The sequence below is a fragment of the Pyrus communis genome, chromosome 6 (assembly GCF_041283825.1).
Source record: "Pyrus communis isolate YQ-2024b chromosome 6, ASM4128382v1, whole genome shotgun sequence".
NCBI classification, from domain to species: Eukaryota; Viridiplantae; Streptophyta; class Magnoliopsida; order Rosales; family Rosaceae; genus Pyrus; species Pyrus communis.
This window is the reverse complement of record NC_142570.1, coordinates 5431533-5501237: the sequence shown is the minus strand read 5'-3', so window position 1 is coordinate 5501237 and position 69705 is coordinate 5431533. Positions and strand designations below refer to the sequence as shown.

Sequence of the window (69705 nt, the reverse complement as noted above, 5' to 3'; positions counted from 1 at the left end):
AGCAACAATCTGACTCCAACTCTCTTGGATAATTCATAATTGGAGTTATGCTACCTCCTCTGGAGCCGATTATCTGCAGTAGTTGGAAAGATAAGAAAACATTTTGGACCCAATTAACGAAGTTCATTCAGTCCCGATTTCTCAAATTAACGAAGTTTATTCTTGGATTAAGCATCCAAAACTCCTCAATATTTTAGTGTATCCATGTCAAGTTTCATAGAATAAATTTAATAATGTTATTAAGCCTAATATCTTCGTTTTTTTTTTTTAGTGCTTTTGAAAAATGTACCTATATTTTGGTACAATAATTTTTTGGTTAGTTTTGATGGACATACCCATGGTGTGTGTGTGTACAATATATTGGAGAGTATAATTCATCCTTAATATTTTTAATCCCATAATTATGGACTTTATTTAAAATCTCATTAATATAAATAACTACAAATTTCATTTTTAATTTAAAAATATAATAACCTACATAGAAATACATTATTATATTAATGTCAAGAACTTTGATCAAAAACTAAAAACCACAAAGTTTCAATCAAAGAACATTGGTAGTTATGGACCGCATCCAAAGTGTCTCTATAAAAAAAATAAGCCAACTCCTCATGGGAATTATTATTATTATTTTTTTTTTTGAAGGAGGATCATATATTATAAATTGGGCGATAAGAACGCCAAACATAATCATACTATAGTACGCCCAGGCAAGCTTAATGGAGGACCTCTGAAAAAGCCTGACCTGGATAGAACCACGTATTAAAAACTCAAGGGAAGGAAAAAAGGGCCGAGCATGCCAACATAGACCAAAACACAAACATTAGATTACTACAGTCTCCGAATTAATAACCTCTCCATAAGCCATGGGGGCCCTACGCCGGTCCAAAATCCAAAACCTTGTCCATGAATCCGTATCTCGCAGCACAATGCACACCATTCGCATTGCTGGAGCTTTCGTGCATGGACCTGAGGATGAATTTCACGAGCGAACTTTTAGTGTCTACGTTCTGCAAGGGAACCTTTTCATGTGCATGCTTTCTAATTACGAATTGTTTGTGAATCTGAAGGTGCGAAAAGCCGCCTGTCATGCGTTGAGGACGCCGGCCATACTCTGTGCCATGTTTGTTGGAGAAGCCTTAAACTTATTAATAGATGCACTGAATGATGACTCAATACTTGTTCGGTTACAAGCTTTTGAAACTATGCATCAAATGGCTACCCTTGACCATCTGAAGGTGCAAGAAACACACATGCATACATATGGTAATCTTTGAGTCCATTATTATTCATCTAACTATAAATAATAAGTGACAAAACATATGATTCACCTACTGCTTATGGATGCAAAAGCATCTTATACTTTGAGGTGGCAGTGACATGGGCCATTTAAACACTTCTATGTATCAGATTAGTGTCTTCATGAAATCGACTTAAAAGAAACATGAGTTGACATTCATAAATCCTGAAAAATGACTTCTAGTTTAAAGTTTGGGTTATTTATAGAACTACAGCAAAAAAACGTACATTGTTTTAGGAAGAGAACAAAATAAACATTCTTTTTGAAACGACAACAAAATACCCACATTATTTCTGAAACTAAACCAAAATAACCTACACTATTTATAGAACTACAGCAAAATAATACATACTATTTCTGAAACTAAACAAAAATAACCCACTACTTCTGGATACAGCAAAATTACACATTATTTCTGAAGAACCAAAATAACGCACAATATTTATGGAAAGGAACAAAATAAACACTATTTTGGAACTATTGCAAATAACTCACTCTTTCTGAAACTTAACCAAAATAACTCATACTATTTCTGAAACAACAGCAAAATAACAACAAAATAACTCACATTATTCTTGAAACTAAACCATATATAATAACTCACATTATTTCTAGAAGAGAACAAAATAAACATTATTTCTGAAACTAAACAAAATAACTAACACTATTTCTCAAACTGACCGAATTGGTTTGAGCATGATTTAAGTCTCAGTATAGTTGGATATTTGTTTGTTCACACAGATTTTTTGTGCATACCTTGATGCGGTTTTATATAGAAATTACTGGATTTATTCATCCTGAATTCACTTTTGTATAATTCCACCTACATGCCATGTTTTAATGATTAGAAAAATGGATTTTGTTAAAAGTGTTACATATGTAAAGATTGAATACATTGAGGAGTCACTCTTCTGTATCTGGTGAAGAGGAATTACAATAACTCATGAAAGTGGCAATGACGTTTGAGGAAAATTTTTACTTCTGCCACAAGTCATGTACTTTTCTAAAACATATTTAATTAACTTGATTGTCTATGTTGCCACTCTGTTTGCGTTATGAATATCAATGAATTCTAAGTTTAGCATGTTTTTTTTTTTTACTCCCACAGCTACAATTCTCTAAGCATGCTTACAATGGAAACCATGATTCAGAACAATGTGTATATGCCTTTGCAAGCTGATCCTACCGGTAATAGAACTACGTCCTTTATCTCTGCTTGCATGCTTTTTAACATGGAGAAAAATTGAATTTGTATGTTAGAATTAGTGTTTTGGAATTAGTGTTTTTGATTAAGAGCAAAAGGTCAATAATTCCCTTCCTAAATTCCACATGTACGCAACTAGTGTTGCTTATTGTACATAATTTTACAAATTTTACATGTTTTATATTGTTTTAAAAAGAATTACCCTATAACCTCCCCCACCCCTTTCCTCTCTCTGATCCTAGGCCTATGCTTACGTGGTTATTTATGAAAACTTTCTGATAGGCACTAAGTTCAGACATGCAAGATTGTGTGATCAGACCTCAAGAAGAGAGCTAGAGCAGAGATTTAGACCAAGGCATAGTCTTGGGAGCTCCAAAGGAGCAACTTGAGGAATGTGTCAATAAAAACTTTTGTACTTTTGTATATAACAATCTACCAAATGTTTTCAATGTAAATAGTATTAATGTTGGGAAGTATTATTGGCACTCTAAAATTTTCATTCTACACTCCTCACAAGTGTATTTTTCTTTCCTAATATAGAAAGTTTGGAGTGTGGAATGAGATTTTTGAAGTGCTAATAACAATTCCCTTAATGTTTTGCAACACAATCTTTTATATCTTTCACACGTAATCTTTCATACAGTTTTCAATCTTGCAACAACGCGTGAGTACAAATTTCTAGTCTTACTCTAAACCCTAAGCACGTATGGACGACAATCATAATTTCCACAGTAAAAGGATTCAAATTTTCACATTCACTAGTTCAATAACACCTATTGGATGGCGGCCCATCATAATCATATCTTACTCATGACGTGTTGGTGTGGCTTTGGTTGAGCCAAAATTGGAGTCCCACATCGGTGGGTGAGGAGAGCATCAAGTGCTTTATAAGGAATGGTTCCACACGCATACATTGCTGAGGCTTTTTGGCAAAAACCCATATCCGTTGCTTTCGGGTGGTTAAGTGACCGAAATATCGGCAATTCAACTTGTGTGTGTGGGGGACCCATTGGCAACCTGTTGATGTGCGTGCTTCCACACAACAATTGGCATCAGAGTCTAAACGGGAAGACTCACGATATTTGAAGTTGAAGAGTTCGTTTGAAATTTAGTATCGTGTAGCTCTTATTTAAATTTGGATTGTAGACGTCAATTTGGAGACGGCTCGAATCCCTCCAGGTGGGATTGTGGACGTCAATTTGGAGATGGCAGATTGGCTCGAATCCCTCCAGGTGGAGTTTGTTGGTGTGGCTTTGATTGAGGCAAACCTGTTGATGTGCGTGCTTCCACACAACAATTGGCATCAGAGTCTAAACGGGAAGACACTCACGATATTTGAAGTTGGAGAGTTCATTTGAAATTTAGTATCGTGTATAGCTCTATTTAAATTTGGATTGTGGACGTCAATTTGGAGATGGCTCGAATCCCTCCAGGTGGAGTTTGTTGGTGTGGCTTTGATTGAGGCAAAATTGGAGTCCCACATCGGACAGGTTTTATAGACTTGTAGTTGAGATTGAGACGTCAATATTGATGTTTAGTTTTATATAGGCTGTTTGTCGGCCCCTTTCATATTCCACATAAACAATTCCTAATCATCGGTCGGTTACGTTTGCATTTTCTTGTTGGATTCTTTATAACAAAACCAAAAGAAAAAACAAAAACTTGTCACAGATTATCCAAAAGTGCTGCCAAAGTAAGCAGAATAATATCTTGGAAAAGATGAAATGATAATTGACTAATACATAAAATCTGTGAAATTTAGTATCGTGTAGCTCTTATTTAAATTTGGATTGTGGACGTCAATTTGGAGATGGCTCGAATCCCTCCAGGTGGGATTGTGGACGTCAATTTGGAGATGGCAGATTGGCTCGAATCCCTCCAGGCGGAGTTTGTTGGTGTGGCTTTGATTGAGGCAACCTGTTGATGTGCGTGCTTTCACACAACAATTGGCATCAGAGTCTAAACGGGAAGACACTCACGATATTTGAAGTTGGAGAGTTCATTTGAAATTTAGTATCGTGTATAGCTCTATTTAAATTTGGATTGTGGACGTCAATTTGGAGATGGCTCGAATCCCTCCAGGTGGAGTTTGTTGGTGTGGCTTTGATTGAGGCAAAATTGGAGTCCCACATCGGACAGGTTTTATAGACTTGTAGTTGAGATTGAGACGTCAATATTGATGTTTAGTTTTATATAGGCTGTTTGTCGGCCCCTTTCATATTCCACATAAACAATTCCTAATCATCGGTCGGTTACGTTTGCATTTTCTTGTTGGATTCTTTATAACAAAACCAAAAGAAAAAACAAAAACTTGTCACAGATTATCCAAAAGTGCTGCCAAAGTAAGCAGAATAATATCTTGAAAAAGATGAAATGATAATTGACTAATACATAAAATCAGTAGTTGATTAGATGATACTTTGCAAGATTCATGCACCACATTCGCCTTTGCAGTTCAAAGTGGGTGAAGCATTACCTGAACTCCGTGTTGTGGTTAAATTAGATTTAGATTTAGTGATATCAATTCGATTTAGCCTTTTTTTTTTTTTTTTTTTGTGTTATCAATTAGATTTAGTGATTAAATTTAGCCATTCATTTTTTTTTGGGAATAAGGCTTGGCCGTTGAAAGAAGAGCAACAAATCTTGCTAAAACGAATAAGTTTTCAATCACAAATGAACACGTGACCAAACAATTATTGAATTGAAAACTTGAACAAACATCACTCCAAATAAAAGAGCACATTCATTTTTAATTGATTTTTCAACACGTCTTACTATTCTTCTTCCAACAGCCAATCATTGTTCTTTTCTGGGTCGTCAATACTCTGCATTTAAAAATTGAAAGAATGGCTATTATGCCTCCCAAAGAACTCATTTTTTGTTAACTCATCAAAATTTCAACGGTCCGGAGTCCAAAGATTCCTCAGCTTTATGCTCAAGACTGATGACCCATCTAGAACACCTAAACGTGTTAGCTTACTTTTGTGATGACTTACTACAATCCAAAGACATTGCCATAGGTAAGTGTTATTGGCACTCCAAAAATCTCATTATACACTCCTTATAAGTGTATTTTTCTTTCCAAATATAGAAAGTTTAGAGTGTAGAATGAGATTTTTGAAGTACCAATAACAATTCTCTTGCCATATTATTAGATTGATAAAATGGCTATAATGTCCCATGCTATTGAATACCCAGGATTTGTAGCCGCATAATTTTTTATTTTTTGTTGTTGTAGCAGTTAGATTTATTGATTAAATTTAGCCATTCAATTTTTTTTTTTTGAGAATAAGGCTTGGCCGCTGAAAGAAGAGTAGCAAGTCTTGCTAAAATAATAAGTTCTCAATCACAAATAAACACGTGACCAAACAATTATTGAATTGAAAACTTGAACTAACATCACACCAAATAAAAGAACACATTCATTTTTAATTGATTTTTCAACATGTCTTACTATTCTTCTTCCAACAGCCAGTCATTGTTCTTTTCCGGACCGTCAATACTCTGCATTTAAAAATTGAAAGAATGGCTATTATGCCTCCCAAAGAACTCATTTTTTGTTAAGTGATCAAATTTTCAACCGTCTGGAGTCCAAAGTTTCCTCAGCTTTATGCTCAAGACAAATGACCCATCTAGAACACCTAAACGTGTTAGCTTACTTTTTTGACTACTTACTACAATCCAAAGACATTGTCATAGGAAAGTGTTATTGGCACTCTAAAAATCTCATTATACACTTCTTACAAATGTATTTTTCTTTCCAAATATAGAAAGTTTAGAGTGTAGAATGAGATTTTTGAAGTATCAATAATAATTCTCTTGCCATATTATTAGATTGATAAAATGGCTATAATGTCCCTTGCTATTGAATACCCGGGATTTGTAGCCGCATAATTTTTTATTTTTTGTTGTTGTAGCAGTTAGATTTATTGATTAAATCTAGCCATTCATTTTTTTTGGAATAATGATTGGTTATTGAAAAAAGAGTAGTAAGTCCTAGTAAAATGAATAGTCCCCAATCACAAATGAACACGTGACCAAACAATTGAAAACTTAAACCAACATCACTCCAAACAAATGAACACATATTTACTTTGTGTTGTAAAATCGACGATGTGTGTACAGTGGAATAAATAAAACAAGACACAAAATTTACGAGGTTCCTCTACAGTCAGTGTGACTGTAGTACGTCCTCGGGCAGTAGTGGTGCTTTCATTATAATTGGAATAATAGGAGTACAAAGATAACTCTATGTATTCTCTCCTCTCCTCTTCCTCTCTTTCTTTTTCTGCTCTCTTTTTCTACGCTCTATTCAAAGCATACGGAGTGCTCTATTTATATAACAACTCCAAGCACACATCTTTGACAATATAATCTCCACATATCAATATTCTACCAAGGTTTTCAACACTTTGGCAATGTTTTCAATGTTGTGGCAGGTATTCAATACTGTGGGCATTCCTTACCCACTAGTATTTTCAACACTCCCCCTTGGATGCCCACATATCAACATGAGTTGCCTTGTTAAGATCTTGATCTATTTTTGGATGCTCCCCCTTGATGAGTATCTCCCCCTGATTTCAAATTATTTAGGCTGATCATTGATCCTGCTACTTTAGTCTTTTAGCGGTGATAGTTGCCGAATGAGGTGTTTCACTTGTTGTTAACTTTCCACAGACTTGTTCTTGAACTGGGTTGGAGGGTCTTCGGCTAGACTTCCTCCAAAGGTCTGAATTTACCTATTTCACCTGGAGCTAAATTTGATTTAAGGGTGGTGGACAATTGATCTTGAATCGGACTTGTGATTTCTTCAAAGACCGTCTAGGCTTGATCTTGAATGAAATTGGACCATGAGGAGCATCATGTAACAAGTGATCTTAGACTTTGTCGGGGATGAACTGACATGTGTTTGTTGTGGTTGTCTCCACATGCTTCAATGTATCATTTTCACTTGTCTTACTTGCTCCTTTTGCAGAAGTGGTATTTTCCTTATGCAGGTTTGGCATCTTCTCTTGTAGTATTTGTCCTCTGATACAGGAGTGGGATGCAAACCTTGCATTTGAATGGACCATCACTTCTTGGTGGCAGCGAAAGTTTGAGTGGAGGTTCCGACATATTGCTTTCTCTGTCCTTGTCTTGGCAGGTAAGAACAAGGACAAAGGAAAGGACAGGGAGATTGCATGATATGAGATACTCTTGCTCTCGTCCCTGATGATATGAGATACTCTTACTCTGGTGTGACTTGTTTGTAGAGGTATTCTCAGAGAGGAAGAAAACTGAGTATTTCGAGATACTTTGTGAAAGATGCATTCTCAGAGATATTAATATATAAACTTTATTTCATTCAGTGTATTGTGTTAAATACAATAAAGCATATATTTCACTAAGATGTGGTACTTCTGGACCAAATATCAATTTATCTTTACCCCTCGCGAAGATAAATGATCATTCTTAGTGTCTAAATCATTTGAGTATTCAACTCATGATCTTCAATCCATATGATTCTTTAATATCATAAACATCATGGATAAGATTCGTGTTGGCATATTGTTCGATTCTGCAGTTCGAGACAATATTTCTCTCAACACTTTATAATCTTTCTTGACTCTTCAGGAGTCCCAATTTAATATCAACTCTTGCAAGAGATTTTAGTATGTTGCAACAATACCATAATAAAAGTACTCACTAAGGTAATTTATACCATCCATTGGTATTGAGTACATATTTCATGTTTTACCCTGCCGGGGCTTTCTTCAAGCAATTTGAATCCTTCAGGGATTTTCTACATTTCATAACACATTTTCCTTTAGAATTTATACAGAGCAATTCGCTTCCATGTATATTTGAGGGATTTACTTATGGAGATATGATGTGGGCGACTCATAACCCTTCGTATTAATTCTCCATTCATATGAACTCCTTTACAACCTTGTGTCATATCATGTGAGTGCATTTCACGGTATTACAAATGCCCATATGTAACCTTCTAGGTTCAACATCTTTTGGCTATTTGTATTGTATCCAAGTATATAGGTCTATTTTTCCACGTTCTTACAAAATTTGTAATGGATTTGCCTTTATCCATTTTGGCCCATAATTTTGTTGATGGAAAAAGAACGGGACTCAATATCACCACAGCTCATTGATGAATTTAGTAGCTACTTGTAAAAACCAAAATTACCATTGGTTATCATCAATCTTTGATCCCATATTCTCATGTGCATGCGCATGCATAAAAGCTTTTCATTTCTTTTGGGATATCCATTGCCTTTTCAAAGGCATTACACTATCTCTTCCAGGATAGTCGTAATTTAGAGAATGTGGATCATAACCTCCTTTTGAGCGTTATAGAGCTTGAATTTTAATCTCCACTTCGGGAGTTGAGTCATTAGAATCTATACGTCTATCATGCTTCATGCATGAGACATCAATATTCTCATGTCCACGGATTGATCTTTTCAGGACAAGTATCCTTACGGCAACTGTCATGCGTCTAGCATGCGACAGTTATGCAATAGTTCAGTAGTGCCATATTCTTCTTCTTTCGAATGACTGAACCTTTTGAGTTTGAGGGTCTGCCACGCTTCAGGCGTGCAACAGATAAATCATTTGCTGCCATATTATTTTGTCCAACAGGGACATTAATTCTTGTAGGCACATTTGCAGCAAGTATATGTGATTTTACCACTTTCGTTTCATCATTAAATGCATCTAGCATTTGATTTGCATATCGTTGCATCATTCAATTATTCTCACTTCGTTTATATATTGATTGCTTCATGAATCAAAATAAGACAAATTCTCTTCGTTCTTCTGGAACGGTTTTTTTTTTTTTTTTTTTTTTTCATTATTCTTCTGGAATGATATTTCCTCATCGTTCTTCTGAAACGAAGTTATTGTCTTCCCCTAACGGCAGGAAAATTGTCTTATCAAAATGACAGTCCGCAAACCACGTGGTAAATATATCCCCAGTCAAGGGTTTTAAATATTGAATGATAGATGATGTTCAACATCAATGCCTAATTCGCAATGATGCTTCATTTCAGTATGTTGTGGCAGTGCAATAGGCACATAGATAACACAACCAAAAACTCGTAAATGTATAATGTTTGGCTGGTTCCCAAACATGAGTTGTACTGAGAAGTATTGATGGTTGTCAACATGACTCAACCAAATCAATAATGCATCATGAAGAATAGCATGTACCCATGTAAAAACTGGCAATTTTGTTTTCATGAGCAGATCGCGGGTAATCAATTTCATCCGCTTAATAAATGTTTCTGCTAAACCATTTTTTTTTAGTATGGACATAAGAAACTTCTGGTCCTTATTTAATAGTCTGTAGACTGAGACTCTTATGGCTTTTATTGCAATTAAGTTGAGGCACTGCGGCACTTCAAACTTAAGGTACTTATCAAGGAACTTCATGTCCTGATCTTTTTGTTTGATGGAACTTCAGGTCCAATCATTTTTATTTGATGAGGATCAAGAAACTGCAGGTTCTGATCTGATCAAGGAACTTCGGGTCCAGTATGTACTCATCGTAACAAAAAGAAGTACAATAAATAAATTAAAGCAATAGGCGGTAATTCCAGCCATAATGAATAAATTGCATTTAAGTAAATAAAGCTTGTGACAAGGGCTTTAATTCAGCACCATTCACATAAATCAAAACTTAAAGCAGTAGGCGGTAAAACCGTCCATGATAAATAAATTGCTTTAAAGTAAATAGAACTTGTGAAGGGGTTTTAAACTAACACCAATTCACATAAATAACAAGAAGTATCATACCTCCTTTTATTTATTATTTTTCTTTCTTTTGTCAGCACTTATTCAAACCTGCAACATGGTGCTATGTACCAACAGAAACCTATTTATGTTATGTTGACCTAATGGTGCCATGCACCATTCAAATCATTTTTATATATTTTTTTTTTTCTTAGGTTGCAGTCAACATCTCCTTTTTTTCTTCTTCACATGTGCCTTGCCATTCCATCAATCCCTCTTTTCTATTATTTTTCTTCTTCTCTGTCTCTGCCAGTCTCGAAACACAAGGCCAGCTGGGTAGTTATGGAGGTTGCCCAAATTCAATTCAGAGACTGGCGTTGTTCTTGCATGACCCAGGGAACATGGCATCGTTAAGCAAGAACCTCCCTACAGAGACATAGATGACAGTAGGGTTGACGAAGGCACAAGAGAGGGAGGCCTGTGTGGATTCATTCTTGCCATCACCATCTCAAACAACCAAGTATTCATGGGAGTTCTCAAGATCCGTCGAAAACAACGTGATCTTGGTTTCCAAGTCTGATGAGATTCTTCTGGATCTCTGGAAACCAGTTGTCAAGTACGAGTTTTCTGATCTTGTGACGACTTCAGGTCGTAAATTTCAATTCTCACCGGAATTCGGTGGGGCGCTTCTGGCGCAGTGGGAGAGACGAAAAATGGACATACCTTTTATTATGTGAGATTTTAGATGACGGAGGTGAGAGGTGGATAGTGCTTCACCGAATTTATGGCGTTGTGTTTTCCACTGACATGAGAGCTTTTCGTGCTGATAACGTGTTGTAAAATCGACGATGTGTGTACAGTGGAATAAATAAAACAAGACACAAAATTTACGAGGTTCCTCTACAGTCAGTGTGACTGGAGTACGTCCTCGGGCAGTAGTGATGCTTTCATTATAATTGGAATAATAGGAGTACAAAGATAACTCTATGTATTCTCTCCTCTCCTCTTCCTCTCTTTCTTTTTCTGCTCTCTTTTTCTACCCTCTATTCAAAGCATACGGAGTGCTCTATTTATAGAGCAACTCCAAGCACACATCTTTGACAATATAATCTCCACATATCAAATATTCTGCCAAGGTTTTCAACACTTTGACAATGTTTTCAATGTTGTGGCAGGTATTCAATACTGTGGGCATTCATTACCCACTAGTATTTTCAACACTTTGAACTATTTTTCAACATAATTTGATACTCGTGTTTCAACAACCAGGTATTGTTTTTTATTTTTATTTTTTAATGGTAATCAATGCTACACATTGTTAAAAATTGAACTTCCTTTACAAAAACAGAGAGCAATGAACTTCCCATATCTTTCTATCCGCAGACGTCACTACAAACTGTATCCACCCTTAAATATTATTAGACATCTCGAATGGATAAGATTGTTATTATGACCGTTTGTCAATTTTAAAGGGACAAAGATTGTCTGCATTCTCACTTTTCGTGCCTTTTTGTTTGTGTAGTCACAGTTAAGTTACATTAACATTTTATATTACTATTCATTTTTATCTTATTAAACTATATCCACCCTTAAATATTATTAAACATCTCGAATGATGTTTGTCGGCCCCTTTCATATTCCACATAAACAATTCCTAATCATCGGTCGGTTACGTTTGCATTTTCTTGTTGGATTCTTTATAACAAACCAAAAGAAAAAACAAAAACTTGGGACAGATTATCCAAAAGTGCTGCCAAAGTAAGCAGAATCATATCTTGAAAAAGATGAAATGATAATTGACTAATACATAAAATCAGGAGCTGATTAGATGATACTTTGCAAGATTCATGCACCACATTCGCCTTTTCAGTTCAAAGTGGGTGAAGCATTACCTGAACTCCGTGTTGTGGACGAACTGTCACATACTGAATGGGCGAGTGAACATAACCTGGGGATAGAGTGAAGGAGTAGCGTTGTAGAATCATTGACAGAGCAATCTTTGCTTCATTGATTGCAAAGTTTAAGCCCACACAACTTCGAGGTCCTATTCCAAACGGCACAAATGCACCTATGTTATTGTTAGTTGCTTTAGCAACCCCTTCAGCAAATCTCTCTGGTTTGAAAAGTTGTGCGTCCTGTCCCCAGATTCGAGGATCGTGGTGAAATGACAGATTTGAGATAACTAATGCAACATTAGCAGGAACAATGACATTTCCCAGTCTAACTTCCCTTCCAACTTTCCTTGCAAAACCAGCAACAGGGGGATATAACCTTAGAGACTCATTGAAGATCATACTCATCTGCATGAACACGAAAAATGGATACCAAATCAAGATTACTTCCAATCTTAATTTTGCCACTTAAGATAAGTAGTTGATTAATTAGTGGTACACTTTCTTACTGTTTTCAGTTTTGTAATGCCATCGAGATTTGGAGTTTGTTTCCCAAATAATTCTATGACCTCCTTTCTTGCTTCCTCTTGCCAATTCGTATGGAGTGCTAGAAGAAAGACGGTCCAAGCAAGCAAAGTATTGGTGGTTTCTTGTCCAGCAATGTAAAAAGTCTTGCACTCGTCAACCAAATCATCCACCGAAATCCTCTGGCCGTCATTGGCATCATGACGAGCCTTCAAAAGTAATCCAAAAAAATCACTCCCAAAGCCGTCCTCATCTCCACTCATTGCCTTCTTTTCTCTTTTCTTAGCGATATCCATTATGGAGGCATATACACCTTTCTCAAGTTTTTCTGCTTCGATCTCGTCACTAGTTTTGAAAATTTTACTGCAACATTAAGCAAAAGACTAACAACCATGAGAACACAAGTAACACTCCAAGAATATTTGTGGCATGAACCGAGATTACCTGATGCCAGGAATCCTGACTGTGAGGGCGTTTTTAGAAAGTAGGAAGGCTAACTTCATTATCATCTCAAAAATGTTCTGTCCTTCTAAATAGCTGCTGCCAAATGCTGTTCTCGAAATCACTTCTGAAGTGAACAACCTGAACTCTTCAAACACCTCAATTTCTTTTTCTTCATAATTTCTCCACCTTTCAAGCATCGTCTCAGCACTAGCTACCATATCTGGAAACATACTCTAGACAAATAATACTGTCATGCTATCAACAAATTTAGCTTCAGCAATCTTTACCACAGTAACTGTAAAAAACTTACTTTTAAACATTCTCCATTGAAGGCATGGGTAGCAAGCTTTCTCATTTTTCCCCATTTTTCATCTTCAGTTGTTGTGATAAGGCCATCTCCTAATAGCTTCTTCGCAAAGGTATCGGGCTCTCTTTTCGGATAAGCTTTATCCTTGTTACTCATTATCTCTTTGCATAACTCAGGTTCCTCCGTAATGACCAACTGTGCAAGAGAACCATGCCACTGAAGATATTTCTTCCCTACAATTTCGTACAAAAAAATGACCAAAATTTACGTCGGAACAATTTGAAAAACAACAATTAACTAAAATTGAGACATAGCTTGTTAGTTGTTACCATATATCTGTGACCAAGAGTGTATGTGAGGTACAACTCCAGAAACGATGTCGTGAGATAAATTCTTGGGCCTGCGCATGACTTCCTTTTTCATGTCGGATATTTCTTTTGTGTTTCCATGGATAAGTCTGTAAGGAGGACCTTTGATCCCCTGCGCTTTCATCATCTTTTGTATCCGAGTCGGAGTCCACCATAGTTTTTGCAGGATCTTGATGAGGACAAAGACAAGAAACACACACAGAAGGCTTGAAAGAATGGCCACCATGCCTCCCAAAGAACTCATTTTTTATTAACCGATCAAATTTTCCAGTCCGGAGTCCAAAGTTTCCTCATCTTTATCCTCAAGACAAATGACCCCACACCTAAACGTGTTAGCTTCTGATTGTTAGCTTACTTTTCTGACTACTTACTACAATCCAAAGACATTGCCGCAGTATTAGATTTAACAAAATGGCTACAATGTCGCGTGCTATGACTGGAAAATGATGCGGAGAATCTCACGATCATCATCATTTACCATATATCGTGCGGTCAGAAATTATTTGAAATTTAAAATTAAATATAAATAATACCTAAGAACAATTAACCGTACGATGTACGATAAACAGTCATGATCACGGAATACCCCGAATTCCCAGGAAAAGGATCTGGTCCTATTGAATACTCGGGATTTGTAGCCTTGTAATTTTTTTTAGTGTTAGAAAGACTAAATTTGCAAACTAAATGATGTATTACCAATAAAAATAAGCACGTATATCAACGTGTAAGTAATAAACCAATCATCAACTTCTATGTTTTTTAGTTTTCAAATTTTTATTTACAAATTTAGTCTCTCTAGCATTACTCTTCTTTTTTTTTTTTTTTTTTTTTTTGTGTGTTATCAATTAGATTTAGTGATTAAATTTAGCCATTCATTTTTTTTGGGAATAAGGCTTAGCCGTTGAAAGAAGAGCAACAAATCTTGCTAAAACGAATAAGTTCTCAATCACAAATGAACACGTGTCCAAACAATTATTGAATTGAAAACTTGAACAAACATCACTCCAAATAAAAGAGCACATTCATTTTTAATTGATTTTTCAACACGTCTTACTATTCTTCTTCCAACAGCCAATCATTGTTCTTTTCTGGGTCATCAATACTCTGCATTTAAAAATTGAAAGAATGGCTATTATGCCTCCCAAAGAACTCATTTTTTGTTAACTCATCAAAATTTCAGCCATCCGGAGTCCAAAGATTCCTCAGCTTTATGCTCAAGACAGATGACCCATCTAGAACACCTAAACGTGTTAGCTTACTTTTGTGATGACTTGCTACAATCCAAAGACATTGCCATAGTTAAGTGTTATTGGCACTCCAAAAATATCATTATACACTCCTTATAAGTGTATTTTTCTTTCCAAATATAGAAAGTTTAGTGTGTAGAATGAGATTTTTGGAGTACCAATAACAATTCTATTGCCATATTATTAGATTGATAAAATGGCTATAATGTCCCGTGCTATTGAATACCCAGGATTTGTAGCCGCATAATTTTTTATTTTTTTGTTGTTGTAGCAGTTAGATTTATTGATTAAATTTAGCCATTCATTTTTTTTTAGAATAAGGCTTGGCCGCTGAAAGAAGAGTAGCAAGTCTTGCTAAAATGAATAAGTTCTCAATCACAAATGAACACGTGACCAAACAATTATTGAATTGAAAACTTGAACTAACATCACACCAAATAAAAGAACACATTCATTTTTTATTGATTTTTCAACATGTCTTACTATTCTTCTTCCAACAGCCAGTCATTGTTCTTTTCCGGGCCGTCAATACTTTGCATTTAAAAATTGAAAGAATGGCTATTATGCCTCCCAAAGAACTCATTTTTTGTTAACTGATCAAATTTTCAACCGTCCAGAGTCCAAAGTTTCCTCAGCTTTATGCTCAAGACAAATGACCCATCTAGAACACCTAAACATGTTAGCTTACTTTTTTGACTACTTACTACAATCCAAATACATTGTCATAGGAAAGTGTTATTGGCACTCTAAAATTCTCATTCTACACTTCTTACAAATGTATTTTTCTTTCTAAATATAGAAAGTTTAGAGTGTAGAATGAGATTTTTAGAGTGCCAATAGAAATTCCCTTGCTATATTATTAGATTGATAAAATGGCTATAATGTCCCTTGCTATTGAATACCCGGGATTTGTAGCCGCATAATTTTATATTTTTTGTTGTTGTAGCAGTTAGATTTATTGATTAAATCTAGCCATTCATTTTTTTAGGAATAATGATTGGCTATTGAAAGAAGAGTAGTAAGTCTTACTAAAATGAATAGTCCCCAATCACAAATGAACACGTGACCAAACAATTGAAAACTTAAACCAACATCACTCCAAACAAATGAACACATATTTACTTTGAACTATTTTTCAACATAATTTGATACTCGTGTTTCAACAACCAGGTATTGTTTTTTATTTTTATTTTTTAACGGTAATCAATGCTACACATTGTTAAAAATTGAACTTCCTTTACAAAAACAGAGAGCAATGAACTTCCCATATCTTTCTATCCGCAGACGGCACTACAAACTGTATCTACCCTTAAATATTATTAGATATCTCGAATGGATAAGATTGTTATTATGACCGTTTGTGAATTTTAAGAGCAACTCCACCCCTAAAGACTTTGTGACAGCATCCCGCTCATTTATCCACTCAAGTAAACAGTAATAAACTCAAGTGTACAGTAATAGACTAAAACATCTCCGCCCCTAAAACCAAATAGCCTAGTCAATTTTATTAAAATATTATTAATTTTTATTATAAAATAATAATTTAACAAAATGAAGGGATATGAAACTCCCCCACCGCTCCCCTCCCCTGTCTCTGCCCAGAAGCTCCCCCACCACTCCCCTCCAATGTGCAGAAGAAAGAAACCCATTAGCAAGATGAAGGGATATGGGAAGAACACAGTGGAAGGGATCTCTCTCTCTCTCTCTCTAAACCTCAGCCTCAAGAAGGGCATCGAAGGCCCCCAAACCCCCATCCCCATCGCCCTTTGCTCCGCCTGCAAATTGGCCTTCTTCAACCTCAGCCTCGAGGAGCTCTGCACCAAGATCTCTCTGCGACGTGTTGATCGTACGGGAGGTTGATGGCCCGGCTGACTTCAGATGGCCCGGCATGTGGGTCTGTCAATTTTAGGCCGGTCTCTTGCCTGGCTTGGGTTGGGTGCCGGTCAAAATGCTAGGCTGGAGTGGATAGCCTGGGTGCCGGGCTGGTTTTTTGGCTGGGTGCTGGCTTATCAGTTCCCCGGTGGAACTGCTCTAAAGGGACAAAGATGGTCTGCATTCTCACTTTCCGTGCCTTTTTGTTTGTGTAGTCACAGTTAAACTACGTCAATATTTTATATTACTATTCATTTTTATCTTATTATCTCTATAAAAAATAATATAAAATATTGACCTGACTTAACCGTGACCACACAAAACAGAAGGGCACGAAAAATGAAAGGACGGACAATCCTTGTCCATTTTAAATGGCGTTGAGCTGACATGGCATTGACATAGCTTCCTTGGCTAGAGAGTAGGTGCTCTTTCTACGCATGCAATTCTTTTTATACAATAATATAATTGCATTAAGAGAGTGAGAATAAATTGATTTTGAACTCGTTATTTTTTTTGTCAAATGATAAATTTTATTAGATTCTAATAGATAAGTTTACATCTTTCGCAAAAATATTGAAAAAAAATTTCGGATCCTATACAATTCCATTTATGGGCACCACCAACCATTGAGACGGAAGTTGCTACTTCATGTGCCGCACGGTTGTTCACCCTATGGGTAAAATCAAACAACAGACTCAACAGAATTAGCAAGGGACCATGTATCATAAATAAGCCCTCCCATTGCCGCGTCAACTTCAATTTCTCGATTAACCATTTGCATATAATTAAGATCTCTCACTTACAAAAAAAGAATAATATCACTAAATTGTAGTACTAAACGGTTCTAAGATATAATAATAATAATAATAATGGTTTTTATCCCAAACATTTATGATTTCAACAAAGGCAAATGCTAAGAATTATGACCACATTTTGTAGACTGTAAGGGTGCGTTTGTTGCACCGAACTATTTCGAACTGAACTAACTGTCTTGGCTTAGACTAAGCTGAATAAGAATAGTGAAGTGTTTGATATACTATCGGACTAAATCACGGACTAAAATATTTTACAATTATTAATACACTGTTTTTATCTTTAAAAAAAAAAAAACAAATTACACCTATTTTTATTGGACTCTCTCCCTTGTCTCTCTATTTTCTTCGTTCATTTACTTTGGTTCTTCACGCCTAGATTTGCTAAACTCAAACCAAAAAAAAATAAAATCCATATCTTCTCTTCTTTTCAGTTGCTTTCTCTTGAATTCAAACTCATATTTATCTTCTTTTAATTTACTTTTCTCTTCAAATCAAACCCAGAAAAATCCCCAATTTTTTTTTTCCAGTTTGCAAAGGCTTCGTCGATCATCGGATCTACAAATCGACGAACTTGAGCTCCATTTGGTCCAAAGGGTCGAGCTTTGGCTCCTCCCTGGAACTGAAAACAACCCATTTCTTGAGCCTTAGAGGGAAATTTTGGGTTGTGCAAGAAAGTGAAGGAAGAAAACGAGTGCGAGTGAGAAAGAAAGGGGTAGTGTTGGTGGTGAGGGAGAGATAAAAACCGTCCATTTCTAGAGAGAGAAGGGAATAGCCAAGCTCATCAGATGAAGATCTGGGTTCTGGGTTTTGGGTTCTCCGCGATTCGAAACGAGTAGAGGAAGATCTGGCGATTCCGGGTTCTCCATGATTCGAAACGAGATGACTTGATTCTGGGTTCTAGGTTCTCTGCAGTTCTGGGTTGGTGGGTGTAGGTGATGTTGGCGAAGCGAGCAAGTGAGGTCTTAGCAATTCCATGGTATTTGGGGGTCTCGCTAAGACCTCCTAGTGATGGAGATAGTCCACGCGAGTCCGGTTTTATTCCATTATCCCATTAAAGTTAGTCCGTGTAAGTAACAAACACAGGACTACACTAATGTGTAGTCCAGTCTAGTCCAATGAAGGCTAATGAGCCCAAACAAACGCACCCTAAAAGAACAATACTAAACACTATTTGGTTTTTAAACATTACCACAATATTAGCTACAAATATTGGACCAGTCGTGAAATATTTATTAATCAAAGTATGAATATATATGGAGTTTGAGTTTTCCGCCCTTATTGCAATAAAATCTTCTAGAGTACTTTTCGTTGAAAAGAATTTTCCCGGCCGGTATTCCTTCTTTCTGTTTTTGGGTTACTTCCGTATTTTTGGCAGGCTGAAACCGAGCATCTAAAAACAAATTCAAACGGTTGAAGCTACTTTATGTTTAGCCTTCAAACTATCCTCTGTCCAAACCAAAACTTTCTTCTGGTTAGTTTCTGAGCATCCTATTGCTTGCCAATATAAAAGGTGGCTATGGACATCTCAAATATCATCATCTTCTTCGTTGACAAAGATGGCTCGTGGTCTCATTGCCATTTGTCTCATCACTTTGCTAGCCTGTTCATCTGTGGAAGGTCGAGGCCTAGGTAAACATTCATCCCTAACCCTTTTCATTTTCTTCATCTTGTTCTACATTTTTGCAGGTTTTCGATTTATGGTCATTTTAAGTGGTTCATCGTGCAATGATATGTTGTTGCAGAACTAGCACATTTAAATGGAGCTGAACATCAGTCCGTGGGGGATCATGTTCACGGAGTTGTAGCAAATGTGACAGTGGGTGGGTTCAACCTTCAGTTAAATTTAAGCAACCCTAAACTTGTTGAAGAACTGAAAATTAAACGATCAGACTTTCCATCCGATTTTATGTTTGGAGCCGCCACTTCTGCTGCACAGGTACATGTAAAATGAGTTATGCATATATAGCCTCAAAATTTCTTTGTTAAAATAGATTTTGTTATATTAATCGATGTATGTTGAGCGCAGAGCGAAGGGTCAGCTAAAGAAGGAGGGAGAGGACCAAGTGGTTGGGATCATCGCATGGAAACACTCCCAGGTTTACATAACCTTAATAAGTTATCTTATCTTCATAATTTTTCCATTCGGAATAATGATCAGCTAACAAATTTCAATTTCAGAAAAACTTCGAAACAGTACAAAATTCCCTATGGCAGTCGATGGATATAAACGATACAAGGCGAGTAGCAAAAGGTCAAAACATCCTTAAAAATCCAGTTTGTTCTTAAAAAAAATTAAGCTAATATACTCTAATCTGAATTTTAGGAGGATATTAAGCTTATCAAGGACGCTGGACTAAATTCTTACAGATTTTCCATCTCCTGGAGTAGGATTTTACCAAGTAAAAATCATTTCTTCTTTATTCTGTTCTTTTTAAAATTTGTTTAATCATTTATAAGAAACTGATGGGGTGTTGATGGATCCTACGCAGAGGGAAGCTTAAGTGGCGTAATTAACCAAGAGGGTATTGATTACTACAATAGCTTGATCGATGAGCTAATAAAAAATGGTGAGAAAGCTACCAGTTTTTATGTACTTGGATGGTTGAATTAAGTATGCGTTTGGCTTAATGTATTTTCTGCGTTCTAACGCAGGCATCACACCTTTCGTGACGATTTATCACTTTGACATGCCACTAGCCCTGGAAGAGAAGTATGGAGGCTTACTGAATCGCTCATTCGTGTAAGCCTTTTTCGAAAACCATTTTGCATGCATATGTCATTTTGTAAACATGAATTGAAAAATATGAACTTGATAAGATAAATAAAGAACATAAGATCAATCTCATAATGTATAATAATGATATGGTCGATTTTCCAGGAATGACTTTAGAGACTATAGCGAGCTTTTATTCAAAAACTTTGGAGACAGAGTTAAACATTGGTTCACAATTAATGAGCCAAACATTCTTGCTCAATTTGGTTATGAACTTGGGATTTCCCCACCGGGGAGGTGTTCACTTCCATCAACCCTTTGTGCATTAGGGTCTCCTGTGAAATGTTTCGAGACTGTCGGTCCATGCAAGTTTGGTGGTAACTCGTCAACAGAGCCTTACACTGCAGCCCATAACATTATCCTTGCCCATGCCACTGTGGTTAAGCTCTACAAAGAAAAATATCAAGTGAGACTTGAAGACTCGAGGAAATTCATATAAATTCAATTGTTTCAACTTTTTAATCTTATCACTAAAGATTAGTTTGAATGTCATCTTCTAGGAACAACAAAAGGGTGAATTGGGAATCGTCCTCGCTTCACAATATTTTTTGCCCTATACACAATCAAAGGAAGATAAAGCTGCAGCAGGACGACTTTTTGACTTCTACCTCGGATGGTAAGTAGAAGCATTCCATTTCATGATCACATGATCATTGATGATCATGAGAACTTGCATGTTTTAATCATTTTATGATAAGCTTTTTCGTTAGTAATGCTACTATTTGTGCATTAGGTTTATGGGACCATTAGTATTCGGAGATTATCCTCAAAGTATGAAGGAGAGGGTGAAGGATAGGCTTCCCACTTTTTCCGCAGAAGACAAAGTTCTGCTCAATGGGAGTTTAGGGTTGGTTGGTATCAATTATTATACATCAACATATGCCAAACATAAGGCTCCTCCTCGAGGTGAGGCGTTGCGTTATTCCTTCGATCAATGGGCCGAAACAATAGGTAAGATATCTTGCTCTCTAGAGCCATAAGGACAAACGAAAAATCAAACATCAAGGATAGTTTTAATATTCCGTCGTGTTGATCGTGTTTTGATTGTTTCAGCTATCAAAGATGAAGAAATTCTTGGTGTGGTAAGAAATTTTTTAAGATTCTATGTTCTTGCTAGTTTTGTAAGAAACGAAACATCGGTGTTGTCTTTGTTTGAGGAAAGTGTGTGGTTAAATTTTTCCTTATGGTGCAGACCGATAGTCATTGGCCGGAAGGGCTGCAGAAGCTGTTGGAGTACGTAAAGGATAATTATCAAAATCCAAAACTCTACATTTCTGAAAATGGTTCGATTTCTTATGCTTCGGTTAATCCTTGTATATATACTGTTAACCAAAATATGCATAACAAAAACAAAAAAGGATGACATAACTTCTACACCTTTTCTTTGTAGGACTTTCTGATCACAAGGACAATGGCTCTCCACTTGAAGTACTTCTAGAGGATCCATATCGAATTTCCTTTGTTACTCGTCACTTGTATCGAATCAATAAGGCAATTAAGTAAGGGATGATATATATTTTTATTTGATACTGAAACAAATATATTGTCTCATTCTTAACAAATATTATTGCAGGAATGGAGTGAATGTCAAAGGGTACTTCTATTGGGCTCTATTTGACGACATTGAATGGGGCATGGGGTTCAATCGAGTTGGTATTTACTTTGTTGATTTCAGTAACTACACGCGCTACCCCAAGGTCTCCGTTAAGTGGTTCCGAGCTTTCCTTCAAGGCTGAGATCCTGCTATAGCTGCCTGAGTAATCAATTGTTCAAACTTAATATTTAGCAATGTAAAGCCATTATCCCTTCGGTTTTCTTGTTGTAATCTATGTTTCCCTATAAAAATAAGGCTCTTCATTTGTGCTTCAAATAAACCATGTATGATACGAATAATTTAATCAGTACTGCAAAGGGCACACAAACTTTCATTTTACGTCGAGAAATACAAAGGTTCATTTGATTCTACTTCTTTTGCCCATAAATCATCTGCTGCTATGCCTAACTGCATATAAATGGAGAATCGGTCATGTAAATTCTCGCTTGAGCACGCAGTCGAATAAAACAGCTAGGGTCTTCTGACCAAACAATCTCCAGTAACTAGATATTAAAACACGAATAAAGCAGGACTAATTATCACAAACCCCCCAACCTACTGATCAATGTCACTGCAATCTGGTCCAACGATAATGAAAGCCTTGTGGAAGATAATGTGCAACACAATACTATCTGTGCTTCCCAATCTTACATTTCTTCTCTAATTACTACCCTAAATTTCAGTAAGTGCACAGTTGTTACTTAGCTGTGGGTTTTCACTATTCTATGCCATTGGAAATGCCATATCTTGGCGCGCCATGGCTGTAATCGGTATTATGTTTGTATCTATTCCACCTCCAGTACAAATTATTGGTTTGTTTTTTGTTTCAGACGTTAAGTCTAGGTTTGAATTTCCTTGAACAAGCATGTATCTTTATACCTCTATCTCACCAAGCTCAATCTAGGATTAGGTAGGTGATAGGTTGCAGGTGAAGTTTCTAAGATGATGAAGACTCAAGCCATAACACATCACACAGGTTTGGATCATGCATTGCATATTACACTGCATCTTTGTGGTTCCTGTCGAGTGAAGTTCTGCCTAGTCATGTCTCTGTACGTGCACTATTAACATCTACAAATGCCCTTTACCACTAGTGAAGTTTAGCCACGGAGTTTTAACCCACACCGTCATGCAAAGGCTCAACTTCTTTCTCCCTCCCCCTCCCCAGTCCCCCTGTGGTAAAGGACCACTTGCCAATATTCTTTCTTTTGGACATTAACTAATTGTGTTCATGAATATAATTTCGTAATTGGAGCTAATTCCTTGGTGATCACACGAGTCAATGAAACTTGATCCAAACCCTTTATCTGCCAAGATAAATTAATCAAACTTGATGAGAATGGGCCGAGGGGAAACCCAGCCCACAATAACCACAACTACAGCCTATCAAAGTTGTAATGGGCCCAAAAAATACAACTCTGTTTACCACTTGTGAAGTAGAGTTGGACCCAATAGTTTGACCAATCTTCCTCTCCATCTTGACACGTGTTCAAATAGCATTGAGGAAAATATCGTTGGTCCGCCGCCGATCCGAGTTCACTCACCTACTTCTACTTGGGTAGCTTCCCGGGAGCTGGTACTGTCCCACAAACGCAGCCCCTCCGAGAAAGTCAGAGACTTTCCCTGTAAATTAAACGCCGATCGTCCCCAATTGTTCCGTCGAGTTCTCCGATAAGGTACGTCTCTCATGCATGATGGCATACATACATACATACATACATACATACATACATCATATATTGACTCGTCTGAATTTGGGCGTTTTGGAATTAGGGCTTAGGGGAAAGGTCTGGATTTGATCAAATTTATTATCAGAAAATTGAATTAATTTTTATTTTTGTGTATTTAATTTTGGACCAAATCACAATACTTTCGATTCTGAAAATGCACACTGACAATTATAAATTGGAATTTATCGTTTTTTTAATATAGCAGAAAGATTTTTTGATGAAAATGTTTTTGAAACCAAACCTTGTAAATAGCACTTGAAGTGATCGGCAAGTGATTTTGAAATCCAAAAATATTTTTTCTAAAAGCGCTTTCAGTCATTTGAAAAAGACTTCCAAATGAGTCCTAATAATTGGACTTTTGATAAGTTAATTGAGCTATTGCTAATCAGTAATTAATCTAATCTGTGAAGGATTATTGATAATTAACTAGTTTATCTTGTTTTATTCTTGTTATTCCACAGTTATATGTTTGTTACTGCTGTCGGGTAATGTCGTGGTGAGTTTGAGGAGCAAGTTTGATCATTTAAAACGATTTTGCGAGAACCATTGACGATAAGAACATGATAAGTGCGTTAAATCGTGTAAAGGGGGGTTTACAATGAAAAGTTTTTCGTTGCCAATTGACAAGTTTGTTACTAGGTTTGGCAGATTGACATTTAGTGGGATAAGGCTTTGTTGTTGTTGGTTTTTTGTTGTCGTTGCATCTTGTTGCATCCTGTCGTTGTTGAGTTGTCTTTCTTCTTTCTATTTTCTTATTGTTTTCTGACTTAACAGAGATTCTAAGCAGTAGATATCACATATGGCTTCATTCCGAGCATTCTTGAACAGTCCAGTTGGTCCGAAAACAACTCACTTTTGGGGACCTGTTGCAAACTGGGGATTCGTTGCCGCTGTATGTTTCTCTGCCGTGATTTCTAGTATATAAGAATGTATTTGAATTCAAATGCAGCTTCATGCTTTTTGACTAATCTTGATCATAACGGGATTGATTTAACAGGGATTGGCGGATATGAACAAACCTCCAGAAATGATTTCTGGCAATATGACAGCAGGTCCAATATAACTGTATTTGAAGGATGTAAATTAGTTTTAGTATATACTATGTGGCAGGATTATAACCGTGTTTTGAATCTGTTTCTGCAGCAATGTGCGTTTATTCAGCGTTGTTTATGAGATTCGCGTGGATGGTACAGCCTCGCAACTATCTGCTTTTGGCATGCCATGTCTCAAATGAGACTGTCCAACTCTATCAGCTCTCTCGCTGGGCGAGGGGTCAGGGGTAAGCGATCTGTTTTCAGCAACAATTTCAGAAAACTAAAAGTAAATAGTAAATTTAGTTGAGTTGTCAGTTTTCATAACTGACCTTCGTCAAGTGAGCTAGCTGAAAACATTTAATCGTGCAATTTGTCATAGGTACTTAGCCCCGAAGAAAGATGAAGCTGCAACCGAGTAACGTGCTACTTCTTTTCATTCCCTGCTGGTTGATTGTTTTAGTTGCGAATTTTACCGAAAACAGTGTTGATCTTGTGTTAAGGCGCATGTGATAAAATTTGCTTTTGATGTTAACTGAGCTATCAATCTCAGCAGAACAAGTTCGCTTGTCATCCATTTCATTCAATGTCACGCACTTCTTTTTGTTCGTAAATGTTAGTTTTTCGTCAATTGTGTAGAAGAGGTAAATCTGGAACGAGATTGGGCGAGGACGCTCGAGAGTAATTCGGAATGTATCCGATTTCCGAAAGAGACTGAAAACTTGCACTTCCATTTCCCCTAGATGTGTTAAAGCAATAATCTTTGGATTACAAATACTGATTTCACTTTCAGTTCAACACCAATCTGATTAAATAGCACAGCTATCCGATTTCCGAAAGAGACAATTTACAATGTTGCTTAAAGTTTTCCTATCAAAAATTTGTCAGGAAGCAATTGCCTTTCCCCATCGGCATGTTTGGCCCTGGGTCTCTGCCGGGTTGCTTGAGCATATGCTCCATCCTTTTGGCCCCGTCGGGATCACGATAAGTCATCAACATCTGCCCGTTTTAACCTTTTGCTACTTTTTTTGGATTTCAGTTTCTTGCCTCCATCTTCATCACAAGCTTCATTGTTTCCACTTTTTGCTTTAGCTTCCTTCTTGCTTCCTTTCTTTTCCTTGGATTTCTTCCTTTTCAAGGGTGGTGTTTCGCCCTCATCTCTCTCGGCTACAATATGCTGCTCATTATCTTGACAAGGTTCCCCGTTTCCAGTTTTTTCTTTAGCTTCCGTCTTGCTTCCTTTCTTTTCCTTGGATTTCTTCCTTTTCACGGGTGGTGTATCGTCCTCATCCTTCTCAGCCGCAACATGCTCTCCATGCAGCAGCCGATTGGCTGAGGGATTCACAACTTCTGCTTCTGCAGAATAGAAAGGAAACCTTGCAGCTATAGTTTTGGGGAATGATTACATGATAGCACAACTTGCAGAAATAGGAAAGAAAAACTGACCATCGGTGAAATTGGAATCAAAAAGAACGTTTGACAGAGGCTGCTTCAGGTAAACCTGCAACATTTCAACGAGAACAATTGATCTAAAAGAATAGGAAAGTTGCAGCATACATCATTGTTACTCCACTACACATGAAACCATGAAAATTAGGGAATTTTAGCCAACATTTTTCACTTTTGACAATCCGGCAAAAGCTAAGGTGAAAGCACTAAAATACCCTAGACATCCAAATCCGGACCTAACCACATCTCTCCAACTTCATATGTGGCAAGCTTCAACCAATCATAAGTTCAGAAGTCTTTGAGAAGCCATGCTTCCCTAGTACAAGTCGTGATCCCAACCAAGCTCTTATATAAGTCTGAACGACAAGAACTGTTATTAGTCCTTGAAAATTCAGCTCCATTGTTCACAAAGTTATAGGTAGTGTTCCAGATCTGGGGAATTTCATTGGATAATAAAATGATTCACTACTTATTGTATTTCTGTATATTTTGAGTTATGTCAGGCACTGAGGTTTGAGAAGTGACCAATCTAAGTGCCATGACCCAATTGCATACAAAAGTATTGGATCCGAACAAATCAATAATCCACATCTATGGTCAGAATTTTTCCATGCCTCCCTCTTCTCTGGCATAGGAGATGGCAAATGGGGAAAGGATTCTTAAGTTATAAGAGAGTTCAAAGAGCGATGAGGGGGAGCTGACACCGGACTGATGAGAAACTACATTTGAGTTATTAAGGATACTATGTTATTTCCACATACATTCTTCGCTATAATTATCATAAGTACAAAAGATTAGCTAAAATTTTATATAGAGCCAAATTTGGGCTTCTCGCTCGATGTAACTCTAAACAATCAGGCCGGCTGGTCAATAGCCTGCTTATATAACTCATAAACAATAAACTGCAATAACATACCGCAGAGAGTAGTTGCCGAGTCTTCACATTCCAAAGCCGTAGATAGCTATCCACTCCTAGAAGGAAAGAACTTAAGGTCAGTGATACATAGAGAATAAATTTGGTTTCCAACCCCTACTAACTTTACCAATAAAGCTTTAGAGAGAGAGAGAGAGAGAGAAAGAACTAGTATTGAACAAAAATTTTAAATATTGAAAACAGAAAGCATGCACTCACCACATGATGCTATCACTGGATAGTCTGGGTGCCTTGCTATGGATCTTATGCTACCTGAACACTTCCCCAAAAAGCATCCTAACAATTTCCCTGTTGTAAAACACAGAATTAAAGTAAAGAAAGCACCACCAATAGTCGAAAAGACAGATTACAAAGTAACATAAACAACGTCATACTATCATTATCTGGTTCAAGAGGGACAATACACAACCACTTTATCCCTATCGATAACATGAATAGTGTTCTCGAATCTTGCAAAGGGACCTCCATAGTGGACATGCCTGACACCAGCCGTTGATACACCAGTCGTTCCATAACTTAGGTAACAAGCATCATGCTCAACAGATGGCTTTTTCTTCCCTAAGTAAGCTCTACAAATGGCTTTTAAATTTTTAATCATGCCTACATACATACCTCAGCTACTTTTTTCTATTCTATAGAAAAAAGAATTTGGTAACATACAAATTTTCAAAGAATTGATGAACAATTATAAGTGAGACTCAAGTCAGAAGTTCTTCGGCAGAACCAATGCCAGCCCAAGCATGGTGAACTCAGCTTCAAGCATTATTAAATCTCAAAGCTCAGTCCATAGAAAATGTATCCCCGAGTTTTTTTTTTTCACATATACACAATTTTACCCGGCTTAAACTATTTCAACCCTAACTGCAGTTTCAAATTCCAGTTTAATCCCCATTGACCCCACCACTTATCAAAATGTGCTAATAAAGGCTCAACGCACCTGTGCGTATGTCAAAAGAAGCTAGGTCGCCAGATCCATTCCCTACATAGATTGTATAGCCATCTAGATCTTCCGCTACAGATTTAATAGCGGTCTCTCGGAACTCAAATGATATGACAGGTCTTCGCTGTGCAGAAATGTCATAGAGATGAACCTGTCAAATAAAACCAGTCATAAGCTGTCAACAGAATCTTTTTCGGTTGTGCTACTAAGAGTATTCAAGAAACTGAACTTCTACAACGAGCAAACATTATAGAAATCCAAGAACTCAAAGTTGTATTCAGTTTTTATAAAACCTATACTATATTCTTAGTTTGCGCAGAAGTTTATCATCCTAAGTACATTAAAAAATAAATAAATATATAAAAAGAGAACTATTCTCCAGAAGTAGCTTATTTCCAACTGAAAACAACAAGACAAAATCAGTCCTACTGTAAGCGAATATTACCTCATGGCTGTTGGTGCCAGCAACAAATTTCCGATGATCATCTTTACTTAAAAATGTGGCAGATGTAAACCAAGTTGGGGTAAAGATACCAAGGGTGTTTTTAGGAGGCTGCTCAGGGTAAAAAAAAATTAGAATAAATGCCGATCATACTGTTTGCAAAAGAAAATACATGCGTGTGTGTGCGTGTGCGTGCGTGTTAATTTCCTCAAGTCATAATTGTGGAAGATAGAAATGCTCACAGGTTTTGCATTCCAAATCTTGGCACAGTTGTCAAGATCCCAGACATTCATCTCAACACGCTTCCTGAGTTTGAGAATAATAACGTCACCACTTGTAAGACAAATATCCTAGTGATGATACTCTTTGTTTAATGAAACGTTAAGTAGATTTTGAAGCTCCTATGGTAAGTCCTTTTCCTTATTATCAGAACTCACCCTCCAAATAAAAAGTAGTTTTCACTTCCATCTACTTTCGAACATAAGATATTTCCACCAGCACCCACACTCCATGTTCTTGAAGATCCAGTCGAAGTAACATCTGATGCTGGTTTAGTCAATTCAAAGGATCTTATGCTTGCATTTCCTTTTGCTGTACATGTAAGCAAAGTGCAAGACCTAACAGCATATAACAAGTTTAAAAAATATTAGTACCTGTATGCACAGAGGGAACAATGCCATTGTTTTTAAACAAAAAAACTTATGCAAGAATTAACATTGTCAAAAGAATATAGAAATACTTGAGGCACCTCTCAAAGGTTTAAGCTTAAGACAACTTGGTTTTCAGGGGACACTTATCTAAGTTGGTATACATGCTAGCAATTAAACTTTAGACTGTAAATATATAACTGAAGCATGCAAGGCGAATACACTGTGCATGTATGCACTCCACAAAATGTGCACTAGAAAACACATTCTATACGATCTTAGTAATTGTACTGCAATAAAAACTGGTGAAAAAAGAGTTATAAAAGAATGAGTGAACCTAAAATTGAACACCCAAGCATACCAAATCCTATGCATCATAAGATGATTAAGTACCTAACTTTATTAGAAATTGCAGTGATCAAAATTCGGTTTAGATGGTAAAATATGAAAGCACAGAAGGCATCTTACCTTGAAGCCAGTTCCAAATTCTTTTTGGCAAGCAAATGTAATCCAGCAACAGGGTCATCCTCAGGTTGAACCCCGTTATTACTAGAATTGGTAACAGAGAAACAGAGATCCCCAGTAAGAGGATTAAGAACTTCAATCTGTAAGACGTGCAAGCACCTAATAGTTGTCATCTTGTAATTATAAAACAAAAGGAAACACGAATTGCTCCCACTTAATAATGTACTCACCGTCCCATTTCTCCTTGCAACAGCTAGCAGCTGCAACATTGAAATAATGGAAAGTTTAATCGTTCAATCGTTTTATGCTTTAAACTCATAAAACAGAGCCAGACATACCCAGTTGAAACTACATTCCCAGGACACACATGACATAATGGAAAGTTTAATCGTTTAATCGTTCAATCGGTTTGACAAGTATTAGCAGCGAAGTGAGAGCCGCTGCCTGTCATTTCTTACAGGCGGCAGCAGCACTATTGCAGTTGGGATGGGGATGATGATGATTCTACCCTCCTCCTCACCCTCCTTTTTTTTCTTCTTTTTTTTTCTTTCTGTTTTGGAACAAACGAATAAAAAGGAAATTTCAAGGGTGTATCCCCTTGAAACCATAAATCACAGAGAAAACTCATACCGGATCAGATTTTCGGTCATCCAAAGAGGCGGCAAGCACGCTTTTCGACGAATCTAGGTCGCCCCACCTCTCAACCAACTTTGGTTCTGCCCTTCCTTGCTTACCCCGAGCTTCAATAACTGCAAACAACCAACGGTATAACCGAATTTTAGACTTTTATCACAAGAATTAGCAGTTGATTCTTGTTTGGCCGAGAAATGGACAGTATAAGACAAGACAGAGATACCTTTGATGAGACCGAGCTCGTCGAAGGTTAGAGCTCGAAGTGGAGGACAACCTGGGCACTCGAGTGTGGTCGTACGAGGCATGTTTTGCTCAACTCTCACTCGCGGAGATCGGGGAAGGAGAAAAACCCTTAAACCCTAGCTCCCTCAAAAAGTTACGAGCAACGAGAAGTTCATTATGTCCCTTGTTTTTAGGTAATTATACTTATTCCTATGTTTTAACCCCTTTTTATAATTTACTCCATCGTGGCTAGTTTACTATTTTACCCTTTCTTTGTTGTGCACCGACTGCAAGTTCAAGACTTCAAGTTGGGATGAAATTTCCGATTCCGTCGTTAATTTTCAATCTAAACTTGGAAATTTCTGAATAATTGGAATAAAATTGGAAAACAATTAGAGATTTGTTTATAGAGTAATACTAAGGAGATTAAATTTTACAAACTAAAAGAGATGAAAGTTGATGATATAATTATGGTTTAAGCGTTAATAAACGTGCTCATTTCTATTGATGACACATTATTTAGTTTGCAAATTTTGTGTACAAATTTAATCTTCCTGGCATTAACTAAATTTGTAGACTAAATGTGTAAACTAAATAACATGAAAGTCGATGATTGTATTATTACATAAGTGTTGGATAACATGTTTATTTCTTATTAGTGACACGTGATTCTGTATTGCAAATTTATCAACAAATTTAGTCTCCCTAGCATTACCCCCTTGTTTATATTTAGAGTAATACTAGATAGACTAAGTGCTTGTTTGGATAGAGAAAATGTTTTTGGATTCCAAAAACACTTGAAGTGCTTTCTGCAAGAAGCATCAGTTATGTGCTTCTTCCAGGAAGCACTTTAAGGGCTCGTTTACTTATCCGTAATCAAAATAGGTGGAATTGGATTGAGGGGGAACTGAATTGAGGATGAATTAACTTGAGGAGAATTGAAATCCAGATTTTCATTAAAGTTATTTACTACAATTTTCTGGAATCGGAGTATTAATGGTTATGTTTGAATATAAGTTGTATGATTACTAGAATTCACTTGAATGGAAATGAAAATTTGTATGATTACTAGAATGCCCTTTATTATAAATAAATATTTTATAAGAACTTATAGGAAATCAAGTCAATTGATATAAAAGTAAAAATAAAAAACTAACCAACCAAACCCCAACCCAACCGTTATCTCTATCTCTGCCTCAATCATCTTTCAACAATTTGAAATTCACGGTGGGTTTGAGGCCTTTGGGAAGTGTTGGTTGTGGTGATGTAATTTCTTTGAAGTTTAGTTTACAGGGTATTTTGTGTTGATTTGAATGTGAGGAGTTTGGTTTTTAACATTGTGTTAAAAATCAAATAACTAAAATGGGTTCTTCTTCAACTTTCGCTTGATCTTGTTTTCTGGTTACTGTTGTTGTCGAGGAAGATGATGGTGGGTATGTAGCCTTGGGAAGACAGGAAAGGGACGGTAGTGAGGACGAAGGAGACAGACTAGCGCTGGGCACCGGTGCTGGTTTATCATTGGAATTTCAGCAATTATGTGAAGGCATTATGGGTATGAAAAATGGATTCCCCATTCCCTCATTCTTCCAGAACTCAAATACCACTTACTATCAAGGGATCCAATTCCTCCAAAGTGAGGAATTGAATTCCAAACTTTGTGTTGGTCCCACCATATTTTTGATTCTTTGAAATTTAGTAAACTGTTGACCCTAAAAATTACAAAGCCTACATGGCGCACAAGCCGAGTAACTAATAAGCTAACTACATCCTTCAATTGAATGTGGGGAGTGCCAACTCGTCGGCCGAGCTCGGCTGAGGAGTAAAATTTGTTGATGTTGCGTTGAGCGCGTTACTGACTTCTTTATCTTGCGACTACGGCCGAGGAAGGAACAAATGTCGACCTCTGGATTCTCAAGCCTGAAGACAAGGCTGCTAGTTCTGCGAAGTTCACAAATTGTCGGCCCCCGATTCAGTCACAGTGATTATATTCGTAAGAGTATAAGCACGTCGAATTGACACCAGTAAGCATGTCGAATTGACACCAGACTATACGGACACAAGTACTCAAAGGTGATGTATGTCTTGATGGTGAATGTGGTTTGGCCGTCAGAATCACAAACTCTGAAACTCACTTGTGAGTATCCAATCATAAAATCACTCAGTGTCCAATACGCCGAATGTCATAACTCGTAACACCTTACTTCGCCGAGAAGGCTAATAAGATGACCTCTGCCAATAAGGATTCGAAAACCCTTCTCAACCCAGACTTGGATAGGTAACCAATCGGCATCGACGCAGTGGTGTTTATCCAAACTGAAGGAGCTCCTCGGTCGGCTGATTCTACAGTAACAGTGTTGTTATCCAAACTGAAGGTGTTCACCGGTTGCCTTCATAGTGCTGTTTATCCAAACTGAAGATGTGTCGGCGGGAAAAAGAAAATAAAAAATCTCAAGATGTTTGTGAGGTTTTGCACGGGGCAGTTGTGTGTTGAATTGAAGGTCCTTCTTCCGTTGCACCGAGTCTTGTATTTATAGGCAAATGTTGTGTGGCGCGACCAAATAATTTTGTAGAGTCCCACTGCAATCCTAATTTGCGGAGCTGAAGCATATCCTTCAAATTGATGTGTGGGATTTGTTCGTTGACTTTTCAAACTCGTCAGTTAGATAAGCAACAGCCTATCTAGGTTTTACCATACCACATCAGAAACCTAGCCCACTTAGGCTTCTGATCTCATTAAAAACCTTCAGCAGAAACTCTTACTTCCATCACCATGCAAAAAACAAGAAAAGCCTAGCCTACCTAGGTTTCCTAGGTCATCATTACACCACCACCAAAAAAAAAAAACCTAGCTTTTCTAGGCTTGTCTCATCATCACCCAAAGCCATCATCTTTAATATCATCTTGCAGCATATCCAATCCACACGTCCACACACATCCCAACTCAATTTAAACTGTACCACTTGTTTCGGGATATAATTCGCACCTTATTTATCTAGTTGAAGAAGATGCTAGGATAATTCATATTAAAAGATAATTATTATGATAAAAATCATAATATTATCCTTTAATAATGACAAAAATTATCTCTATTTTTCCATCCGACGATTGAGAGCTATGCTCACTCAACGGCCTTGATTGCACAAGCTAATGGTGAATATTTGGATCCAAACATTGCCCCCAATTTCCTTAAGTTTCGGCCCGTAAGCCGAATGGTTAAGGAAATTAGCGCAGTCGAATAAATATATGGTCGAGGAATCCACTCCATAGCCTGCCACGTCTTGAAAGAAACCTCGATGCATTGGCCGAGCTCGGCCTAACATAATTCTAGCCCGGATCAAGTAAGGACACGGATAAACAGAACACCTTTACACATCCATTGTCATGAGTTGCAATAAACATGTGCCTGCCAACGACGAGACAGAGGCCACGGCTCCAAATGTGTCTTCGCCTAATACTGTCAAGGGACTGTGATCGCCAAGATCCCATAATCTGATGGTTCCACCCCACCAGCCGCTATAAAGAACACATAGGGATATGGCAAAAGTGAGGATGCAACATGCATGTTGGAGACTAATGCTCAGTTGTCCTCTCGGCTCGAGAAAAACTTAGTTGAGGAAAGCCAAATAGGGTCGAGGGCCGAGAAACCAAATGAGGTTAAAGGCTCGGGGACTCTCACCTATCACTTACTCCTTGAAAGAAAGTTGTACCTGCTGTGCCAAGGAAAAGCAAATGGGGTCAAGGCCGAGAAAAACCAAATAGTCGAAGGCCTGCCACCAAGTAGCCTGCTTGTCTTCAAGAAACAATCACATGTGGACAACCGTTCGACATGTCATTCAACTATCCACGCTTCGGCATTTAAAATTCGATAATGGTACCTCGACGTGATACTACTATATATATATATATATTAAACTCATGCCTCTGAGCACGTTCTGCAACCATGATCTGTTCGTTAGTACTGCATGTATGCACCAAATAGAACACAACCATCAAACCTTGTGGCCTTTGTTGAATTAAACATGCAGCAACGCAAACATAATTCTCTCGGCGAGGCTTAAAATGAAAACGGCCGATTATACCACACAACTATATATATATTAAACTCAGAAAAATTGTATTCGGCCATATAGTTTTGTAAAGTGGGCCGAGGCCGAGAAGAATTGGGTGTAGAGTCTATATATACATATATATACACACACACACATATATATGAATAGCTTGATGTATGCTGACTTTAACACCAAGGCAATAATGATGTTGGCTTGACATTTCAAACATATTGCACGCTGCTCCAAGTATATATATATATTCGAAAAGGGGGTTGAAATGTTAGAATGGTCCTGTCTTCCATTATCTGAAGGGATGATGCATGTATGCATAGAATGACCACCAAAAGTAGGTGATTTTCTATACCTCATATCTCATTGTTGACGTCCTAGCCAAGTGATTGCAATACTTAATTAATGCTGAGCCATATGGTCGAGGATAATAAAACCCAGATTAGGCCAAGTTTGCTGAGCTCGGGCTAAATAAAAACTTTTGTCTTCCCAATTGTATTCTGCCATGACAAGAAAGCAAACCATGACTCCTCACTAGCCTGGTACCTTGAAGAAAATCATGATTCCACACACCACAATCATGTCCATAGGCTAAAGCCTACTACCTCTTTTGTCTTAATCACATCACATCACTACCTCACAATTTCACCTTTATCTCATGGATTAATTGCACGAAATTAATCTAGTAGTGGTTGTATTGCCACGTGAATCTGCCAATGCCTTTGTGTCAAATATGACCATTTAATTTGGATTGTAGGTATAGATTTCTGCATTGAGTAGCAGTCTCACCAAGCAGCTATTTTAATTCACTCATTCTCGGCGAGATTAAAATAATTTTAACCGCCGAAATGTACCACCTATGCCCCCCCCCAGTTTCCTTGAACTTCGGCTTGCAAGTCGAATGGTTAAGGAAATTAGCGCAGTAAAAAAACCCCTCGTATTGCCGAAAACGAAGTGATGCGGTTAAGCAAAGAACTATCCTATGTACATTCCCTGATCGCTGAGAAAAAATAAGCATTCACCACCGAATAAAAATTCACTCGGCAGGATGTTGTGTCGAATTCACCCCGTGTTGTGTATCCACTATGTAGCCTCCTTAATTTCTTATGCATCAGCTAAGGAGCCGAATGATTAAGAAAATAATTTATTCATCATTTTTTTTTTTTTAGCAAAAGAAAACGAAAGTGGCCAAACCATAATCAGGAGGAGGCCAACGATGCTTTATTCCAAGTCGCGATCTTTTGATATCAACATTTTCAAATTGAATTCGCTCTAAGCCGAATAAAGGATTTTCTCCAAATATTTGTAACTTGGCAAAAAAAATTTCATGTTCGGCCGCCGAATGTGTTGAACAATTATTATGCCCCCTAGGCATAATTTCGGCTTTTAATTCAAACAACTTAGCCGAATGGGATTTCTCTATATTGGGTTTATCACCAATAACCATGTCAATTGGTGTAGTTTTGGCATCTAAAACCATGAATTGGTCTTGTTCGTCATTGGAACACTTTTCTGACGAATTATTTTCTAAGTCAATTTTTGGCTCAGAAACTTGAAAATTTTCTTCTAGGCCTACCACACTTTCAGCCTCGACCGAAAAAATAGGTGGCCTAGGTTTTTCTTCTTGGCCGACCATATTTTCAGTCTCGATAGAAAAAATAGGTGGCTTTTTTTTTTGGGCCAAAGTAACAATTTTCTTAGGATGATGTCTGATTACGCCCGGAGCGAAAAATTGTCGCCTGGTCTTTTCAACCAACCATTCCTTAAATGGAATCGATTTGTAGTCGAAAACGTAAGGAAAATATTTTCCATCTAGCCATGTATTAAATCGAGCCCTGTCTTCATTTACCCATTGCTTTTGCAGGGTAACATGAGCTTTTATTCTCAACATGTAAGCGAATGACTTTTGCATCTCTGTATGGCCACGAAGAATTTTTTCCACTTCCTAAGATCTTTTTCGTTCTTCATTGTATTTTTTCAATTCCTCTAGGAGCTCGTACAATCTGCTACATGGAGCCGGATTGGAATCTTGATATATCATATGAACTTCGTAGTTTTAGCACTGAGTCCCACTGGGCGTGCCAAAATGTTGACCCTAAAAATTACAAAGTCCACGTGACGCGCAGGCCAAGTAACTAATAAGTTAACTACGTCATTCGGTTGAATGCGGGACGTGCCAACTCGTCGGCCGAGTTCGGCCGAGGAGTAAAATTTGTTGATGTTGCATTGAGCGCGTTGCTGACTTCTTTATCTTGCGACTGAGGCCGAGGAAGGAACAAATTTCGGCCTCTGGATTCTCGAGCCTGAAGACAAGGCTGCTAGTTCTGCGAAGTTCACAAATCGTTGGCGCCCGATTCGATCACAGTGATTATATTCGTAAGAGTATAAGCACGTCGAATCGACACCAGACTATACGGACACAAGTACTCAAAGGTAATGTATGTCTTGATGGTGAATGTGGTTCGACCGTTAGAATGCTGAACTCTGAAAATCACTTGTGAGTATCCAATCATAAAATCACTCGGTGTCCAATACGCCAAATGTCGTAACTCGTAACACCTTACTTCGCCAAGAAGGTTAATAAGATGACATCTGCCAATAAGGATTCGAAAACCCTTCTCGATCGAGACTTGGATAGGTAACCAATCGCCCTTGACACAGTGCTGTTTATCCAAACTGAAGGTGCTCATCGGTCGGCTGATTCTACGGCAACAGTGCTGTTTATCCAAACTGAAGGTCTTCGCTGGTTGCCTTCACAGCGCTGTTTATTCAAACTGAAGATGTGTCGACGGGAAAAAGAAAATAAAAAATCTCAAGATGTTTGAGAGGTTTTGCGCATGGCAGTTGTGTGTTGAATTGAAGGTCTTTCTTCCGTTGCACTGAGTCTTATATTTATAGGCAAATGTTGTGTGGCGCGACCAAATAATTTTGTAGAATCCCACTGCAATCCTAATTTGTGGAGCTGAAGCATATCCTTCAAATTGATTCATGGGATTTATTCCTTGACTTTTCAAACTCGTCAGTAAATAAGCAACAGCCTATATAGGTTTTACCATACCACATCAGAAACCTAGCCCACCTAGGCTTCTAATCTCATTAAAAACCTTCAGCAGAAACTCTTACTTCCATCACCATGCAAAAAACAAGAAAAGCCTAGTCTACCTAGGTTTCCTAGGTCATCATTACACCACCACCAAAAAAAAAAACTTAGCTTTTCTAGTCTTGTCTCATCATCACCCAAAGCCATCATCTTTAATATCATCTTGTAGCATGTCCAATTCACTGGACCACACATCTACACACATCCCAACTCAATTTAAATTGTACCACTTGTTTTAGGATATAATTCGCATTTTATTTATCTGGTTGAAGAAGATGCTAGGATAATTCATATTAAAAGATAATTATTATGATAAAAACCATAATATTATCCTTTAATAATGACAAAAATTATCTTCACTTTTTTATTCGACGATTGAGAATTATGCTCACTCAATGGTCTTGATTGCACGGGCCAATGATGAATATTTGGATCCAAACATAAACAAAGGAATGGTCCGTAATCGGAATGCGATTCCATGTTTTGATTCCCATTACGTGTACGTAAACGCGCTCTAAATGTATTTCCAGGATTTACTTGCATTTTTACTAAGAATTAGGTCTAAAAACATTTTCATTAAAAACGCTTTCAATCATTTTAAAATCACATCCAAACAAACTCTAAATTTGCTAAACTAAATGATATATAGAAGTTGATGATTGACTCATTAATTAAGTATTGACAAACATGATTATTCTTATTGATAACACATCATTTCATTTGTAAATTTTATCTATAAATTTAAGCACCCTAACATTTCTCTTATAGTTATATGGCAACCCCAAAAGAGTCAACGTCGGGATTTAATTTCGCTTAAAATCCATGCAAACTCAAACATTTGACAACCACAAAAGCACCCAACTAGGAAAAAATCAAGAGTAATGCTATACATATCATGTTTTTGTATCACATTTTCATAATACCTTAGGTAACATTTAATATGAACAACCACATTATTTGAATTAATCAGATTTTTAAATTTAATTCATTATTTAATAAACTAATAATTAAAAAAACTAGTTAATTAAATTATGATTGTGGTATACGAGAAGTTTTTCTCCTCATTTTTTTTGAATCTTGCAAAATTTTCAAATGATGTGATTGTTCTTGTCAGATATCACCTAAAATAGTATAAAAATATAGTATTAAAACATGATATAAATATCGTGATTCAAAAATCAGTCTCCTTTCGTCGCCCGTCTCTTCGTCTTCGTCTTACAACTTATAAGCACTTTCAACTTTCAAGTAGCACGTCCAAACCATGGCGGACGAATCCACACCAAATCCCAAGAGCGGCTACTGCCTACAAACCAAGACCTTCCACACTCTCCGGCCTCCGGTCCCACTCCCACCACTCTCCCAACCCCTCTCCCTCACCCAGTTCACCCTCTCCCTCCTCCAATCCTCTACCGCCGCGCCCACCACCTCCGTCCTCATCGACGCCGCCTCCGACCGCCATGTCTCCTACCAAACTTTCCTCGGCCAAATCCATTCCCTCACTCTCTCCCTCCAATCCCTTGCCCCCTCTCTATCCAAAGGTCACGTGGCCTTCATTCTCTCCCCTCCTTCCCTCCACGTCCCCGTCCTCTATTTCTCTCTCCTCGCCTTAGGCGTCGTCGTTTCGCCTGCTAATCCAGTCGGGTCCGAGTCCGAGATCGCCTACCAGGTCCGGCTAACCCGACCAGTCATTGCCTTCGCCACGTCAGCAACAGCTCAGAAGCTCCCCAAGGGTAACGACAAAATCCGCAACGTTATACTCCTCGACTCGCCCGAATTCCTCTCCATGCTCGACCGGGTCGGTTCATCCGAAACACGACCCGACCTCCGGTTTGCAGTCAACCAGACCGACCCGGCTACGATTCTCTTCTCCTCCGGCACCACCGGCCGAGTTAAAGGCGTTCTCTTATCTCACCGCAACTTCATCGCCGTCATAGCTGGGCTCCACGCCCTTCACGAACCCGACACGGACCTACCCAACGGCCAAGAGGTGTCGCTGTTCACGCTACCTCTGTTCCACTTGTTCGGGTTCGTCATGGTGGTTCGGGCGGTGGCAATGGGCGGGACCTTGGTTTTGATGGAGAGGTTCGATTTCGAATCAATGCTGAGGGCCGTGGAGAGGCACAAAATCTCGTACATGCCGGTATCGCCGCCGCTGGTCGTTGCAATGGCGAAGTCGGAGCTGGTTAAGAAATACGATCTCAGCTCGCTTCGGCATCTCGGCTGTGGCGGTGCGCCGCTGGGAAAGGACGTTGTTGACAGATTCCGTGAGAAATTTCCCACTGTTGAAATTGCACAGGTCAGAGAATTAACGTTGTCGCATTACCTTCCTAATTTTAATTCTTGACTGTTAATTAAAAATTGCATCTACAGTCCATAATTCAAGTTCGAATCTTGCACTCAAGTTCGAATCTTTTTCGTCAAATTAAAGTAGTTTAGAATATTATCGGGTAAAGGGAAAACAGTTAGGCACACGTTTAATACACGCATCGCTCTCGTCTGTCACATGTCTGAATATTGTGGCTGTTTAGGGATATGGTTTGACGGAGACCGCAGGAGGGGGGGCGAGGATGATAGACTCCGAAGAGACTAAGTCGCATGCTTCTGTGGGCCGCCTAACGGAAAATATGGAAGCCAAGATTGTCGACCCTGAAACAGGAGAGGCATTGCCTCCCGGCAAGAGGGGTGAGCTATGGCTGCGAGGTCCATCGGTCATGAAGGGTAATGAACACTTGCCATGTCTCAGATATCCCACATTGCAAACGTAAAACGTGTTAAGATGATTTTAAGTTTTTCGGCACCCCGTTCTTACAGTGTGATTTTGCAGTGATGACAATGTAGTTCCATATCCAAATGACCTTTTCGAAACCTTTATAATATGTGCAGGTTATGTAGGAGATGACAAGGCAACTTCTGAGACCTTGGACAAAGACGGGTGGCTGAAGACCGGTGATCTTTGTTATTTCGATGACGAGGGGTTCCTCTACATTGTTGACAGGTTGAAGGAATTGATAAAGTACAAGGCATATCAGGTGACTGAAACTGAGACCCCTTGAAAGTTCACTCATGACAAAGATCACTGTAAATATCATTGGATCAGTCCCTTTACGTAATGTGTTATTTTCGGTGTCTCGTTTCTGGAACGAATTGCAGGTACCTCCAGCTGAGCTGGAACATATACTTCTATCCCATCCTGACATTGCCGATGCTGCTGTGATTCCGTATGTATCTAGTACGATGTCATTCTTAGAAGTTTAGCTTTATTTGTAAACAAGAAATTGGTGCATTTAAAGGAAAAAAAAGGTATAGAGAAAATTTTCCGTTTAAACGGATATTTTGCTGATAAGATGGCCTTTACGAAATCTTGTTTTATGCCGTCCCACCCTCATCCCAGAAGGCTAAAAGAAAACGAGTGGCATGTGTTCGCGCAGATAGTCGAAAGATCACAGTTTTTGTGTATTTTTTTCCCTCAAGGTTTACGAGTTCTTTGTTCTTCCCATTTGTGTTCGTAAAACAGGTATCCGGATGAAGATGCAGGGGAGATTCCCATGGCCTATGTGGTTAGAAAGCCCGGAAGCAACATCACCGAGGTTCTAGTTATGGATTTCGTTGCAAAACAAGTATGCTCCTGAATAGAAAATCTGTAACTGAATGTGCATACAAGTTTTATTCACAGCTTTCGAATTAAAATTGCTCATATACATAGGTTTACATACATATTTAGGGAAAAAGAGAACAATTCTCATCATGAATATTAGGGTTCAAATGCAGATTTGAGGAGCAACTTTGTATGTTATAGGCTTTCACATTGGTGTTGGTGTGTTCTTATTGCAGGTTTCACCGTACAAGAAGATACGGCGGGTAGCGTTTATCAACTCCATTCCAAAATCTCCAGCAGGGAAGATCTTGAGGAGGGAGCTAGTCAATCATGCTTTATCTAGTAGTTCATCTAAATTATGATTCGTTCGTCCAAAGCAAAGGAAGAACAAAGCCTTCTCAGCATCACATTCCGTCCGGTGTTCATCATATCAGCTCATTCATTGTATGCAATCTTTGAATTTTCCGGTGGTGAGGATCGGATCATAGTTGGGTGCCCACTTTGTTTGGGTTTACTTGTATATGTACACCATTTTTCTGTATATGTACACCATTTTTCTGTGATATTTTAAAACCCTAAACCCTTCAAGACCCTTTTTTGTTTCTTTGTATGTACTGTGCCATGTAAGTTGCTCCCTATCTTATAGCCTTCATACAACATTTTTGAGTAAGGCTATTTATATCATATTTTTATACCACATTTCTATACCATCTTAGGTGGCATCTGATGTAGACAGCCACATCATTTGAAAATTTGCAAAACCCAAGGAAATGTTGGAGAAAAACTCCTCGTATACTACAATCATCATTTAATTAACTAATTTTTCTTAATTATTAGTTTATTAAATAATGAACTAAATTTAAAAATCTGATTAATTCAAATGATATGGCTATCGACATCAAATGCCACCGAAGGTGGTATGAAAATGTAGTACAAAAATATGGTATGAATAACATTACTCGACATTTTATCATATGGGCCCTATCTCTATTATTTATCGCTCTTAGAGAAGCAATTTGGACACTTCCAACTGTTTGTACACACTCACACGAGTTTAGAGACTTCCAACTGTTTGTGCACACTCGCAATACTTGGGTTAGTAGACTGCACACTTGTGAGTGTGAGGTTTCAGACGTTGATCCGACTAGCCCTAGCAAAATCCATGACACGTTGGTACACCACTTAACAATTGCAAATGCATCTTACATGATCAATATTGGGCCTATAAATACCAATTTACTTATTCGCTAATCTCAACTACTTTAGCCACTTAGTATTATAGTATAGTCGACATTTTTTCACTGGTAAATCTTAAGTTCGATTCTCCCTAAATGCGAATTTGAATTACATTAATGATAACTCATTGTAAGGATATGCCCACTTTCTTTCCTTAGTATAAATAGTATCGTTTGTTTAAATAAAATAAAAAATTCTCAACAACTTTAGAAATTGTTTCCCATCATTAAGAAAAAGCAATGGCAAGGTTCGATTGTAAAAATGATAATATGACCAGCACTTGCAACCACATGAACCCAATCCTGAATCCGCCGGAAGCGTTCGCTCTTCATTGTTGGCTAACACTGCAGGAAAGTGATAGAGGCCAAAAAGTAGCTCTCCTATATTTCGCACATTAATATATAGTGGCGGAACCACATAGAGGCCAGCATAAACCCAGACCTATCCTGGAATTTCACGCTTTTTATATGTACTATGTGCAAATTTTCACTACATTGTGCATGTGGCTCATCAGAGTATCTCCAAAAGAGATGCCAAAATATACACATTAGCTATAACAATAAAAAAAAAGACCATACTAATATTCTCCAACCAAAGTGCCAAATCTTATGCCGCGATGACATAGATTGGCAACAAAAGAGGTTGCTGTCAAATTTGACAACAGCTTTAAATGTTTTTTTTATTAATTATTAAATGTATTTTATTAATTTTAATTAGTTTAATCATTTATTATAATTAATGTTGAGTTGACCGATGCAATTATCCTACTTTTTTCTTCTTTTTAATAAATGAAAATAAACAGATTACTGATTAAACTTTAAATATCCTTTATTAAATTTTAATTAGTTTAATAATTATTTTATAAAATAATAAAATTATAATTTAATTTGACATATCGGTTGAAGAACAAAATTTTGCAAAATATCAATGCCACATAAGCTGTCAAAATTTAACGTCTCCTTTGGAGATGGTCTTAGTTATGCTTGTTGCAAGTCCAGCAATATGTTGCAATCGGGAATCTATAACAGCTCCGGAAACTTGGGCATCACCAACAGTTCCGGGAACCTCGGGAGGTTTCTACTCAGAAAGTGACCTTGAAGCAGTTGATTACGTTCTAATGCCTACAAATAGCTTCATACATGTCCCTCTATCAGAAAAGACCTTTTTGGCGTGTCCACTTACAACTTCCTCATGCTCTGTAACTTTATTAAATGATTTCATTATTTACCATACAAGAAACCGAATAAAGGGCCGTCTAACAACTATTTTGTTTTTCCGAACTTTTTTGTTTCGAACACTCGTCATTCCTCCTGCTGTTTACCCTTCATCATCCCTCTCGCCCATTGTGTTTTGATTTTGGAGTGTAACAAAGTTTGCTATTGTTTTAAGTGACCTACACGCAACCCTAGTGGAATTACCCTCTATGGACGGACGATTGGTCGGGGGCTCGTTAGCACCATCCGCTTCTTTGAGGAGACACTAGCTCCTTTCGTGCTTGGGAAGACGATAACGTTCACGACTCGATGATTTATGTTCGGGGTTCCGATGATTTCTGCTGTGCTTTTGAGACAGTCGCAGCTCAACCTGTTAAGACTTCTGCTGCATTCTGTTTCGTCAAGCACAACATTTACAACACCCAGTGAAATATACGAAAAAAATCATTCATGTTCGGCTAGAATTATCGAAGAAAAAAGAAATCTACTGCCGCTTTCGTATTAAGTAATCTGCATTACAAATGATACTTATATACTGATGCGATTCGCACGATGAATTACAGAGACATGATTACCTTTCAAAAATCTTACTGTGACTTCACAAATGCGGAGAAGAGAATATATCCATCACGGTAACTCTTTGCATGGGTAAAAGTTACATATGCATCCTGCATAAAAGGAGTTCAGAGAAAAAGAAGGCGTGAAAGTACCAAACCGGATCTTCGTTACTCTAAAGAGTAACAAACGAAAAGAAAAACACGAATATCATAAGCAACATTACGCAACTTTCCCTCTGATGCTCGGTATAAAGCTTTTGATATTATCCTGTCTGTACAAAAAAATGGTTCCCACCGCGGCTGATAAAGCTGCTAATGAAGGCACAGGATATGAGGAAGGCCTGGCATGTAAATTTCAGACAACTCATTTACACAACATTGAGCTCATAGGGCATACATACATGACATGAATTCATATCATCCAACATTGTGACGATACCAATTCAATCAGCATCCTTTTAACTAGATACAATTTCAGAAAATTAAGGCTTACTTCATATATCTTTATTTTCTTCATTTTTTTAAATCATTCTACATCTTCCATTACACTTCTGAGTCCCCAGCATTCTCTATACTTCAGAAAAATCAGAGCTAAATTTTTTAAAATTTCAACTATTTCCACTGGGGACACGATGTGATATCAAACATTTCTCGATCCAAATAGTTGCAAGTTGAGTAGATATGCTAGCAATTTATATTTTAAAAATACTCATTACCAAAAACTCTACAGCATCACAATTTTCTACTGATTCGGCATAAGATTGATGTAAACTACAGACTGTAAATATCCCATGCACACTACACATGGCGAAAAAAATATAACAGCTGCACCTAGATTCACAAATCGATAAGGAAAAATGAAAACCCTTACCAGCTGAGTGATCTAGCTGCAGGCAAGCAAATTCTCCATTACCATAGCAAGCTAATTCCCAACCGAATAATGCACATAGGAATCTACATCTCAAAAATTAATCAAATGAAGTAATAGGCAGATGAAGGAGAAGACAAAAAGGAATTACAACAAGAAAGAGAAAAAATAAAATATAAGTTTAAACCACATTGCAGCTCCTGGCTCTATGAGATAAAACCTCAACCAAAAAACATCCACAGAATGCAGAAGCAATCGAACCCGACAAGGAACTGAATACCACTGCACGTATCAATAGAACTCAAGCACCTAACAAAACAACACTACTTAGACAACGAGAAATAGCAGTGGAAGAGACTGGCAACACTGTCAACTTATAGTGCACACACCATATCTTGTTTATTTTATGTGTATTAGAAGTGGTCTGGACAGAACTTACATTTGGGTAATAAAAATAAACCAATATAATGCCTCGTTTACTATGAACTTGACAAAAAAGGAAACATTTCCAACAAATTATCAATCGAGGATTTGCCACATGAAGTATTAACACACTGGCCTAACATAGCATAACCATAAGCTAGGCATTGGAGGGAGCATCATGATTTAGGAAAACATGGAAGACCGAACAGACCTCAATACATGAACCAGCAATGCATATGACTGGATACACCTCAAAAGACCTTGTGTGTGGTAAAATAACTTACGATTGCCGAACTTCCAGTCTCCAAGTGTGAAAAGCGAATAATGCACCCTCCCATTCTTTTAAAGCCCAGAATCACTTGCAAACAAAGTTTTAAGCGTGAATAAAGTGAAAGCAAAAGGTTCTAACTTACAAATAATGAGGACATTGATAAAAATAATATCATTCCAATGTGAACATATATATACACAGGTTCAAGAATGTGGAAAAAAAACAATAAGTTCTCTTTTCTTCTCAACATTTTGCCACACCTTCATATAGGAAGACTGTGCAGCACTATTAAGCTGCTCTTAACAGGACAAACCATTAGTGCCGACTGACACACCTTGCAACTCCTTTGCTCCAGCTATCCTAAAGGACCCTACAGTAGAGGTCTTTGTTGTACTTTTTAGCTGCCATCAGGTTAGCAAAATATAAAGAACTGCAAAAAGAACAGGCTAAGATGATTATTGCTGTAAAATTTTCTCACGCCGCCTGCTGTTAAGGTGCCGGTCTTGAACATGTCGATCAGGAGTAATTGGCTTGAAATCCCTTCTTGGTTCAGGGGACTCGCGAAACCAGTTATGGTTGAGGGCATCCTTCGCTGTTATTCGCTCCGCAGGGTTATAACATAAGAGCCTCTTCAGCAAATCAAACCCAGATTCAGAGAGCACTGGGCATGATCCGGTGAAAGATGCGGCAGGAAATTTCTTGCGCAGAAGATTGTACCTGAAAGAGTTTCAGAAACTATTAGAAAGATATTAAACGGTGAAAACAAGTAACCACAAAAATCAGCAGGAAGGAATGAACTTGTAATCGCTAAAATTATAATGGAAAAAAGAAACTTACGGTTGCTTAACAAAATTAGCTTTGAAGCCTGGCAATTTGGACAAACCACTTTTCTCATCTGGTGTACCAAGAGTTTTGAAGATCTTGTCCAGCTGCTCAATTTCATCTTTCCCGCTAAAGAGAGGTGCCTTCGCCAATAATTCAGCCATTATGCAACCTACTGACCACATATCAATTGCTGTAGAATACTGTTTTGTGCCTAACAGAATTTCAGGTGCCCGGTACCACAAAGTGACAACTAAAGAAGTATATGGCTTTAGTGGACTCCCATATTGTCGTGACAACCCAAAGTCGCATATTTTCAACTCACCCTCGTTATTCAATAGAATATTTGATGTTTTCAGATCTCTGTGAAGGATCCAATTGTCATGAAGATACTCTACACCCTCCAAAAGTTGTTTCATCAAGTACTTAACTTCACCAATACTAAATGGCTGCTTCATCGACTCCATTAGCCCCTTCAAGTCATGGTCCATATGCTCCATAACCATATAAACACCATCAAAGTCATCCATAACAACTTCCTTAACACCAACAATAGAAGGGTGATTAAAAGACAAGAGAATGTTTATTTCTCTCAATGCCGACATAGGGAAACCATCACATCCCTTATCCACATCCATCTTCATCTTCTTCAATGCGACAATTTCTCCGGTCTTTTTATCTCTGGCTCTAAAGACAACACCATAAGTGCCTTCACTTATATGGTTGAGCCTTTCATACTCAAACACACTTCTGCAACCTTGAAGCATGTTTATACTTTTTTGTGTAGGCACTTCTGGCTCTTCAATCTGAGAAAGATCAGAATCATCCTCTGAATCAGAGTAGAACCGGCTATCTTCAGCATTCCCACCATAATTATCAGCATCCATAAGCGCATCATCACATAACTCGTCTCCATAAAGTGTGTCTCCACTGCCAGGCTTTTCAAAGCTGTCTTCTTTGTCAGAGCCAGAAGTTCTAGCCCGACTCAACCTGGAGCTTTCTATTCGAATCTCCCCACTTTCAGGCGAGCTGTCATCAGAGATATCCCTTGGGGAATCACTATCGGATGACCATTTTGACAATGAGATGTCACGTTGATAGAAAAATTCTTTGTCTTCCCTGTTCTTTTGCACCTGTTCATCTTCCCCAACCTTCTGAGGATGTAGTGGTGCAGAAAGATCGGCTGGTGCCTCAAATTGAGAAACATCAGAAATTTCGGAAACCTCCGCTTCCAGAGACTCCACCACTCTAGCCGGAGACTTGGAAAGAACTCCAACAGAAACAACATCCTCAACCTTAGCAATAGCAGGTAATCTTGCTACATCTGGATGAGGGGAGGGCAGAGGAATAACGGGAACAACTCTATTCTTCGATGAGACTCTCACTTCCTTCTCTTCTTTGTCCCATATAATAGGAGAAAACTTCCTCTTCTTCTCAGGAGGTGATTGATAAGCATCTTCACTCCTTCGGGTTTTGCAATTCTTAACCACTAGTTCTGGGGCATTTGGAAGCCGCGGTCCAGATCCTCGTGAATCACACATTTTGGAAGAACGATGGAGTCCATTCCTATGTTTGACATCATCGCCAAACTCTTTCTTCTCGGCAGGTAATTGAGCCGCATCTTCACTCCTTCGGGTTTTTCCATTCTTAACCAATGGCTCTGGGGCATTTGGAAGCCGTCCATATCCCCGTGAATAGCGCACATTGGAAGATTGATGGAATCCATTCCTATGTTTGAGCTCATCACTGCGACCATGACCTACATCACCACGAGAAACCCCATTCCTATAATACTCAAATTCTCTTTTCGAGTAATTATAAGAATCACTCCTCCTCAAAACATCAACTCGCCCTGTCGCCATATGATTAACAAGCACAGCTCTTCTTAATCAGTGGTCAAACTCAACAATTGAAATCAAAACACAATAACCCCTAGAAAATTTCAAATCCCTGAATTCCCAAAAAGTCAAAATCACTTTCAACTTTATCAAATTCAAATTTTATTCAAACCCTAACCAATCCTCAATCCCAAAAAAAAAAATTCAGCCTTTTTTTCCTTGCAGACCCCAATTCAATCAACACAGACACACAAAGAATACAATTCACAAAAACTTCAATTACAAATGAACACAGACGCACAGATCAAAGAACATCAATCAGATGGCAAATCGGCGAATAACAGAAACCCTAGAACCTCGATTTCTGTGGGAACCCGCGAGAAATTCACAGGTATCGGAAGGCCTTACCGGCAAGAGGAATCGAGATCGATTAACAGGAAATCGATACGAGAGCGTCGGCGCCGATGAGAGGATCGCAAGAAATCGATCAGCCTCCAAATGGTTCTTCTAGCTTTTACGCGTTTTGATAATCTGGTCTTCGCCTCCGCGTGGAATCATATATATAGAGTCCTGGTCCGGTTTGGAAGCGCGTGACACGTGTATTTTGGCACCTTTTTCTTGTGGGATTCCATATTTCGTTTGGGTTTTTTGTTTGTGGGCCTACAAATTATTTAACAAGATTTATTCAATGGGCCTGCCAAGACACAAATAGTAGGCCTGTTGGGCCTATTATTGGGCAACATATTGATAACCTCTGCGGCCTCTTGGGCCCACTAGTACTCTGCCCAAACACATGGCATGTGGATGAACGGAGGTGACAATGTTAGACTCGAAAAGATAACATGACGCGGACTCGATGCGGAGTTTTTTTTCTTTATTTTGAACTCATTATTTATTAGATTCGATTTAAAACCTCTCACTATAAGGACTATAAACATAAGTGGCAACTGACAAAGAGTTCGCATGTTTTTTTTTTTTTTTTGAGCATTCATAGATTAAGTAGTTAGTTGTCAAAGTAGTTAGTATTCATTCTTATGTGAATGGGAATGAAAAAACAAGAGATATTTTTTCTCGAAATATGGACAAATGGAAGTTTAACTCCTAAAGAAGCATTTCATGAAGCCTCCCGGAATTTGATTAATTTATTTTTCATTTTTTACATGCAGAAGAAGAAAACTTACATTTAGAAAATAATCAACACAAAGTGACTCTACCCCTCTTTACTTATCATGATAGATTGGCTTAACAAAGGAAAAATAAAAAAGAGATCGCATTGAAATATATTTTTATTGACCAATCATAATTGCTTCCCAGGGTAATTACAGTAAAACGCCATCTACAAGAGTTAGCATGGGTTTTTTTTTTTTTGGTCAAACAACAGATTTGTTCAATTAGGGAGCCGATGAGGTTCAAACTCACGCCGTAGTGCAAGGGCAACATTTCGTTCTACTACTGTGGTAGAGGGCCACTTACAAGAGTTAGCATGATTTGAATACTCATTGTTTTTTTTTTTTCATTTTTTTTCTTTTTTCTGGTGAACGGGTACTCATTGTTTGACACAAATTATATAAGCTAAATCTCACAAACACCAATAGCAAACGGGTTGGTTTAATATCAATCACAATATCTCCATTTTGACAAGTGAAAAAAACTTGTTCCACTAGTACTAAATGAAGAATTCGAATCAATTAGTCAAGTTGTACAAGTAATGACATGATTGTGGAATTTTTTAATAGATTCTCAGTTCAGAATATATGCGAGCCAATTCAAATATTTTAGATTTCTTAGTAATTAGATCGAACAAATTGAAAAAATGGTGCGGGTAAAAATGCTGTTAAAATCACTCTCCAATATTAAAGCTGATTATATACATACAACCCTGAAAATACCTTCAAACAAGAAAAAATTGCAATAAAAAAAAAAAACTAAAGTGTGAAAAATATAACTTGTCTTTTTAACACACCTTATGGCAAAGGTTAAAGAAGTATTTTTGCTCACCGTCACCGTCCACAAATAATGCTTGTACACACCACCTTATTTCTCGCCATCACTTGAGAGGTGAGAAAAATGCAACCAGGGTCCAATGAAACCATACCGCGATGGTAAAACCCCCCAATCCTCAGTATCCTAATTGACACCACCCCCAAGGCGGGCACAAACTTCAAAGAAACCGCCCTTCCTTATCCTCCCCCTCTTCCATGCACAACTTGCATCACCACCTGCTCACCTTACGCACATAACGCCATGCACCGCCCCATAACGATAATGCTCATCCGATACATTATATACCCCTTTTCGGTCACGCCTCTATATATTTATCTATCACTACACCTCCCCTTACAACCATATCACAGTTTTTGCTAGCCAAAGGGAGAAAAAAAATGATGGGAGTTGGCACATATAGCCCTGAACAGGCCACCATGAGGAGCGGTGGTGGCGGCGGAGGATATGACGTTCCCGATGGTGTCGACATTCGGGGACGGTACGACGGAGAGTTTTCGAGGATTCTGACCAAGGATGCTTTGCAGTTTGTGGTGGAGTTGCAGAGGGAATTTAGGAACCGAATCAAGTATGCGTTGGAGTGTCGGAAGGAGGCTAAGAGGAGGTACAATGAGGGAGCTTTGCCAGGGTTTGATCCTGCTACCAAGTTCATTAGGGAGGGGAATTGGGTTTGTGCTCCGGTACCGGAAGCGGTGGCGGATCGGAAGGTGGAGATTACGGGACCTGTCGAGAGGAAGATGATCATCAATGCTCTCAATTCTGGAGCCAAAGTTTTCATGGTCAGTAGTATTCATTCATACATATTGGTTCTCCAAATGATCAGTTTTTGCCTTTTTCCGTTTTGCTTGGTAGCATGTTTTGATCGGTGGGAAGAAAAATTTGGCTATGACCATAACACCACATATTATGATGGTTATGGCCATAACACCACATGTTGTGATCCACCCGAATTATAACATGGCGAATCATATTTATCAATTACTCTCACTGTCTAGTATAAATATTTGAGTATCACGGTCAAATTGTGACATAGTGTTAGTATTAATTTGTTATGATACGTCATAAACCAAAGTACAATACTAATTTGACAAGAAAGGTTACAATAGTAATAGATTAATCCACTTGTTATAAACGATAAAGTTGATATGCCATTGTCTAAAGTACAATGATAATTTGACTAGTTTGGTAATACAATGCTACAGTGCGATAGTTATTCAAAAGACATTCTTTAGAGGACAATTTTTGTAAAATCACATCTTCACGAGATCTCGTTTATAAAAATTAGTCTAGCGTCAATAAAATTGGAGATGTGATCTACAATTTTCATACAAAATAGTTTTGTTGAGTGCATTCACAAGCATGAATAAAAATGGTACTTAGTTCCCCTTTAACGTAGCAAATAAGTTAAGATTAGGCTAATGTCTGGTTTGATTATCTCCATTGTAATCTAAAAAAGCTGTTCTTATTTTTGTAGGCGGACTTTGAAGATGCACTGTCACCAACTTGGGAGAACTTGATGAGAGGGCAAGTGAATCTGAAGGATGCTGTGGATGGGGGGATAACATTCCATGACAAGGCCAGGAATAGGGTTTACAAGCTGAACGACAGAAACACAGCCAAGCTTTTTGTTCGTCCGAGAGGTTGGCACTTGCCTGAGGCTCACATTTTCATTGATGGTGAGCCTGCAACTGGTTGCCTTGTGGACTTCGGCCTTTACTTTTACCACAACTATAAAGCATTCAGGCAAACCCAAGGGGCTGGATTTGGACCTTTCTTCTATCTCCCTAAAATGGAGACCTCAAGGTAAGTAATTACTAATTATATACCGTATTAATTTGTTCAAACATGTTAAAGATGTTTCGATCAATCGTTTTTGCAAAGGAAGAGTGTAATTTGTATGCTAAAATTTATGTTATATTTAGAATTTCATGTCATGTGATGCAGTTTGAACATTGGTGAAGTCAATTTTATATATTGTTGTGTAGGGAAGAAAAAGGATTTTTTGTAATGAAATGTCACTATGACGATTCTCAAACCAATCCACACTGTTATGTGAAAAAGTTAAAACGCATATCAGTACATGATTGACTTAAGATTTTGTCATAGGTACTGTAGATAAGTTTCTTTCATTGCGGCATTGCCTAAAACCTCAATTGCTATATATAACAAAAAATTCATGATGAGAGTCGGGGAATTTTTATTTTTATCCGAAAGTTGCATGGATATTAGCCAGATTATTTAGTATTGTGCCCAAATGATGTACTAGTGTGACAGAAGCTGGATAATTTTTGCAGGGAAGCTAAGATATGGAACTGTGTGTTTGAGAGGGCAGAGAAGATGGCAGGGATAGAGAGAGGAAGCATCAGGGCAACTGTGCTGATTGAAACACTTCCAGCTGTGTTTCAAATGGATGAGATCCTCTATGAGCTGAGGGACCACTCTGTTGGCTTGAACTGTGGAAGATGGGATTACATTTTCAGCTATGTCAAAACCTTCCAGGCTCACCCCGACCGCCTCTTGCCAGACCGTGTTCTGGTGGGCATGACTCAACATTTCATGAGGAGCTACTCTGACCTCCTCATCCGGACGTGCCATAGACGCGGCGTGCACGCCATGGGTGGAATGGTATGCAATTCTTCTTCACTATTAGTTAATGTGCTTATAACTATAAGCATTTCTATCGCCTGTCTAGTTTGCAGCCGTAGACAAATTTTGTGCATCACTGCTATCTTTATGACACAGTAGGTGTCTGATTTATTATTTGATATGCATGTTGTAGGATTCTTATGCAAAATGTTCTAATCTTTTTGAAGGGAAATGTTCTAATCTACCACTGTTAAGAGTGTTCCCAGATTAGCAGTGGTAGATTGGAGCGTTCCTCAATTTTTAATCAAACATAGAACTACTTGGACACTAACAGACAATAAACTGTACAAAACCTGTTTTATATACGACTTATTTGCCCGTCTACTGTCTCCTCAGTTAAATTTTCGAATTAAAAGTTTGCATCCAATGATATAAGTAGTTCTCAAATTACTTGCATATTCATGTAAAACATGGATATAAAGAACTTGGGAGATTGAGAACTTGTAAATTAGAGATGACAAATATGAAAAGACTTTCATTAATCCAATTTTTGAAATGAGCAGGCAGCTCAGATTCCAATCAGAGATGATCCAAAAGCAAATGAAGCAGCCTTGGACTTGGTGAGGAAAGACAAGCTAAGGGAGGTGAAAGCAGGACATGATGGAACATGGGCAGCTCACCCAGGGCTAATCCCAGCCTGCATGGATATCTTCACAAACAACATGCCACCCAACACCCCTAACCAAATCCAATCCATGAGAAGAGAAGATGCATCCACCATAACAGAAGAAGACCTCCTCCAGAGGCCTCGCGGCGTCCGAACCCTAGAAGGTCTCCGGCTCAACACCCGGGTAGGTATCCAGTACGTGGCAGCATGGCTCACTGGGACAGGCTCAGTGCCACTCTACAACCTCATGGAGGATGCAGCCACTGCGGAAATAAGCAGGGTGCAGAACTGGCAGTGGATCAAGTATGGAGTGGAGTTGGACGGTGACAGGCTCGGAGTGAGGGTTGGCAAGGAGCTGTTTGGGAGAGTGGTGGAGGAAGAAATGGAGAGGATTGAGAGGGAGGTTGGGAAGGAGAAGTTTAAGAAGGGAATGTATAAGGAGGCTTGCAGGATTTTCACCAGGCAATGCACTGCTCAAACACTAGATGATTTTCTCACTCTGGATGCCTACAATCGCATTGTGCTACACTACCCAAAGGGATCATCCAGGCTCTGATTACATTCACTTCTTCATCATCCACTTTTCTATGTTTACTACTTAAGGACTCTTGCCGAATCAATAAGAATGTTCTCCAATAACTGGAACTGATCAGTTTATCGATCGACTTATGATAAATGACCAAATGGGCCGCTGCAATTATATGTTCGACTCATGCAATCCGTAAGTACTTGTGTAACTGGGTGAGTAATTTTTCGGATTATTCACACTGTGATATGGAGCCTGCAGATCACTTCCTCAGCTACTTGTATAGTTTCCAAATGTTGTGATATAGTTTTTGTTATTGTAGGAAGTGCTTAGTGTAAACAATTTAATAACTTGAGTTCACACAATCAAGAGAATTTTCAGTATGCTGATAACTCAAGATAGAATTTCACATGTCATTATATAATTGGAGGGACACAAAAAAAAAACTTTCCTCCAATTGTATAATAACAAGTGGTAGCCGCTCCATGTTCCAGACACATTGTAAATCTTTCCACAAAATGCATGAGTTTCTACTCATGCGAACACGCTTCACCCCTAAAATATGTTTATAGTTCACAGAATCAAGGATAAAGTACTTCAAACATTTGCCAGATTGAAAGGAAGAACTGGATATGTGAATAATGATTTTTGGTATGCAGGCATCGGTGCAAATAAAATAATTTGTATGCACTGATCGGTGTATAAGCTCACCCGTTAATTTGATAGCCAGGTAACTTACATATGTGTTTTTTCTTTTCTTTTCTTTTTTTTTTCAACAAAGAGGAATGGATGATGATTTTTTAGGAAGATAGGAATGCAAAGTGTTAATTAGCACTCAAAAATTCATCATTGTTTCAGGTGCTTTTTTCTCCCTTATATTATTATAAGTTTAGAGTGCATAAAAACTTTTTTTTAATGCTAATAACAACTTCACTCTAACTTTATATATATATATATATATATATATATATATATATTCTTAACAAACATTCTAACTTTATATTTTAATAATTTAATATTATACAATACTTGCATTCCTCTTTGGGGGATGAGTTCATTCCCCTTATGAATAACTTATTTTAACAGTACAAATATATAATCAGAATCGTTTAATTTCTTAATCTTCATTTAAAGATCACCCCTTCTAAAATCATTTCACTTGGAGATCATATAGTCAAATGTATAGAACAAATGATGATGTAGGTATCTAGTAATATATTCAGGTGAATCGTCCATTTATTTGATATGTTTAGATCATTAAACGACCTCCAATTCGAATGATTTGTTGCAAGATTGGTCTTCAAATAAAGATTAAAAATTTGAACTGTTCCAATTATTAAATTTTATTTAGTTAATGACACATCCCAACCCGGAATGTCCACTAGGACCCCAAATTGAGTTGTGTTGACCGACACCTGAAAGGTGACGAAGCCATAAAGTGTGATGGTGTATAAAATGTGAATAAATTAAAACCTAAAATGCTTAAGTACATGAGTGCGCGGTGAGCGGTTATGGACCCCTTTCACACGTGATACAGAGCATAAGTAAAGTACAGTAAGGTAAGATAATAATTAAACCATCATAAGAGCCACCTGAACTAGGGAATGCCACAAGTCCTCGTCGATACGGAAATTTGCTATCAGAACCTGAACGGGTGCAAAGTAGAAAGTGTGAGTGGGCAACACAAAGATTTTCAAAATCATTTCAATTATCAAAGGTAGTAACCCTTCGTCGCAAATCCTATATAGTTTCCAGAAAATTATACTACTTATAAGTATGAAATCAAATGTATAACAATAGTAAATCCAAAAGTATACCACGACATAGCATCTCGTTAGCAACATAAATAATCAAGTGTTTGATAATCCATAATAGCACGCAAGTCGGAAGTCACCTATGGTGACATGTACGATTGCACCCATATCTCCTCAGTCAATGCTAGCAAATAGCTCAATAACATGCTAGCCAATAGCTCAATAACATGCTAGCCAATAAGCTCAATAACATGATAGCCAATAGCTCATCAACATGTTAGCCAATAGTTTAATAACATGCTAGTCAATAAGCTCAATAACATGCTAGCCAATAACTCATCAACATGCTAGCCAATAACCCAATAACATGCTAGCCAATAACTCATAAATATGCTAGCCAATAAGCTCAATAACATGCTAGCCAATAGCTCATCAATATGCTAGCCAATAGCTCGTCAACATGCTAGCCAATAAGCTCAATAACATGCTAGCCAATAGCTCATCAACATGCTAGCCAATAGCTCGTCAACATGCTAGCCAATAAGATTAATAACATGCTAGCCAATAGCTCGTCAATATGCTAATAACTCATCAACATGCTAGCCAATAACCCAATAACATGCTAGCCAATAGCTCATCAATATGCTAGCCAATAGCTCGTCAACATGCTAGCCAATAAGCTCAATAACATGCTAGCCAATAGCTCGTCAATATGCTAGCCAATAAGCTCAATAACATGCTAGCCAATAGCTCGTCAATATGTAAACCTGCACACGAGTCGGAACCACCTAAAGTGGTTTGTACGACAGGCTGGAGGTAAATAAGTATGCTCAAGTGCTACGATCACGTGAAGGCTGTACGACGAATCGCAGGTCACCTACAGTCGAAACCACCTAATGTGGTATGTACGACAAGCTGGCACCAAATTTGGATCTAAGGTGAGCATGTGGTGCGAGAGGTGAACGATCACGTAAAGGCTAGGCCCTGTTCTTGGGCAAGAGCACTAACATCGAGGTGCAGGTTAATAAGCTCTAACCACATCTCAACACAACATGTACAATTCATAGGCAACCAGTAGGACAAAGTTGGAGTTGTCTAGAACATCAATATAGTCATACCATAACTCAATCATTTCTGCTAATATCATAAATTCACTTGAACTTACCTGGGTGTCATGCGTTCACCTTTGCCTTTCAAAGCATTCACAATAATTATGTGCAAGTAATATACATATGGATATACTGTGATGCAATCTAATACTCAACCATGTCATAACATTTTAAATTATATACATATATATAATATGGCATAAAATGCATAAGCTGTAACTCCCTACTCCCGAACTATTTATTTTCGGGGTAATCATCGGTGACAAGCCCAACTAGACACTAGTTTAATTAACTATCAATACTTATGATTCTTTACTTAAATTTCTTGATTCTTCACATATTGATTTATAACCAGCATTTAACCACCAACACATAAGGTTAAAACTCACATTTTACACTAATGTCCCTCACATTGTTCAATTCCCCAAACAAAGCTATTGTCTCAATTATTTAATCTCACATCTTGTATGGATGCATCTAACGTCTCGTTAGATTGCCACCGTACCCTAAACAGGGATCAAGCCATTCGTAGTTCACTCTAGTCCCCCAAAGCATTAACAGAAATTATATGAAATTCAATTTATAAACGTTTGTGGAATTATTAGTCATTCATATATATATATATATAGACACACACACACACACACACACGATAAAAGGAAAAGACCCACTCACCTGGAGTCCACGCTATGATTCTCTAGCATGCACATCGAGACGTCCCGAACGATTGACGCCTAGAACAATTATCGAGTCACATCTCAGAACTCATATCAATAGGATACGTAATTCACATAAAGCAGATCTTCAAGGACATTCTAAAATAGTTGGAGACCCATGGACCACAAGTCAGTTGTTGATCAAAGATCGACGGTAAGGTTTACAACCATGTATAATTCGATCCGGAAGATCTGCATATTGGATTTTTGATCCATAACTTCCAAAGATTCACATTGTGCTTCTAAAACATCATACTAAAGTTTCATTATGATCCAACGGGTGGATCTCCGCCAATTGCCAAATCAAGTGGCGGTCAACGTTTTATTTTACGAACTTACAAATCTAATTCAGGAAGGTCCGTACGTCATATTCCTAATTCATACATTTATAATATCCTCAAATATTACATACTATAATGTATTAAAGTTTGGTGACGATCTAACTGTTGGATCGTCAATTCATGCAAGGACTTTTTAATGGCCAACTAGGTGGTCAACTATGAAACTATATTAAACATCATAATTTCACTAAACGAATGTCAAATATGGAATCAGGGCTTCAAAATTAGCCTAGGAAGGTCAGGTGGAGTCTCGGCCCATGCGCCGCCACACGCACCGCTGCGTGTGGTGGCCGCCAGGGTTCGTCGGAGAATTCCACTATTTCCAAAAATTCTCAAATTTCACAGAAGTGAAGATCTCAAAGAGAGGAACAACTTTTATACCTGCCATGAAGTCCAAAAGTGGACGGAAGATGGTTAATTTTGCCCACGAAGCCGGCGGGTGCTTAAAGTTTCCCGATGTCGATTCGTCTTCTACGGTGGTCCAACGGGATCAAGGTTAGTTGGGTTTTGCTCCTCGGATGATGGGCTACAAAGCCCAAATGGTGGCATTGGCCATCGCTTTGCCGATTTGCTGGAAAATCGAAAAGAGTGGCGGGAGCATTGTTGATTTTCATCGACATTCGTGGCCTCCAACCGCCACATACCATGGTTAATCAAGGTGGTTCTCGGGTGAGTTTTGTAGAGGGGAATGAGAGCTTCAAGATGGTGGTAGTGGTGTCGAAAAACTCCACCAGAGTTGGCCGAAATCGGCCTTGGAAATTAGGTGGTCGCGGTGGCGGCGTACACAAGAAACCTGGGACCTTTCTCCCTCTTTTTTTTTTTTTTTCTTCTTCTTCTTCTCCCCTCATTTCTGATTGGTCAACCCTTCTTTTATTTTGATTGGTCCCTTTTCTTCCCTTAAAAACCAATTGGCTTCCTTCCCACAAAATGGGAGCACAAATTATTTAACTAACTTTAAATAATAAATTTCAAACATCTGTAACTATACCATTATAATCCGGACTCGTAAACGGTTTTCGCCTATACCTTCGTACCAACGAGTACTATGAGGATATGCTAAAAGAATAAGTACCATATCTCTCAAACCGATGGTCAACGGAAGTCAAAGTTCTTACCTCTAGGGGCATTTTCGTAAATTCATGTTTTTAAAATTAATAAAAACGTAAAATTAGGGACGGGTTGTCACAGTTAAGATATGTTATGTGCAACTAGAAAATATGTACATCCCGCACAGGAGATGCAATGTCACATCCCAGTCTCGACTCCACGGTTTTGGGCCCCTGTCATGCCCTTACGGTTTTGTTTTTGGGAACTCACATGAGAACTTCCTAGTGGGTCATCCATCTTGGGATTGTTCTCGCCCGAACTCGCGTAACTTTGGAGTTCTGATAGAACTCGAAACCAATGAGCTCCCAAAAGGCCTCGTGCTATATAAAGGTGGGCATGTACATATAAGGCACATCATCCCCTCTCCGTTGATCGATGTGGGATGTTATAATCCACCCCCTTAGGGGCCCAACGCCTTCGTCGGCACACTCGCACCACACGACAGAATGGCTTTGATACCATTCTATCACATCCCGGTCTCGACTTCGCCATAGCACGATATTGTCCGCTTTGGGTCCTGGCCATACCCTCACAGTTTTGTTTCTGAGAACTAACACGAGAACTTCCCAGTGGGTCACCCATCTTGGGATTGCTCTCGCCCGAACTCGCTTAACTTCAGAGTTCTAATGGAACCCGAAGCTAGTGAGCTCCCAAAAGGCCTCGTGCTATATGGAGGTGGGCATGTACATATAAGGCACATCACCCCCTCTCCGTTGGTCAATGTGAGATGTTACAAGTTCATATTTCATATCTAGAACATACATTATAACTTAAATAAATAAAACTTGTGTAATTTAAAAAGCATATGTACGTTAGGTCAATAATTTAAGATGCTCTTGCACCCAAAACCAGAGCTCGGATAGTAATCTATTTTTCGATAGGTATATATAGTGAGCAGTATGACTGTGAATAATTTTCGCGTTTATAGGATATTTGACCCCATCTAAACTGTGATCAACCGTTCTTGAATTCTAAGGCAGTGTCTTAGTCAATTGACCCAACACGTTTAATAATAATTAAACGAAATGCTATAATCTATCACTATTACTGTTCAAAGTAGCCAACTTAGCCATATTTTATTCACTTTTAAGTAATAATAATAGTGGTCGATTAGCAGACTTCTCATGAATTAATTAGATTAACTGCGTTAGCTAACCGTGTTAGCTCAAACTCAAATAATAAGACTCACATTTCCATATATCTGTGTATGCTAATTGTCATATCATGCTATACAATTAAATAGCAATATTGTATTTGAAGCTTAAAAATTGTTAAAGATTATTTAATCTATTCACTTCCACTTGCGTGCCCCCCAATCATCGATTGGATCAAATTCTCGAAAGTTCATATACAATGTATCCGTTTTAGACCAATCACTAAGGTACTATGTCTACATGCAACACGACACCCGCACTGGTACGTGGTGCAATAAACCGAGAGAAAAGAGGATGAACAGATCGACTTTCAATTTCCAAGTTCCAATCAAAGATGGATCAAAACTTTCAAACTAAACACATGAACATCCAGCTCAACCCCCTCCACCTGTCCCCCAACCAGAGCCACATGCTACTACTGTCTCTCTCCCTCTCCAACTTCGACAAATTAAAGCATCAGCTTTGAGAGATTTTACTGTGTTATTGTCTTTACATCTACATCTATTAATACGTGTACTTATTGTGTCGTGAGAGTATGAAATTGAGGCATGAGGAGACGAGAGTTTCTACTGTGTTATCAGAAATATCTTTCTATCTTTTAACACGTGTACTCATCTTATCAAAATCTATCGTTTAACACGTGTACTTATTGAGTCATGACAATGAGCGATTGAGACATGAGAAGACAAGAGATTCTCCTGTGTAATTGAAAACATATTTTTATCTACGTCTTAACAAGTGTACTCATCGTGTCAAAAGAGTAGGAGATTGATACCCGAGGAGATTATTTTATAATCTATACCTCTCAACTCAAACACAAACCTACCAAAGGCACTTCCTTTCTTCCATACATGTTCTATTTTAACAAACGAGAGATTCTATTGTAAGCGAAGGCACATCCTTATATTTACATCTCTTAATATTCGTATTCATTGTCTATCTCGACACATGCGTTCATAGCAAAAAGAAATTTTTCAACCTCATCGATACACAGAATAGTACACCTCGTATTATAGTACAAATGATCGGATATGTGTGCTAAAATGTTAATAATTTAAAAAATAAAATTTTCTACCATCTTCTATTAAAACACGTGATGTATCACTTGTTTTTCTGTCACAATTAAAAATTTCTCCTCATGAGGAGTTTCCTAAGTAAGAACGATACCACACACAAGATATTATTTCTGGTTGTACCGTGCAGCAACATAATTAATGAAACTACAAACAGAAATCAAAACCAAACTTCAACACTACCTGTGCATAAAGTGATATTCTTTGATTGCATCCAAAAAAAAAAAAAGAGGAAAAATTCTAACATTCAAATTAGGTTCTCACTACCTGTTCTATTTAATAAAAAAAGCACCCAGATGACAGAGAGCTTCGAATAAGGATTTCAAACCATCAGGTGCCCAAAATATTCACAATTCTTAATTAAAAGTAACTAATTAATTAAAACGGAAAACAAACTTAAGTTAATTAGTTAATCTTTATCACTTACTCATACGGCACTGATAAAATTACCATAAGCACCCAAACAAAGAGCAGCCTTCACATCCAGCCTCCACGCAAACCCACCCCCCTCCATCCTCCACACGTCACACGGCAGCGTCAACGAGCACCAATCCCCTGCCGAAGTCCCACCACCACACCCACTGTACTGAACCCTAACCCTGCACGTGAACGCCGCCGTACAACTACTCATCACTCCCACCGCCCTCGCTGCTTTCTCCTTCATCACCAGCCACACCATCATCTCCCCCTCCTTTTGCCCTACCATGCTCCGGTAGGCCCCATTCGTCCACACCACCTTCCCCATCCAGTCGGAAATTAACCCTGGACACGTGTCCCTCTCCAGGTTCATCCTCCTCTCTCCGTCCGTACACCCTAGCCCCTCCGCTTCCACCCACGTGTCCTTCACGCAGTCCACCGTGATGCACGACTTCCCCATCGCCGCCGCCGCCACCATTTTGCCTCTACGACTTGTCGGGGAAGTCGTAGAGGTACAATTATTATTCTCGAAACTCATCCACGTAGTGGACGAGTAACTCGAGTGACTAGAGTAGGAGTTCCTTTCTCTCTCCACAGAAGACTCCTTCGGCTCCGGAGTCTCCGGCAACAGAGGCAAGGTCACAACCATCTTTTCCTCCTCCGCCTTCGACGGTCTCTTTCTCTTATTATTATTGTTGTTATTAGGGTAAACCACCGCTCTGGGTTTTGACTTCACACACCGAGATCTCTTCCCTCTCCCCCTCCCACTCTTAACGTACACGTCACCCCTCTCCGCCGTTGATCCTCCATCATTGACCGGCCTCGGCGCGATCGGTCTGAACTTTAACATGATCCTGTCCACCTTCGACATGTCATATTCTCCTCCGCCACCATATCCGTAACTCGTTATGCAACAGCCTCCTCTCCCGTCCATCTCTCTTTCTCTCTCTCCTCTCTTTGTCTCTCTAAAACTCCAGCGTCTCTTTTACTTTCAGGATTTTCTTGCACTCAAATGCTGATAGCTGAAGAATGGAGGTGATGGGATTTATAGTTGACACGTATGGATGAAAACAGGTGTGTCAATAGTTACCCTAACAGCGCGGGCGGGTGATTGGTTGAGCTGAGACGTGGCGTCAGGGTGCGGCGGGGCTGCGTGAGAGATTTTTAAATACAGGGTAGTGTCTTATGTGTTATTACACCAATAGAAAGAATTTAAAAAAACTTCTCTATAATGGTATAATAACATGTGACATACCCTTATATGTCCTCGTACTAAAAAATCTTTGACCACTTGAATCACAAATAGAGTAATACTAAAGTAGACTAATTTTTTAAATCAAATTTGTAAACTATGTTATATGTAGCCAATAGGATTTTAATCATCAACAATCATGTAGTTTTCAAATTTTGATCTAAATACATAGTTTTCCTAGACAAATATTTATGTATTAAAACAGTACTAAGCAATATTACTTTATGGCACGTAGAGTGATCATTTAAATATCAGAAGGATCAGTTTTTGCTCATTGCTATAACTATGGTATATGCTTATCATACATCTCATCGTTTGACATGTGTTATTTCTATTAACTTTGGTTAACTTTAATATTATATGTTCCTTTTTTTTATTTTGAAAAAGAAAATTATAGTTAAGTGAAATAACACATGTCCAATAAATGTACGGGAACTTTAACGAAAAGCTCCAGGTACTGTTTATTTTAATGAAAAATTACATTTTTACACTAAAAAGTTTATCTTGATACTATTTATTTTACCCTTTATTTTATTTTTATCGTTAAAACTCAAAATTTTCACATCCTTTTTATTAATTTTCCTTAAATGTATTATGAACATACACTATAATTTATGATGCCCGCAAAAATGCATCCTATATTCCTATATCATACACGTCGAAAAATTTTCTCACTCAAGAGCAGCTGCAAAGGGTTGTGATTGGGCCCCGTTGACGAATCAATCGGAGAGAGAGACGTGTCTCGCGGCAGAAGAGAGTAATTTTGGTGACAGAACAGAGAAATTTTTCATTGTAACTGGAACACAAGTAATACATCACGTGTTTTAATAAAAAAGGTAAGAAATTTTATTTTTTAAGTTATTAACTTTTTATCATACATATCTTACTATTTTTATAGTATCACGTGATTTACCATTCTGTGTACGGATCACAGTGAATAATCTCTCGGGTTCGAGAAGGTGGACACGACGCCCCATGCGTTTAGGGTTTTATAATTGGCATTGAAGGTCTCAGCCAGCTGGACGGTCAAGTGACGAGGTAGATGTGAGATCAAATCTGGGACGTTGGATTTTGTCTGCTGTTATTGTTTTGTCTCACGTGGTTGATGTAAAGATAATTTGACTTAAACACCCTCTTGTTTAGTGAGATGAATATGGAAAGTGACTTGTGGTTTGTTTGCCAAAAAAAAAAAAAAGTGACTTGTGGTTTTGTTTCGGCAAATTCTAACGAAAAGGTTTCGGTATTATTTATTTTAACGAAGAATTATATTTTTATACTAAACAGTCAATCCTAGTATTATTTATTTTACCCTTTATATTGTCCTTATCATTAAAACTCAAAGTTTTCAAATTATTTTCATTAGTTTTCTTTTATTTTAACCAATCAAATACACATCAGGGAACCCAATTTAAGCAAAAACCCAAAACAAAGGAAATATCAAAAGTAGCCCAACAAAATGGTGTTTAACTTGATTCTTTATGCTGTTTTAAGGAGAACTATGGGTAATATGGGGATTTCGTTTACTTTGTAAGTTTCGAGGGTTGGAACGTGGCAAAGTATTTCTAGAGATTGATTGTAACATCACAAATCTGACCAAACAATGGCAACAAATATGAACCACTAGTGTATTTTCATATATTCACTCTTGAGATTTTCTTTGGCTGTCAAGAATCTAAAGATGATCCTCATCAACTTTGACTCCCACCATAAATAGTTTTTACAAAATTAATTAATTTGATGCTTTGTAAAAGGAAAAAGAAAATGATGAGTAACATCAAGTTATACACTTAAAAGTTATTGCAAATGTGGTGCTCTAAGTAAAAAAGTTAACAAACTTTTGATGCAAGTATAAATTTAAGGAACTTAGTATAAACCCTAGGTTCTTAACAATTACGTCCAATTATAGCTCGGACCACTTCTAATCTTTCTAGGTGTATTTGGTACTGTTTCCTAGATTATAGTAACAATGACGTCACCAATATGATTTTTTATGCAAGTATAAATTTAAGGAACTTATTATAAACCCTAGGTTCTTAACAATTATGTACAATTACAGCTCAGACCACTTCTAATTTTTCTAGGTGTATTTGGTACTATTTCTTGGATTACAGCAACAATAACGTCACCGATTTGAGCATATCATTGATTATAGTTTCCATGATTCGAATACACACATCAATTCTCGAGCCGACCCCATTATTATCCGTTACATTTAAATTTATATTTCATATAGTGATGTATATATTTGACAAGTTATAATATAGATCAATAAGATCAGCATTAAAAGCGATTTCAAAAAAACATGTAATTGGTTTGCATAGCATCATTACGTTTTTCTCCTATTTTAATCTAAATATAAACTTTCCGCTACCAGTACTAGCATGGGTTGGTATAAAAATAATCTTGTTAATGTTGTTCTTATGGTTATCATCATGTTACTTTACTCTATAAATTTTGAAGCTGCCACTAATACTTTCTATGCATGCAAGTTCTAGTAAGAACATGATGCTTTTTAACTTTGATAATCGTGACGCATTCTTCCCACAACTTTATATTCTAATTGGGACAAATTTTAGAGGCATAATCCACCCCCACTTAATTATATTAGAATCAAACATAGGAGGCCAAAGAAGGTGAAAAGCTATCTCCTAGATCTTTTGCACTCCAAGGTGCATGAGAAAATGAAGATTGGAGAAGACCAATGTGCTTTCTCGTGTGTGCGCACCATCCTTGCAAAGTGTACGATCCACTTCTTCATTTGAACGCATAGGATCAATATAATTAGCACTTGAAAAGCTAGATTAATTAGGAAAACAAGATTCCCTTCCACACTGTACCAAAACGAACTAGCCAACCATATATAGTTAGGGCAAGGTCACGTCAATAATATATTACTAATAATAGCCGATGGGAACAAACTTAGGCTTGTAATTATAAGCCACATGTCCAAGGTTTTAGTAGGAGAGAGAGAGAGAGAGAGAGAGAGAGAGAGAGAGAGAGAGAGAGAGAGAGAGACTTGGCTTTTTCTTGAATCCCTTGAAAAGAACCTAATCCTTCCAAGCTTTCCTTAAACTTATAGGTTTGTGTTTTGAATCTGAAGAGCCTTAGAGACCAACCGTTCAATAATTTCGGCATGGCCTACATTTATCTTGTTTAGTTTATAGGATCAACAATCGTGAGTATATTTAATTGGAGTGGTGGAAAATTAGGCGAGATATAACTAGAGTTGTTTTTCAAGTACTTTCGAGTGTTTAATAATTTATCACGACTCTTAATTATATTGATCGTATAGATAAATAACTAATAATTGTTGATTGATATGAGTTCATAAGTATGCGTAAACATTATTATTTTTTAATTGCAGAATTTACCCATAGACACCTTTTGGGTATACTAGCTAACCATCTAATAGTTTTTTATTCTCAATATTAGAAGGGATCTGAAGTTGGAATGCCATGTCCTATAAAATAACGTTTTGCACTTTAGTCCGGAATCATTCAGGCTACTCCTCTAGTCTTCAAAGAAATATTATTTGATGATCTTATTCCTATAGAAGGTGATGATGAACCTAACTTGGTGCCATGCATGTGCTCATTGCGGTCCATATCTTCTTTAGTTGAATTGATCCATTTTTAAAATCATGACTCAGGCATCGCATACGTACGATTATTGCATAAATTTAGATGAATGTAATAATTATTTTAGGTAAATATTAAACACGCGCACACAAAAATAAATAAATAAATAAAATGAAAAGAAAAAGAGGCCAAATTAGTTGAAATAATTCATATGAAATTGAGTGCAGGTTCACGGGCGAAGCCACATTAAGGGTTACCCTGGCTGTAGCACAAGTAGCTTACGGTAGGAAACAAAATTTTACATGTAATTTTTATTAATTTTTGAATGTAGTCCACCATATATTTAGTCACTGATTCAAATTTTTTCGGTTTAATTATATAATACAGTTTACAAACTGTCTCTTTTTCTTACATCCTTTTTCTCATCGCTTCTTGTACATATACAAGTTTGAATTTGTTTGAATAACATAAGTTCTTGGCTCACCTTGTGAAAATTTTCTTAAGCCAGCTGATATAGTAAAAAATATTGTATCAATTTTCTTTGTTTATAAAAATCTAAATCTATAAGATAGCCCACCTGGTGAAAAATTTCTAACTCTGCCATTGTGCAGGTTGTGCAAGATACTATAAAGAAAGTTGGGCTTTCACTATATATCAGAGTATTTTGTCTCTCGTGTGAAGCTCAACAGTCACACGAACTTCACGTCATCCGATTTGTATTGTCTACGTGCTAGACTTGAAAATTCACCATACGTGAAAGAGGGTGTTGAGAGTATTAGTCCCACATCAGGGAAATGAGAGACTTTACATGTGCTTATAAGTAATTGAGCTACTCTTTATATTACCAATTGTAACTATAGTTGAATCTCAACTTTCTTCACGAGCATGATATCAAAAGACTTGTAGAAAGACTGTAGAGAAATATCAGGACTTTACATGCAAACTAATTAAGTGTGGAGACCAATACATAATTATGTGAGTATAATACTAATACGACAGTGACATATTTCCTAGTTTAGGTATGAATATACAGATATATATCAGCGTCGTCATGACTCATGTGCTGGGGAACAACGATACGTATGTTTACAATGTCATCGATAAACAAATATTCCATCAATCAATAGATTGCCAATAATATATATGCTTGGTGCATCGAAACAACTTATTCGTGCTGAATAAGCATATATATCAATATTAGCTTAGCGATTAATTATATATAGGTTGATGAAAATGAATTGAGCAATTCATAATTTTGATCTCTGACTGTGACTCCTTCTTTCTCCCATTTTTTATGTTCGTCAACAACCAACTATAGTTTTTTATAGTTCTTCACTACTCGTACAAGAAGGTAAGAACTTAAGACATAAATGGTTTCAAAACAAAATAGTTGGAATTTTTTTAGATATAAAACACTCATGTTGGGTATTCTCCAACTCCGGATGAGTTTAAGAGCTCTCCAAATGAGATGTTAAATTGTACACATAAGATATAACAGTAAAGACCACACTAATATTCTCCAACTGAAGTGCCGAATCCTATGTGGCGATGACATGGATTGGCAGCAAAAGAGGTTGTTGTCAAATTTGATAGCAGCTTCAAATGTTTTTTTTTATTAATTATTAAATGTATTTTATTAGTTTTTAATTAGTTTAATAATTTATTATAATTAATGTTGACTTGACCGATGCAATTATCCTATTTTTTTCTTCTTTTCATTCAAGGATAGATTTTTCAGTGTGACCGTCACACGAGGTGGTACACCACATGTTCCTATATAAATGGTGGGTTATGTGTGTTAAAGGGTTAATAACTCAAAAATTAAAATTTTTCATCACTTGCATAAAAACACGTGATGTATCATCCATATTCCCGTCATAACTAAAAATTTCTCTCAATCAAGGAAGGTAAACATATTATTGATTAAACTTTAAATGTCCTTTATTAAATTTTAATTAATTTGATAATTTATTTTATAAAATAATAAAATAATAATTTAATTTGACATATCGGTTGGAGAGAAAAACTTTAAAAGATATCAAAGTGCCACATAAGCTGTCAAAATTTAAATTTTATACACTTTGTCCTCCTTCCCTTTGATCACAAAACCATCAGGTTGCTTTACATAAACTTCCTTTTCTAAAACACCATTTAGGAAGGCAGATTTGACATCAAGTTGATAGAGCTTCCAACTCTTTTATGCAGCCAAAGCAATAAGAGTTCTAATTGTATCAAATCTAGCAACTGGGGCAAAGGTCTCATTATAGTCTATTCCTAGTTTCTGAGCATATCCCTTTGCAACAAGCCTTGCCTTGTTCTTTGCACAGTTCCATCAAGGTTGAGTTTGGTCTTGAACACCCACTTCACACCAATTATAGGCTTGTTAGTTGGTCTGTCTACCAATTCCCAGGTTGCATTTTTTTCAATCATGGAAAGTTCATCTTTCATGGCTTTCATCCAAGACTCATCCTTAGCAGCATCTTCATACTTCTCTAGTTCCATAAGGCATAAGTTGCACTAAGCAAGGACATCATCCAATTTCCTTCATTTTAATAGAGTATGGTTAAAAGCTTGAGTATCTCTCACACCTATGCATGTTCTGCTAGAGGATTCACTTGAATGTGTCTGTGGAGTAATTTATGCATCATCAACATCACAGGGAGTTTCTTTCAATATGGCAGGTGACAAGCTACTTGGGGCTTGAGTTTCATCTTCTATAACCGCACTTCCTGGTATCTTAATAGACTTCCACTCACACTTAGGTAATGACATATATTTCTCTGTGCTTCCTTGCCAATCCCAAGGTGAGTTTTTATCTAATACAGTATCTCTTAACAAAATCAACCTTTTAGATATTGGATCAAAGACTCTGTATCACTT

At 37.7% G+C, this 69705-nt stretch overlaps 8 protein-coding genes across 22 annotated transcripts; 4 read left to right on the top strand and 4 right to left on the bottom strand.

Annotated features, from left to right (window-relative positions):
- Positions 1-11969: 11969 nt before the first annotated feature.
- On the bottom strand, positions 11970-14099 carry LOC137710988 (cytochrome P450 CYP749A22). The gene is made up of 5 exons (XM_068450176.2): positions 13730-14099; positions 13404-13633; positions 13094-13326; positions 12634-13012; positions 11970-12532 (listed from the first exon to the last, which is right to left on the bottom strand). Exons 1-5 carry the CDS (start codon positions 14010-14012, stop codon positions 12104-12106), a joined length of 1554 nt encoding a protein of 517 aa, XP_068306277.2. The 5' UTR covers positions 14013-14099; the 3' UTR covers positions 11970-12103.
- A 4023-nt stretch (positions 14100-18122) lies between these two features.
- LOC137710149 (beta-glucosidase 13) lies at positions 18123-22438 on the top strand. The gene is made up of 14 exons (XM_088695580.1): positions 18123-19331; positions 19445-19638; positions 19729-19798; positions 19881-19939; positions 20026-20101; positions 20192-20269; positions 20355-20442; positions 20581-20881; positions 20976-21091; positions 21209-21426; positions 21529-21557; positions 21668-21758; positions 21866-21974; positions 22049-22438. Exons 1-14 carry the CDS (start codon positions 19259-19261, stop codon positions 22209-22211), a joined length of 1665 nt encoding a protein of 554 aa, XP_088551706.1. The 5' UTR covers positions 18123-19258; the 3' UTR covers positions 22212-22438.
- A 1111-nt stretch (positions 22439-23549) lies between these two features.
- LOC137710639 (mitochondrial pyruvate carrier 1) lies at positions 23550-25444 on the top strand. Of its 2 annotated transcripts, none has more exons than XM_068449717.2 (5): positions 23550-23745; positions 24574-24691; positions 24797-24851; positions 24943-25078; positions 25213-25444. In XM_068449717.2, exons 2-5 carry the CDS (start codon positions 24599-24601, stop codon positions 25250-25252), a joined length of 324 nt encoding a protein of 107 aa, XP_068305818.1. In that variant the 5' UTR covers positions 23550-23745; positions 24574-24598; the 3' UTR covers positions 25253-25444. The 2 variants fall into 2 exon arrangements, with proteins under 2 accessions (XP_068305818.1, XP_068305819.1); XM_068449718.2 differs by having other exon boundaries at positions 23565-23745; positions 24587-24691.
- A 96-nt stretch (positions 25445-25540) lies between these two features.
- On the bottom strand, positions 25541-30764 carry LOC137710638 (ribosome biogenesis protein NSA1). Its single transcript, XM_068449715.2, has 12 exons — positions 30564-30764; positions 30338-30456; positions 29938-29967; positions 29711-29847; positions 29033-29212; positions 28838-28901; positions 28599-28706; positions 28151-28304; positions 27412-27501; positions 27196-27251; positions 26277-26331; positions 25541-26186 (listed from the first exon to the last, which is right to left on the bottom strand). Exons 1-12 carry the CDS (start codon positions 30643-30645, stop codon positions 25810-25812), a joined length of 1452 nt encoding a protein of 483 aa, XP_068305816.2. The 5' UTR covers positions 30646-30764; the 3' UTR covers positions 25541-25809.
- An 8119-nt stretch (positions 30765-38883) lies between these two features.
- Positions 38884-42014, top strand: LOC137711545 (4-coumarate--CoA ligase-like 9). The gene is made up of 6 exons (XM_088695579.1): positions 38884-40016; positions 40249-40438; positions 40604-40749; positions 40871-40938; positions 41235-41337; positions 41552-42014. The coding sequence occupies exons 1-6, from the start codon at positions 38982-38984 to the stop codon at positions 41675-41677; spliced, it is 1668 nt and encodes a 555-aa protein (XP_088551705.1). The 5' UTR covers positions 38884-38981; the 3' UTR covers positions 41678-42014.
- Positions 42015-43713: 1699 nt separating this feature from the next.
- Positions 43714-49084, bottom strand: LOC137711543 (cyclin-dependent kinase G-2). 14 transcript variants are annotated; one of them, XR_015963477.1, is made up of 7 exons: positions 48953-49084; positions 46722-48558; positions 46145-46601; positions 45898-45971; positions 45194-45276; positions 44341-44631; positions 43714-44157 (listed from the first exon to the last, which is right to left on the bottom strand). XR_015963477.1 is itself a non-coding variant. In XM_088695578.1 (3 exons), exons 2-3 carry the CDS (start codon positions 48245-48247, stop codon positions 46340-46342), a joined length of 1788 nt encoding a protein of 595 aa, XP_088551704.1. In that variant the 5' UTR covers positions 48248-48558; positions 48953-49084; the 3' UTR covers positions 44197-46339. The 14 variants fall into 14 exon arrangements, 2 of the variants coding, with proteins under 2 accessions (XP_088551704.1, XP_068306893.2); XR_015963471.1 differs by having other exon boundaries at positions 44341-44433; positions 44552-44663; positions 46722-49077; XR_015963466.1 differs by having other exon boundaries at positions 44341-44663; positions 45194-45499; positions 46722-49077.
- A 1465-nt stretch (positions 49085-50549) lies between these two features.
- On the top strand, positions 50550-54535 carry MLS (malate synthase). The gene is made up of 4 exons (XM_068448667.2): positions 50550-51324; positions 52020-52348; positions 52840-53170; positions 53695-54535. The coding sequence occupies exons 1-4, from the start codon at positions 50926-50928 to the stop codon at positions 54352-54354; spliced, it is 1719 nt and encodes a 572-aa protein (XP_068304768.2). The 5' UTR covers positions 50550-50925; the 3' UTR covers positions 54355-54535.
- Positions 54536-61764: 7229 nt separating this feature from the next.
- LOC137710153 (uncharacterized) lies at positions 61765-63035 on the bottom strand. The gene has a single exon (XM_068449103.2). It carries the CDS (start codon positions 62927-62929, stop codon positions 62006-62008), a length of 924 nt encoding a protein of 307 aa, XP_068305204.2. The 5' UTR covers positions 62930-63035; the 3' UTR covers positions 61765-62005.
- Between the last annotated feature and the right edge of the window lie 6670 nt (positions 63036-69705).

What these genes read in the sequence shown, in the direction of transcription:
- LOC137711545 (XM_088695579.1), top strand. Translation starts at nt 38,982, where the DNA reads ATGGCGGACGAATCCACACCAAATCCCAAGAGCGGCTACTGCCTACAA. An exon ending in CCACTGTTGAAATTGCACAG is followed by an intron (nt 40,017 to 40,248) that starts GTCAGAGAATTA and finishes GTGGCTGTTTAG; the next exon opens with GGATATGGTTTGACGGAGAC. An exon ending in GCCGATGCTGCTGTGATTCC is followed by an intron (nt 40,939 to 41,234) that starts GTATGTATCTAG and finishes TTCGTAAAACAG; the next exon opens with GTATCCGGATGAAGATGCAG.
- LOC137710988 (XM_068450176.2), bottom strand. Translation starts at nt 14,012, where the DNA reads ATGAGTTCTTTGGGAGGCATGGTGGCCATTCTTTCAAGCCTTCTGTGT. An exon ending in TCAATGGAGAATGTTTAAAA is followed by an intron (nt 13,327 to 13,403) that starts GTAAGTTTTTTA and finishes TTATTTGTCTAG; the next exon opens with AGTATGTTTCCAGATATGGT. An exon ending in GTCAGGATTCCTGGCATCAG is followed by an intron (nt 13,013 to 13,093) that starts GTAATCTCGGTT and finishes TTAATGTTGCAG; the next exon opens with TAAAATTTTCAAAACTAGTG.
- LOC137710638 (XM_068449715.2), bottom strand. Translation starts at nt 30,645, where the DNA reads ATGCCTCGTACGACCACACTCGAGTGCCCAGGTTGTCCTCCACTTCGA. An exon ending in TTCTTTTGACATACGCACAG is followed by an intron (nt 27,502 to 28,150) that starts GTGCGTTGAGCC and finishes GTTTTACAACAG; the next exon opens with GGAAATTGTTAGGATGCTTT. An exon ending in TGATTCCAATTTCACCGATG is followed by an intron (nt 26,187 to 26,276) that starts GTCAGTTTTTCT and finishes TCTATTCTGCAG; the next exon opens with AAGCAGAAGTTGTGAATCCC.
- LOC137711543 (XM_068450792.2), bottom strand. Translation starts at nt 48,568, where the DNA reads ATGGCGACAGGGCGAGTTGATGTTTTGAGGAGGAGTGATTCTTATAAT. An exon ending in GCTAATTTTGTTAAGCAACC is followed by an intron (nt 46,602 to 46,721) that starts GTAAGTTTCTTT and finishes AAACTCTTTCAG; the next exon opens with GTACAATCTTCTGCGCAAGA.
- MLS (XM_068448667.2), top strand. Translation starts at nt 50,926, where the DNA reads ATGATGGGAGTTGGCACATATAGCCCTGAACAGGCCACCATGAGGAGC. An exon ending in CTGGAGCCAAAGTTTTCATG is followed by an intron (nt 51,325 to 52,019) that starts GTCAGTAGTATT and finishes TTATTTTTGTAG; the next exon opens with GCGGACTTTGAAGATGCACT. An exon ending in CCTAAAATGGAGACCTCAAG is followed by an intron (nt 52,349 to 52,839) that starts GTAAGTAATTAC and finishes TAATTTTTGCAG; the next exon opens with GGAAGCTAAGATATGGAACT.
- LOC137710149 (XM_088695580.1), top strand. Translation starts at nt 19,259, where the DNA reads ATGGCTCGTGGTCTCATTGCCATTTGTCTCATCACTTTGCTAGCCTGT. An exon ending in TCAATGGGCCGAAACAATAG is followed by an intron (nt 21,427 to 21,528) that starts GTAAGATATCTT and finishes TGATTGTTTCAG; the next exon opens with CTATCAAAGATGAAGAAATT. An exon ending in CGAATCAATAAGGCAATTAA is followed by an intron (nt 21,975 to 22,048) that starts GTAAGGGATGAT and finishes ATATTATTGCAG; the next exon opens with GAATGGAGTGAATGTCAAAG.
- LOC137710639 (XM_068449717.2), top strand. Translation starts at nt 24,599, where the DNA reads ATGGCTTCATTCCGAGCATTCTTGAACAGTCCAGTTGGTCCGAAAACA. An exon ending in ACTGGGGATTCGTTGCCGCT is followed by an intron (nt 24,692 to 24,796) that starts GTATGTTTCTCT and finishes TTGATTTAACAG; the next exon opens with GGATTGGCGGATATGAACAA. An exon ending in TTCTGGCAATATGACAGCAG is followed by an intron (nt 24,852 to 24,942) that starts GTCCAATATAAC and finishes CTGTTTCTGCAG; the next exon opens with CAATGTGCGTTTATTCAGCG.
- LOC137710153 (XM_068449103.2), bottom strand. Translation starts at nt 62,929, where the DNA reads ATGGACGGGAGAGGAGGCTGTTGCATAACGAGTTACGGATATGGTGGC.